The sequence below is a fragment of the Lactuca sativa genome, chromosome 6 (genome assembly GCF_002870075.4).
Source record: "Lactuca sativa cultivar Salinas chromosome 6, Lsat_Salinas_v11, whole genome shotgun sequence".
Lineage (NCBI taxonomy): Eukaryota > Viridiplantae > Streptophyta > Magnoliopsida > Asterales > Asteraceae > Lactuca > Lactuca sativa.
Window position 1 is genome coordinate 170161870 of NC_056628.2, and position 72089 is coordinate 170233958.

The 72089-nt window shown below is 38.9% G+C and overlaps 5 protein-coding genes across 6 annotated transcripts in view; 1 reads left to right on the forward strand and 4 right to left on the reverse strand.

Annotated features, from left to right (window-relative positions):
- Positions 1-8181: 8181 nt before the first annotated feature.
- On the reverse strand, positions 8182-9734 carry LOC111901982 (protein SRC2 homolog). The gene has a single exon (XM_023897854.2). The coding sequence runs from the start codon at positions 9196-9198 to the stop codon at positions 8527-8529; it is 672 nt and encodes a 223-aa protein (XP_023753622.1). The 5' UTR covers positions 9199-9734; the 3' UTR covers positions 8182-8526.
- Positions 9735-9860: 126 nt separating this feature from the next.
- Positions 9861-11970, reverse strand: LOC111901943 (protein trichome berefringence-like 7). Of its 2 annotated transcripts, XM_042895933.2 has the most exons (4): positions 11643-11970; positions 10650-11468; positions 10408-10566; positions 9861-10289 (listed from the first exon to the last, which is right to left on the reverse strand). In XM_042895933.2, exons 2-4 carry the CDS (start codon positions 11432-11434, stop codon positions 10019-10021), a joined length of 1215 nt encoding a protein of 404 aa, XP_042751867.1. In that variant the 5' UTR covers positions 11435-11468; positions 11643-11970; the 3' UTR covers positions 9861-10018. The 2 variants fall into 2 exon arrangements, with proteins under 2 accessions (XP_042751867.1, XP_023753576.1); XM_023897808.3 differs by having other exon boundaries at positions 10650-11969.
- A 2747-nt stretch (positions 11971-14717) lies between these two features.
- LOC111901942 (serine carboxypeptidase-like 42) lies at positions 14718-18418 on the reverse strand. Its single transcript, XM_023897807.3, has 10 exons — positions 17872-18418; positions 16924-17031; positions 16741-16833; positions 16565-16657; positions 16352-16437; positions 15988-16266; positions 15621-15754; positions 15436-15528; positions 15132-15249; positions 14718-15044 (listed from the first exon to the last, which is right to left on the reverse strand). The coding sequence occupies exons 1-10, from the start codon at positions 18116-18118 to the stop codon at positions 14877-14879; spliced, it is 1419 nt and encodes a 472-aa protein (XP_023753575.1). The 5' UTR covers positions 18119-18418; the 3' UTR covers positions 14718-14876.
- Positions 18419-57857: 39439 nt separating this feature from the next.
- Positions 57858-59982, reverse strand: LOC111901940 (uncharacterized). Its single transcript, XM_023897806.3, has 5 exons — positions 59619-59982; positions 59206-59267; positions 58917-59092; positions 58522-58627; positions 57858-58229 (listed from the first exon to the last, which is right to left on the reverse strand). Exons 1-5 carry the CDS (start codon positions 59899-59901, stop codon positions 57930-57932), a joined length of 927 nt encoding a protein of 308 aa, XP_023753574.1. The 5' UTR covers positions 59902-59982; the 3' UTR covers positions 57858-57929.
- Positions 59983-67217: 7235 nt separating this feature from the next.
- LOC111901939 (probable phosphoribosylformylglycinamidine synthase, chloroplastic/mitochondrial) overlaps positions 67218-72089 on the forward strand; it is a 5131-nt gene continuing 259 nt past the window's right edge. Inside the window, exons 1-4 of the mRNA XM_023897805.3 lie at positions 67218-67555; positions 67709-67770; positions 67895-70699; positions 70772-72089. The exon at positions 70772-72089 is cut by the window's right edge and continues 259 nt beyond it. Of these exons, the coding sequence (XP_023753573.1) occupies positions 67729-67770; positions 67895-70699; positions 70772-72089 (4165 nt within the window). The 5' untranslated portion in view covers positions 67218-67555; positions 67709-67728. The remainder of the gene's footprint in view (positions 67556-67708; positions 67771-67894; positions 70700-70771) is intronic.

The following is a 72089-nucleotide window of genomic DNA, read 5'->3' on the forward strand; positions in this document are numbered from 1 at the left end:
ATATCAAAATTACATCAGCATAACATAAAGCATAAATAAGAAATCATACCCATCACCACACCGGGCGTGGCGCGAGCCTCCTCTGTAGTCAGCTAAAAGGCCCGGCTCCTCACCACTGGAGCCTTTGACTTGCCCTGTTGGCCATCTGTGATCCTCAGAGTCGCTGGAGTTGGCGCCTTCACTGGCGCTGATGCTGCTGTCAACTGGGGGCAATTGGCCCTCTTGTGGCCCCTCTGGTTACAGTGGAAACACAACAACTCAGATGTCTAAACAACCGAGACAGGAGCAGTACAATCCCTGCTAAAGTGCCCCGTCTTGTCGCACTTGTAGCAGCCTGACGATCCCAATCTACATGTTCCCTCGTGCGACCTGCCGCATTTCCCGCAGCGGCCCGGCCCTCCTTGGCCTTTCGACCTACCATCTGATCCCTTGGGCTTCTTCCTCGAAGCCCCAACCACCTGCCCCGTCTCTGCCTTCCTCTTCCGAATATGCTCCAAATCAATCTCCCTTTCCTTCGCCCTGGAAATCATGGACTCCAGGGTAGCGCAAGCTAAAAAGCTAACATGCTCCCGAATGTCAGCCCGTAGCATGTCATGATAGCGGGTCCTCCTCATATCCTCATCTCCCGCATACTGGGGCACCAGCAATGCCCTCTCCCAGAACTTGGCGGTGATCTCCGCCACAGTCTCTGTAGTCTGTTTCATGTCTAAAAACTCCTTGGCCAGCTGCTGAAGCTCGACAGCCGGCGCAAACTCTGCCCTGAACCTGGTCACAAATTCCGACCAGGTCATAGCCTCAACAGCCGAGGCCCCCAATGAGTCACCGACGGACTCCCACCAATCTCTAGCTCGGTCTCGTAAGCATCCTGCTGCATATCTCACCTTCGACCCCTCGGGGCAAAAGCTGGTTAGCTGTGCAGACTCAATGTCCGCAATCCATCGTCTGGCAGCAATAGGGTCCTTCGCCCCATGAAAATACGGCGCACAACTGCCCCTGAAGTCCTTAAAGGACAACGTGCGAGATCCTGACTGGCCAGATGCCATGTCACTCCTAAACGCCCTGAGGCGGTCCTCCATAAGCTCAACTATCCCTTCCTTGATCGACCTGAAAATGATGGGGGTCGACTCAAGGATACCTCTGGTGATCTCTGACGCGATGAACTCACGTAGCCTCTCATCTACTGGCTCGGAACCCGATCCCGAACCCGATCCCTCTCCAGAACTGCCACCAGCTGGCCTCTGGCGTAGTACCACCATTCTGAAATACACACAGGCAACCATTAGTGATACTGATACCTCTAAAGGGATCACATCTATTTCAAGTTCCCTGGTCTCGTCTCAGCCTTCCTTAGTTCGGGTACGGATCCTCTGCTTTCAGTAGTACAGGCCCATACTACTTTCCACATCTATTTGTACCTTCTTCAAGGACTTCCTCGACTCCACCAGATCCCTTTCACTACTGCTAATCACTACTATACTCGTCCTAGGTTTGCCTTAGGGAGTCTCTAACTCCACCCTGCCCGGTCCTCAGCTGCTGAAGGCCTCCTTGTAATGTCAATCAACCATTACCTGAATACCATCACGTACGATGAGGCTCAGATAATCCTTCGAGTAACAGACTCGTCCCTACAATGGTTAGACTCAAACAAGAGCTGCGCAATAGGGCCAAATCCAACACTCTAAGTTTATCCACACTGATCACATGTAATGTGGCGTATTCACCTAATGACTAACTCTCATCACTCAGAGTCCCACAGAGCACATAGCAAGAAGAATTCGGACACAAGAGAACTACTCAAGCAAGTCGGTCCTCATAATGAGAAGTTGAACTAGCATACAATGCTAAGCTCATACCACCAGGCATAACCTAAACAGGCTATCCTACTACTGTCTACTCAATACTAGCATGCAACTCTCATAAGCTGAAGCACATAAAGCAGGCACATAAGGCATCACTCCTAGATCCTTAGTCCTATTCTAGCATGTTGTTCTACTGGAACTGATAAACGAAACATAAACCTGTAGGGTACTTTGGGGAATACTTACTTGAGCTCGGCCGGTCGCGCACATCACACACTTCGTTCTTTCTCAAAACTCTTTTCTTTTACTTTTAGAAAACATTTCTTTTTTCCAAAATATTTTAATCCCTCGATTTGAGTTCAGACACCCCTGAGGGTGTGTCCGAATCCCTCAAACCAGGGCTCTGATACCAACTTGTAATGACCCAAATTTCATGTCCAAAAATTTTCTTTTTAAATCAATACTTTATAAAACGGTTGTAATTAAAACATTGTCTGCTCAAACCATTTCATAACATACATCGTGTCTGAAAACCGAAACATGAAAAACTATCAACTATCAGAGTACAAAATCCCAGAATGACTCATGGTGCGGAAAACAAGGTGCATGTATGATGTGTCTCTACCGCGCCAGCTCTTCCCTCTTGAAGAAGAGGTACCTGAAAACAAAACTGTAACCTGTAAGCACGAAGCTTAGTGAGTTCCCCCATAATACCTCATACCATACAAACATATAATGAACAGCTAGGAAATACGGGCCTCGCCCACACTCCGCTAGCTGGGAGATACGGGCCTCGCCCACACTCCGCTATCTGGGAGATACGGGCCTCGCCCACACTCCCCTATCTGAGAGATACGGGCCTCGCCCACACTCCACTATCAGAGAGATACGGGCCTCGCCCACACTCAGCTGCTACCATAACATACAAGTATCACACATACAACGAGTATAAACAATTCTATCATACTGGCATATATCATAATCAACCTCAACTATGAGATACGGGCCCTGCCCACACTCCGGCACTAATATATCGTCTATACGGGTCGGCCTTGGTGCCTTAGACCCATTACTACTGGAAGGAAACTCACCTCGTAACGTAGCTACCGAAAGTCTGACTGCTAGACGTCTGGCGGCTGTACCGGTAATCCTCCGGCTACAAATCCATAAACATAGATTAGCCACTCATAAATACCCTTAGGTCAATTGACTGACCCACCCCTGGTCCAAGGTCAACTCCTTGGTCAAAGTCAACTTCCAGTTGACTGGACTCGCCGAGTCGTGGCACAGACTCGCCGAGTCCTTCTCCTACTAACCTGGTCCTACTCGCCAAGTCCCTCTTCCCACTCACTGAGTCACCCATAACTCACTACTCGGGACTATAAAACCGACTCATGATTCGACTCGCCAAGTTCAAGAACGACTCGTCGAGTCCCTACGAGCAGATCTCCTACTCGCTTCCAAATCCTCACCAGAGCATCCCTTAAGAGGATTTGGGGTTCTGGAACTATTGCTACACGTTAAATTGCTAATTCCACGTGCAGATACGAAGGGTTGGACCTTCAACACTTAAACCCCTCTTACTCAGTGGCAGTTCATATGACTCGCCGAGTTTGAAGAACAACTCGTCAAGTTCCAGGCAATCTTCATAGGACTCGCCGAGTTGTTCATCCAACTCGCCGAGTTCCACTTTGGGACTCGCCGAGTCCCTTCGACCCACTTCCCATACAGACCAAATCTGAGACATGCAATGCTTCAAAACCATAGATCTATGCTCCTAGGGCATGCTTATCACGTAAAGTTGCAAACTTTACGTGCATGCATGGCCTTACAAGCTCAAGAAGGCAAATCCAAGCTCTTTAAGAGGTCATACACTCAATAGGGACCTCAATAACTCCAACCACAAAGACTTTACACTTCTAAGATGTCTATAAGGTCCCAATCTGAAGTCCTTTCATAACATAAAGCATGAATACATGGAGTTTGAGGTTTTAGGGCTTGAAAACCACTCATTTGGGAAAAAAAAAAAAGGGGATCTAATGAACTAGTGATCAAGGTAAGAACTTTTCTACCTGAATGGAAGCTTCTCACAGTATAGATTCAGGATCTACCTCCCCTCCTTGCACACTTCAACCTCTTCCCTCTTCTTCTAAGCTCCCAAACCTTCCTCACAAGGCCAAAATCACTCTCAAGAACAATATGGGGGCTAGGGTTTCTTTCTACAGCTCTCTGGAAGTGTTAGGGACAAAAGAGGCAAAGTTAGAGCGTTTAAATAGGGTGCAAACACCCGGATTAGGGTTTTTGCCCAAATAGGGTCTACTCGCCGAGTCCGGGGGCCGACTCGCCGAGTCCAAAGTTCAAACCCCGCGTCTTATCCCGCTCCTACTCAGCGAGTTGGTCCTTCAACTCGCCGAGTCCAAGGCAAAAATGCACTATTTTAAAATATAAATCACAAGGAGTACGTACCAGGAACTAGGTGCTACACATGATGTGCTGAAATGGCTAATTTCCGATTTTGTTCTCAATTTCTTCAATTTAGCTCCAAAAATTCCGAAACTTCACTGAGAGATTCCCTCGAACATCCTAAGCATGCTCAAATCTTCAAATTACCCTGAAACATCCACAAAATTGGTGAAATATAGATAGATCCTCGATAATGTCCCTAAATGCAAAATGCATGAAAATTACACTAAAAATGCAATGCAATGCTATAAATAAACATGAAACAAACCTATGAAAAGGTGCAATTTATGCACCTAACAAAAATCCTCAATTTGAGTTCAAACAAACCAATTGAGTGCCCTAATCCCTCAAACCAAGGCTCTGATACCAACTTGTAACGTCCCAAAAATACCGAGTAAAATTTTCATTTTAAATAAGTCAAAACCATTCATTCATTATCCTAAAATACAATCAGAATAAAAGGATTCTCAAAACATCAGAGTACAATCATAAACAATCAATGCGGAATAAATCTCTAGGGGATGCAGTGCAATCAAGTCGAACTCTTCCTTTTGAAACCAGATATACCTGAAAATATTTTAAACATAAACCGTAAGCACAAAGCTTAATGAGTTCCCCCAAAATACCACATACCATACTTATAATTTTCATGGGTTACCCCTATGGTCTTTTCCTTAGAATGACATGGTCTATGCCTAGGGTCTTACAACTAAGTGTCATTGGCTACCCTCATGGCCATTCCTTGAAATGGCATGGGCTACCCCCATGGTCATTCCTTGAAATGCCACGGGCTACCCTCATGGTCTTTCATGCAATTGTCATGGGTTACCTCCATGGTCTTTCATACAAATGCCACCGACTATCCCCAGGGTCTCCATGCAAGTATGACAAAGACAACTAGCATCCTACACAATCCAGTGGGATGATATTGGTGCCTTCGACCCATAAGTACAACAAGAAGACTCACCTAAACTAGTCATCATAAGCTTAACAGCTACCTCAATAACAGATTAGCCAATCCAATCTACCTAAAGCCAAACCGAGACTAGTCCTTAGCAAAAAAAAACTCATTGCTACTCAAGTTTGACCAAAAGTCAACTTGTAAAAATCATCAAACGTATAAAGTCAACTCCAGCTGACATAGGCACGTCCGGACAAAACAAACATGATAAGTCTCGTCACCACGTCGTGAGCCTTCCTTGGCCACACCGTGGTCTTCAGTCTTAAAGGTTTTTCTTCAATAAGAGCTTAATCCATAAAGACCAAAGCTCATATCATCATATCTGGATCCTAAAAGCTTTATGATGGATAAAGTTTCCAACTTTATCCATTAGGATTGTCTAAATCACCAAGATCTAGACTTTAAATCTTAAAGGGACCAATAATGCATCTTTCTCAACTTAATCCATTAAGTCCAAGTCTCATATTTTTCATATTCAAATCAACATGATGTCTAGATAGATAAAATTTCCAACTTTATCCATAATAATGTTACAATCTTTCAAGATTTAAACTTTAATACACCAAAATGACCTAATGGACCAAGATAACTTTCATGGCTAAAAGGAAAGGCAAAAGATAATAATTTTCCTAGTCCATGAGGTCCAAGAAGCATTCCACACTGGTTAAAAGGTGTTGGAGTCCACTCAACTCCAAGATCACACACAAAATAGACCAAAAGTGCCAAAAACATCAAATGATAAGATCTAAAGAACAAAAGATCAAGGTTGGAACTTTATATTCACAATAGTCCAGAAATGTAGTGCCTTTGATGGATCCAAACTTGAAACATCATTCCTTGCAACCAAAAGAACCTTCTTGATCTTCATGCTTCATCAAAACACCACCAAAAGCATCCAAAAGAGGAGAAATGAGAGCGGAGGAGCTCAAATATTGAAGGTGGAGGCTAGGGTTTCTACCAAGGGGATTTAGAGGTGATGGATACTCATAAAATGGCTAAAAAGTCAGAATCTTATGCTTAAATACGTTGAAAACCCTAAAAATAATGGACTTGGGCCTGACAGCTTGTCGTGTCGTGGCAACGCGTTCGCCATGTCGTGGCAACTGTCGTGTCTTGGCAATGCTTTCACCACACCATGGTGACAGGTTTTCACTCAAATCTATCTCAACTTCAAACAGCTATAACTTCTTCGTTTCAACTCCATTCCAACGATCTTTATATCCATGGAAAGGTATTGACGATCCCCATAACCCCATCTAGTTACTTTTGACTTAAAACATATCGAACCAAACTCATTAATTTATGCAAGAAGTATGAAACATCACTTTTCCCATTTTACCCTTTGACTCCAAAACACAAACCAAGGTCTTAGATCACATAACCAATATTATCAACATCCAATAAGGTCTAAACCATATTCCCTTGAAGTCCAAGGCCTTTACTTGATACATTTATTGTGCACAATCTCGGAATAAGGAAACTTCTTGAAACATGATGTTACATCCCCCAAGTCATGACATCGAATTTGATAGCTAGAGGAAAAGAGATTCTACCTTAAATGATCACAATCATTTGTTATAACTTCAATCTCTTGATAGATCTTCACTCTAGCATGAAATCCTCTCCAAAATCACCATCTTCTTGGCTCGAAACTCTCTCCACCGTGAAATGGTTGAAGTGGGGAAGGATTGCACCTTATAATCCAAAAGAGGAGAAATGAGAGCGGAGGAGCTCAAATATTGAAGGTGGAGGCTAGGGTTTCTACCAAGGGGATTTAGAGGTGATGGATACTCATAAAATGGCTAAAAAGTCAGAATCTTATGCTTAAATACGTTGAAAACCCTAAAAATAATGGACTTGGGCCTGACAGCTTGTCGTGTCGTGGCAACGCGTTCGCCATGTCGTGGCAACTGTCGTGTCTTGGCAATGCTTTCACCACACCATGGTGACGGGTTTTCACTCAAATCTATCTCAACTTCAAACAGCCATAACTTCTTCGTTTCAACTCCATTCCAACGATCTTTATATCCATGGAAAGGTATTGACGATCCCCATAACCCCATCTAGTTACTTTTGACTTAAAACATATCGAACCAAACTCATTAATTTATGCAAGAAGTATGAAACATCACTTTTCCCATTTTACCCTTTGACTCCAAAACACAAACCAAGGTCTTAGATCACATAACCAATATTATCAACATCCAATAAGGTCTAAACCATATTCCCTTGAAGTCCAAGGCCTTTACTTGATACATTTATTGTGCATAATCTCGGAATAAGGAAACTTCTTGAAACATGATGTTACATCCCCCAAGTCATGACATCGAATTTGATAGCTAGAGGAAAAGAGATTCTACCTTAAATGATCACAATCATTTGTTATAACTTCAATCTCTTGATAGATCTTCACTCTAGCATGAAATCCTCTCCAAAATCACCATCTTCTTGGCTCGAAGCTCTCTCCACCGTGAAATGGTTGAAGTGGGGAAGGATTGCACCTTATAATCCTGATTTTACATATTTGGTCCCTTAAGTTTGCACCTTTTGACCAAAACTACCCAATTCCCGATATTTTTTATTTTAACTTAAGTGTTTACATAATAAGTTATTCCCCGTCCATTACACAGATTTAGTAGTCTGTTTTCCAAGTTAATCCTTTGGTTAAATATTTTACCAAATCGACACTTTTGGTCCCTTAACTTTGAAATATTATTATTTAAACATTTTTTCTTTCTAATATTCATAACAAATAACTATGATCTTTCATTAATGATTTAATTATGTAAATCATCCTTTATTTAATTACCTTGTTAATTTAAGAACATGGATCTTAAATTTTAGGATGTTACACAAAAACAATTGCAAACCACATGAACTAATTTTACAATTTTCTCTTTTTTTAATTAAGTTGGAAGGATGTAGATCATTAATATAATACTAATAGAGAGAAAGCCATACATCAAAATATAACATTTTTCATAGTATATCAACCAAAATACATATCAAACATGAATGATTACATGAGATAATATCAGGACGATTCAAACAAGATAAAACTGACTTTTTTCAAATACTGCTATAACATTGTGGTCTTCGGTAAGATGATCTTCTTCATTAGATGCTAATCCTTTTGATTTGGACAAAATAGAGAAGAAACACCTCCAAAATGCATAGTAATCCATGTTTCAGACTAACAAAAATGAATGATCAAAGCCTTAAAATCGTCATTTCTTTCAGTTTCCATGTCCTTCAATCAACCTCCGCCACCACTGCCTGCCACTAATCTAGTCCATTAATTGATTACGGTCCTTGCTGCAAATGTTGATTATATCCCATCTGTGGGGGAGGAGGATATGGATACGTCCCTGGTGGTGTTGTGCCCGGTGGTGGGTACCACGTGCCACCATACTGGGGCGGCGCTGGGCCGCATGGGTAGTTTACATATCCTGGAGGAGTTGTTGAGTATGGTTGCTGGGGATAAGCAGGCATCCCTTGTTGATTTACCATGTATGTAGTGCCTGGAACCGGTACTGGATGAGAACCACCGTCTGCTCTAACCGGAAGCACCTTCTCTCTAAATTCGTGTGAAAAGGTGAACGTACCTTTACATTTTCCTCTCGTGGACTGAACCTGATAGTCGACTTCATGTTCGGTGGATCCATAACCGGAGTTTGTCTCAAGGAGTTCACGGACAGGGATGGACACCTCGCCAATGTCTTTGTCACCAAGCATGCGGTGTTGCCGGAGGACAAACAGGAGGGTGCTGGTCTGGATGGCTGACTCCTCGACGGGGAACTTAATCCGGTGGTTCCACCTAGGGTTCCGGCCGTTGGACATATGGGTCTTTTTTTCAATGACGGATTTGCCATTTATCAACGAGACAACGACGTAAACTTTCATCTTGAAGACTAATAAAAAATTATCCAGGCCACTGGCGGAGATCACCGTGATGTCCAATGGACGAGAATCCATCAATTAATTCTTTTGCCCTATAAATTATATGAAGATTTTTAATCCCACTGCTCTTAATAATTACGTTTTGTTTTTCTTGATTTTTTTCATACAACTCGAACCCCACAAATGTAGGTTCGAGGCATGAAAAAAATCATGAAGGGTTGTTGTTAATTAGGGTTTGTTCTTTGTTGTGGTGGAGGATGGTAACTTGAAAGAAATACGTTTATCAGACACGGCAGAAGTGGTGTTGCTAGGGCTGAGAAGATGGTGGCCTTAATTACAGATGGTGGGATTAAGGAGGGACTTGTACAAACATCCAGAAAATTGTATAGGGAGATATAAGAGAGATGATATGAAGAACGATGGAGAGAGATTAGCGGTTGGCCATTGTTTTCAATTCCTTTACATGCAAAATTCCAGGAAAAATGCTAAGATTAAAATTACCAAACTCATTAAAATCAATGACATGTTTTAGATAAGTATTTTTATATAGTTATACATGTTTCAAAAGTTTCATTTTTGCCCAACACTCATATAAATCTACAGCTTCTAGATAGTTTTACGGACCATGGCCTTGATATGACTTGCATTTTTGTTTAGAATCTAACACTTGATTTGGGAATTAGTGAATTACTACTTTAAATCTGTTAAAAGTTTTAAAGAAATGCAAATACAATACATGAAAGAAAATCAGAATACATCACACTAATCAAACTTGTGGTAAAACACGTAATGTATGTAAAAATCTGAGAAACCAATTATTAAATGTGAGCATTGCACAACAACAAATTAATTAAATTTGTTATAATAGTCAGAGTCAAGTGAGCATGTTGTAGTTTCATAGATATGAAAAAAGGATTTGATTCCATGCATCAGGGACTCCAGGTAGACACCAATGGCTACAATCAGGAACCGTTGGATTATCACTCCAAGTACCAACATGTGCATCACTACGAAACGATCCCATGGGTGTCACGTACATTGTAGTTACAGGAACCGACATATTATTCACCACACTTTTTATAATATCCGAAAAATTATTTCTGTATTCCATGTTACTTCTATACAAGGGCTTTTCCGTAACTTCACATGTGTGACCATTTTGCCCGCTGATACATAAGAAAAATAAAAAAAAAAAACTTTAGTAGATATTAAAAGTCAAAATGCACACTTTTTCCATATGTTTATATTTAAACTATTCTACTTTCTTGAAATAAGATAACATACCTCCAATGGCTGCCTTCAAAAGTCCTAAAGAACACACGGGTCCTATCCGTATCCACCATATTTTCGACCCATGAAGCCCAAGTGTTCAATGCTGTTGTATATGCTGACATTGTTGACATTCCAAGTTTCAACCTTCCCCCAACTTTAAAATAACAACCCCTGTTCAAAAAATCCAAATTATTAGACCTAAATGCAAGAAATCATGCTAAATGAAAAAAAATAAGCAGAGAAGAACGACTTACATTTCAAAAAGTTTTGCACGATTCCACCAATGGCCTGTATTGAACACTAAAATGTCTGAATCGATCCATTTTGAGCTAATTCCATCCAACTCATCAAGTTTAATTGTGGATCGAACCCTTTTTGGTGAACGTTTTGGGACTGATCCAATTTTCACAAGAAAAACAGATCGATAGAATTCGATTGTGAAATTAAAAGAATGAAATCGAACACTCAAATACCTAATTTTTTTACTTATCTTGTTCCCATTGACTTCATAAACACTTTTTTTATCTTCCACGCCATTCATGAGCAAGCATATCATAGACTCCCATTGAGTCCTACTCAAAGAATCACCAACAAACACAATTCGTTTCCCACGAAGTTTTTCCAAAATTACCCCTACATTAAACCTAGGAATATCACAATTTTTGGGCTTCCATTTCCATTTGAGGTACCCTTTATCTCTTCGACCATTTGCTAAACAATTAAAACTTGTCTCAGCAAAAGGACACTCGGATGCATTATATAAAGGGTAAGTTTCATCAACAACCCAAGTTCCATCATACAGATCACAAATACCGTTTGATTCTTGTAAATCGTTGATCGTGTTTTTTTCAAGAATTACAGGTGATGGAACAGCTTCATACAAGTATATATAAACACAAGTTATAGCTAACACTATAAATAAACAAGAGCTAATCACATTGAATCTGTTGATCGACCTAAAACGAGATCTTTTACAATGTGCCCAATTCACAGAAGACCTAAAATATCCAGGGGAAGCTGAATAGACTCTATTAAGCATTTGATTTTCCCCAAATTTCAATTCTTAGAATAACCTAAAAAATGGTAGTAAACAAAATCGCATCAAACCTTTAACCAAATCCAAGCAATCTGATCAATAACGAAGAATGAGCACTTGAAACTTGAAAGAAACCCTAGAAACTGAACTTTGAAGTTAAACCCACCCAAGAGATTCTGCACAAGAAGTGATCATTAATAGAAGATCTTACCTTGTTGTCAATTGTGGTTGCAGTGAATCATTGGTTGAGTAACAAAAAAGTTTCGAAGGAAGAAATATTTGAGGGGGAGAGGAGGGCGTTTTGGTAATTTCAGTGGTGGTCGCCATTGATATGAAAATGCTTGAACGTGATGATGTGTATGTAAATTGTAAAGTCTATAAATCTGGTGAAACCAACTACGTTTGGTAGGTGATTCTTGGGGAAATATCAAAAGTAAAAGAGGTGTGAATTACGATCCCACGTATGCAATAACTCGTTTTTAGATAGGATCCAGGGTAGAATCGTAAAAAGACAGAAAAATAGTGAAACAAATATTTGTTGTGTATCTCTTCGTTTGTTGTTTTCAATGCTCTTTATGTGGTTTAATGAAGACGAGTTTTAAAAACAGATAAATAGAAGAGCTGGTAGGTTAAATAGTCTTTGGGCCAGTAAAATTTATTTGGGCCTTTAAGTTACAACCGAAATAATTATTAAGTGTTTTTACAATAATATATCTTGGTTCATACGTCATGTTTTAGAATATCATAATTGGTTTTATTTCCTGTCAAAAAGTTGGACTATGATATTTTTATAACTAAATAAAACTAAGTCATAACTGAGATATATAATTGCATACATAATTACAATTGTTATGAAAAAATTGTCCATTATATATGATCTTACGATTGCATACGATTGCGATTCGATTTTATGATCAAGATTTTGTAAAATGAAAAACGATTTTAAGTAAGATCTTGATGTTAACAACTTGTTCATCTGAAAATCTCACTCTTTAATTTTGTGTTTACTCTATTGAATTCAAAAGAATTTTCATAATTTAGGATAAAAAATCAACTAAATTTTGTATTTAATTGAAAAATTAAAGAAAATTTTTATTTATAAAAATTCATCATTTAGAGAATCAAAGATTTTAGATTTTGATTCTTATATTTTATTAAAAATATAAAAATGTATTTCAACATTCTCTTTACTTTAATCATTACTCATCAAATCAAAACAAATGATTATGTATTTTCACCGTACACACTCATTTAGTATTTGTGGTTTTAAACTAGATTATAACTCGCGTTAAATATGGAGGACGTATTAAAAACATATAAATCATATAAATGTATACATATATTGCACAATAATTTTTTTTTTTTAAAAAAAAAAAAAGATCTAACCTTTTGTTTTTATTGATCTCGTGTATTTCACATCTTTATATATATTAAAAGAGAAACTTGATGACATAATCTTCAACAATCAGGACCATTCATTGTATTTTCTTGATTAATTTCAATCATTGGATCATTTTGATGATGTCATATAAAATAAAATAAAATTAATATTAACTAAATTAAGTTGACTAAGTTTGGAAAGTTGAAAACTTATTAATGGTGACTAGAATTTTTAATTGGAATCTATACAGGTGAAATAAATGTCAGTATAATTATCAAAACATAAATATGGTTCCTTCCTTTTTAAAATCAAGTAATTTGTATATACCTTTCATAATTATAGAATTTGAAATCAAAGAATTCAAAATAGTGTGATATGAATCACAATATTTATTTATTCATATCCTTTCCAAAATCATTGTTCAAAATTATGTTAAATATATATTCTCATTCAGTTGTTATCACAATTTCATGAAATTTGGACTTTACAGCATCACGTTCGAATATCAGCTTCATACGGTTAGCATTTTTTTTTATTTACTTATTAATTTCTTACTTCTGATTATAGTTTATGTGTTCAATATATATATATATATCAATAGCATATTAATGGGTTTTTGATAAACGGATTTTCTATTCTCTCTCTCTCTCTCTCTCTCTCTCTCTCTCTCTCTATGCGTGTGTGTGTTTGGATTGGATTAAGTAAAATTTAGTTTAATTGGTTATGTGTTAATTGGATTGGATTATGTGTTTGGATTGGATGAAAAAATAAATAAAGAAAAGTAAAAATATAGTAGCTTCCATAAGGGTTTAGTGTCTATATATTAAAAGAGAAACTTGATAACATCACCTTCAACAATCATGGTCATTCATTGTGTTTTCTTGATTAATTTCAACCATCGGATCATTTTGATGATGTCATCATAAAATAAAATAAAATTAATATTAATTAAATTAAGCTGACTACGTTTGGAAGTTGAAAACTTATTAATGGCAACTGAAAATTTTAATTGGAATGTATTGAAGTGAAATAAACGTAAACATAATTGTCAAAACATAAATATGATTCCTTCCTTTTTAAAATCAACTAATTTGTATATACCTTTCATAATTATAGAATTTGAAATCAAAGAATTCAAAATAGTATGATATGAATCACAATATTAATTTCTTCATATCATTTCCAAAATCGTTGTTCAAAATTATATATAAGTATAATCTTATTCAGTTGTTATCATAATTTCGTGAAATCTGGACTTTGCAGCATCACATTCGAATAACAGCTTCATAAGGTTAGCAATTTTTTTTGATTTACTGATTAATTCCTTACATCTGATTATAGTTTATGTGTTCAGTATATGTATCAATGGCTTATTAGTGAGTTTTTGACAAACAATCCAAAGGTAAAAAAAGTATATATGTTCAGTATATTCTTGCTGTAAAAACTACTTTTAATTGGAATGATTTGTATATTCTTTAATATATATGTGTATGTGTTTCTCAATCAGCATATGCATTTTTGTCCAAAGGTAAAAAAAGGCAAATGTAATTTTGATATTGCAGTATTATACATACTTGTTGTAAAATGACATATTTACCTTTGTTGTGTGTGTTTGTGTATGTGTGTGTGTTTGGATTAGATTATATGATTGTATTTGATGATGTAAAATTCAGTTTAATTAGTTCTATGTTTGGATTTGATTATGTGTTTGGATCGGATGAAAATAGAAATAAAGAAAAGTAAAGGTGTCACCAAACACCAAATTGCAATACGTTCAAAAAAATAAATTACTTTATATGCATCAAACAAAGGCTTAATCATAAAACCAATTAAAACCATTCAAACAACATAACATTAGGTACCGGTGGATTTTCTGAAAACTAAAACATAAACCTAAGAGTTCAATTGTTCAATTTAACCACAATGGCTTGTGATATATAACTCAACTCCTTTTTTGTTCTTACATTACGAAAATTACCCGAGTCAAATTTTTTCTTGCCTTCGGCCACATGAATAATCCAGAAAAACATAACTTAAAAATCTAAAATTTAATCTAGTGTTTTTTTAGTCCTCAATAGAAGGACGTGTGTTGTTGGGGAGTCTTGAACCACGAATAAATGAACTAAACAAATGCAGAGCACGTGACGGTTGTGCATATGGCACCATATGAGCCGCACCTCTCACTGTTGCAAATGTAAGTAGCTTTCCATATTCAGTCACCCAACCTCCAGCCTACAACACATTTTGACTTTTTGTCTTGGTCAAACTAATTAGAAAAGTCAAACTAAACCGAAACAAACAGTTGACTAATGAAAGTACCTGGCCTTTATGGAACCACACTCCGTATGGAACAGTAATCGGGAATTCTAATTCGTGAGCTAATTCACGTACAAGTGTTCTTGATCCAAGCAATGGAACTACAGAATCTTGATCCCCACTACATTTTAAAACCGTTATTTATTTATTTATTTTTTAGAATATGACAAAATACTTTGGGAAATGGGAAAACAAAAAGTAAATATGGACAAATTTGTAAAAAGACGAGACTCTTTTTTTATTGTTAAATCTGAATTAAATAAAAACATATTTTCTATGTGTTTTCTTGTTGAGCACAAAAATGTACCTGAAAATCCAAACGGGGATTTTGTTTTGGATGATTCTTTTAAGCAAAGGGAGAATGTTGATGTTTCCATCATTGTCGTTGTAATTTAGAACTCTATCAAAATGAGAACATTTTATATCAAGTTCAATATATTAAACATTAAATTAAAAATAAAAAAGCCACATCAGCATTAAAAAAATACTTACCCACTGCACATACTCCAGGAGTAGGGCAACTTGGTTCGATTAGCATGGAGAGCCTGTTGAACCTCTGGAAGGTTAAAATAGAATCGTCTTTCAAGGCTCATGCACACATCAACTCCAAAACTCATCTTCGTCACCTTTTCAACAAAAAAAACAGGTACATAAATTCATCAACAGGTTCCAAATTTTGTATCAGACATAATGTACATTGTGCCTGATACATACTTTGTTGTGCCTGATACACAGTATAGGCACAACAATGTATCAGGCACAAATGATGCAATCTTTATATCAAACATATTAATGTGTCTGATACAGAGTGTACTACAAATTGTTGAGAGAAAACTATACAAAAATGTTGCAAAGTTACCGTTTTCTTCAAACGAAGTTCTTGTTCTACTAGTGATGGATAGCAAACATCAAGAATGACATCATAATTATTAATATAATCACCAATTACGCTATTTGCTTGAGAAAGGGCATTGTTACATGCAACAGATTCATTGTGAGGTGAAGCAAACGTGTAATCTTCAAAACTGCATCCATTCATAATAGTAAGACCAATCTCATCTGATATCATCCCATGTGACCAGTAATACTCGTATACAGCTGGCACATCGCGATCAAGTTTAAGAAGCGGGTTACCAATCTGATACAAAAAAAAAAGTTCGGTAATTACTAATTTGCCACTCAACGTATGTTATTGTATTTAATATAAATAAATGAAATCTTACAGCGACTCCTTTGATTTTGAACTTGAAACCAGTAGAATGGGCATTATGGTCCAAAAGGGCAATAGCCAGTTGTGGTATGTAATGGCCTACATGTAATGTAACATCATCATTAACACTTATCTTTATAAAACTAGTCAACTATTTGGGTCAAAAAGATGACACACAAATAAAAATAAAAATAAAAAAATCCTTTTTTTTTTTCGAGAAACGTACCTGCATAACTTTCGCCTGTTAGGTATAAATCTCGTGATCTGAAAGATGGAAACTTTTTGTACCAATACATCAAGAATGTATGCATATCCCTTGCTGTTTATTCATAAAATAATATTTTATTAGATACCAAAAGGGAAAGATAATATTGAAGGGTAAAAATGTCTTTTGCTAATTACCCGTGTTGGCATCGCCTGTTGTGTAATCTGAGGATGTGTTCGAGTATGACCATCCTACCCCCGCTGGAGACTCCACGAATAATAAATTTGATGCTAATTGATAACAAGAAATATATAGAAAATATTACACATTATGAAGATGAGAATTACAAATAATTTAATTAAAAATAAAATATTACTCACCTTTATTCCATGATTTTTTATTTATGCGTAGGCCCCGGCCATTACCTTGTGGAAAAAATGGACCCAACTCGGTGAAGGCTCCTCCACCCATAGATGAGCAACCTGGGCCTACATATAAAATTCAAAATTTTTTTATGTACTTTATTATTTATTTATCCCATTTAATAAAATAATATATAGTTCTAATTTCTAAAGAAGGAAGAAAAACCATTCACGTTTGCAAATCCCGAAGAACCATTTTCAATTTTGAACCCAACTCTTGGAATTAATTACACACTGCCCCCAACTACTTATACATCAAAATCAAGAAAACCTTAAATGATCCTTCTTTTTCTAATCCACAATCTCACGCAAGATTTCAATTCATAGAGGAATGTGAATGAAACCCAACTTGTTAGATTATAGAATATGTTAAAATATATAAAAGTTTAATATTGTTATTTTTACACTACCTATGTGAAAAAAATTAGTATTTGTGCCAAAAAAATATTAACTTTACAAGGAACAACAAAAAAAGGAAAAGTTATGAGAAGAGCATGTTGTTGCTTAAAGTACAGTTTTGTAAAAAGGGAACTCGAAATGTCTCCCATGCTTTACATCCGCTTTAACAACACCCCACCTGCATGTCCTGCTTTCTCCCCCTTTTTCTGCACTAAAATTCAAAAATTCTTGTTTCCATTTGAATCTAAGTGACGATATGGTTCTTTGAAATAGCTTAATTGGTGAAATCGATTGTTGGGACTTTGAGATTAGTTGATTGAACTATGAATAGGTTAACTGTTCTTACATTTATGTGGTTTATAAGCTTATTTACTACTTGAATCACTATAATTCCATTCAAAATGATGATTTCGATCCACATAACCACATTCAAATACCACATGATATAGTTTTGAATCGAGATATCAAATCGAATATTGAAATGAGAGAGGGGAACAGATTACAGACCTCCATTGAGCCAAAGAGTGAGGGGTTTACGATCAGCATCCTTGTCGGCTTCAACGAAGTAATAGAACAAACTCCTCCCAGCCTTCACATCCACGTCTACATACCCAGCATACTGTCTGAAACTAACATCTGGTTGTCCGGGCAATTTCACCACCAGATCCTCCGCCGGAAAACCATTTACACCGCCTACTAGCAGCACCGTCACTACAACCGCCGCCGCCGCCATAGACAACCATCCAACACCCATCTCAGAAAACTCGAAGTCAAATAAAACCTACCTTGTAAATCGTATCTCTTCTCTATAAACTAATAGAAAGTGAAACAGAATGATTATGAAGTGTGGGTGTTCATAAATGAAATCCGTTAAGGATAAACATGTGAACTTTGAAATACTTGAACATCAGAAACGGAACAGTTCCAGTGGATATGTAGCAAAATGTTAACAATGTGAAGCGTCACGATTTTAAGGCTTTGGCAGCTTTTCTTATAATAAGTGTGTTTGTTATAGAGAGAGAAATCACAGGAAGAGAGAGAGAGAGAGAGAGAGAGAGAGAGAGAGAGAGAGAGAGAGAGAGAGAGAGAGAGAGAGAGAGAGATTTGAAGAAGATAATATGATAATTAGTCAAAGTCTCAAAGCAGTCAAATTGATGGATATGAAATTTGTATCTTTCGGCTTAATTGTTTAGGTTTAATCTTTTATAAATAATGATAAATATGGTTTATAGTCTTATAAGACCCGAGGGAGTAGTCTTATAAGAACTGAGGGAGTGGCATTCGGTTCAGCCATACTCAATGCAACACAGGTAGGGAAACATCAACCCCTATGCGGTCTTGGGTGCGTTTGGACAAGAGTTTTAGGATGTCCGTTAGGACCGTACGATGTCTCGATGCTAGAGGTGTACCCGATTTCACTCGTTTATAAAAATATACAACCGAATTTCGTCAATTAACATATGGCATCACGCTTGATGCGTTGGACGAGAGTTTTAGGATGTCCGTTATGACCGTACGAGATAGTCTCCATTTTTTTTGCAAAACTGTGATTGAGTTTTATGGTCCAAAATATTTTCGTAAGCCTACACGTAATAACTTCTTACAATTACAAGCTCATCATGCTAGCGTACATGGATTTCATGGAATGATATAAGTTTTAGATTGTCTCCATTGGGCATGGGAAAATTGTCCTATCTCACACCATGGTTATTTACCGGAGGTGATCACAGTCACCCAACGATCATACTTGAAGCTGTGGCATCACAGAATCTATGGATTTGACATGCTTTTTTTTGTTCTCCCAATTCAATTAACGACATCAACGTTCTTAATCGTTCACCTATATTTAACAAAATATACAACGGATCTGCACCAGATTTTTCTTTTCAAGTGCGTAGAACGCCATATAAGTATGGTTATTATCTTGTTGATAAGATCTATCCTGAGTATGTTGTGTTTGTTAAATCATTTGCGTGTCCACATGATTTTAGACGGGAAAATTCAAGAAAGAGTCAGGAAGGATGTCGAGCGGACTTTTGGAGCTCTTAAGAAACATTGGTACATACCGAAAAAAAAACCAGCATTTTTTCGGCGAGGAAAAACTTCAAGAAATCATGTATGCATGTATGACATTGCATAATATGATTATTGAAGACGAAGTAAGAGCGATATGTGTGTATGACGAACACGAAACCATCCCCGAGACAACCAATAGAAATTGGTGGCGACGAGTACATGGATAGGAGAGTAAATGCACATTGCACTAAAACTTTTCACAATCTTCGCATGGACTTAGTGGAACATATTTATGAGATTTAACACATTAACCTCAATTTAGATTTCTTGGATGACTCGGAAGACGAGTTCTCAGAGGACGACTTTATGTAGTATGTTTTTTTTAGTTATTTTAATCGTTTGATATCTGTTTTTTGAATGTCATGGTATGTTTTTTTAAGTAATGAAATGTAATCTTTGTTTTTTTAATTTGAAGTAATGAAATGTTATGTTTTTATTATTAAAATTGAAGTTTTTTAAAAAAAAATGAAATTGTTAAAGGAGTGTGATATCACTCCTTGTGTGTGACAAGAAACCACATTTTTGTTGTAAAACGTTATGTGACGTCTATGTGGCAGCGTGGCAAATGAGGGAGTATGGCACCACTACCTCTAGCCTAAGGTATGACAAATTTTATGTTTATGTTTAATCTTTTATAAATAATGATAAATAAGGCTTATAGTTTTATATATTTATGTTTCTTCATTTATATTCTTGAATGTTCGGTCATTAACGATTGTTTATGTTTATGTTTGTTTATTTTTATTTATGTTCATGGTTATTTCATGATTTTTGGATATTGTGTATCCTAAGATTTGTGTACAATGTTGTTATTTATATATGGTTCTTCATTTGGACTTTCTTGTTCATTTTGTTAATGTATGTTTGTTTATGTTTATTAAGTTTATTTAGCATTAACGAACATAATTGAATGAACATTAACAAAGCAGTTTTTTAAAAGAATGGACACATCACAAAAAATATGTTTTTATGTATTCGTATCTATTCATTTGTTCGGTTAAACTTAAATGAGCCAATGTGACCAAATATTTGCTTCAATCACAACCCTACATATGTTATTTGGCATGTCATTTTATATAAATCATATATACTTATTTATTTTGATAAATTAAATGACATAACAGTTTTATAACCATTTTGCATTTTTGTAAAACAACCTTTGTTTTGATACTAATAGGTATTTCTTTAAAACTTTTCATGGAAAGGAATACAAGCATACTCAACTTTGATGAAACTATTGTTTCTTTTACTTTCAAAAACCCGTCCTAAAACTCAATTATATGTGTGCTTTTGCTTTCAGTTGTTCATTTTTGTTGTAATTCACCGCAACATAAAGGGAAGTTCATTTGGATGAGTTGTTTCGATCAAGGCTAATCTATTGGATCCAAATTGATTTTATTTTTTTAAATATGGATACGAATGATCCAAACTTGTTTAAAATATGATTTGAACCAAAGGAGTTATAGATTTGGTGATTTTTTTTTCATGGTTTTCAAGAAACAAAATTACATTAAAAAATATATATAACTTTAATATTAAAAATTTTGATTTGTATAGTTTAAATCCATAATATATATATATATATATATATATATATATATAGAGAGAGAGAGAGAGAGGGGTAGGTTCAAATGTTTCTCATATCTATTGTGTGCTAGAATGCACCAATAAGAATTGAGTAAACATTAAATGTATATTAAATGATATCCATATTTATAATTCCTTTTTAGAGAAACTAATTTAATTCGTCATTAATGTCAATAATAATATTCTTTCAGAATGAATTCGTATATAAAATAATAAGAGTGTATTCTAGGAGAACGAGAGTATATTCTACTAGAATACACCCTTATTCTTCATATTCCATACAACTTTATTGTATTTTAAGTGAGTGAGTCCTGAAATATTGTTATTGCTGACATAAAAACCTAGATACGAATTCATTCTGAAAAAATATTATTGTTGACATTAATGACTAATTTAATTAATTTCCATAAAGAGAAAATTATAATTATGGATATCATTTAATATACATACAATTATGGAAACCATTTAATATCTATCATTATTTAATTAAATAATAATATAATTTTACTAAATTCTTATTGGTGCATTCTAGCACACAATAAATCTAAAAAACACTTTAACCTAGCCCTATATATATATATATATATATATATATATATATATATATATATATATATATATATATATATATATATATATATATATATATATATATATAAACTCTAATTAAATAGATGTGTTTTAATTGGGCCAAACTGTAACGTCCCAAAGACAGTAATAAAAATTTTCATTGAAAGTCTATTAAATCATTCATCAATCGTTCAAAATCAAACATCAAGTCATAATATTCAAAACATCAGAGTATAATTATTCAGAATGCGAAAATCATGAGGGGAGGATGTTGTGTCATCACGTCGGACCCTTCCCTTTCGAACCGGAAGTACCTGAAACCATAAGCATAAACTATAAGCATAAAACTTAGTGAGTTTTCCAAAGAACCACATACCAAAACATATATGAGCCTAAACCTAGTGTATAGCCAACCCCATATACATATATGGTCCCGCCCTATGGTGTATTTTAACCCGATCAAACAATATGGGCCCCGACCTGAGGTATCTTTCAACCTGATCATACAATAGTGGGCTCCGCCCTGGGGTCTATTTCAACCCAAATATATGATAATGGGCCCCGCCCTGGGGTCTATTTCAACCCAAATATACGATATTAGGCCCCATCATGTGGTATATTTCAACCCATCATACAAACTCATGTAAGCGACACAACGGCTATCATCCTAAATAACATAATAATGAGTCGGTATTGGTACTTTTGACCCATGGATACAATCAGGAAACTCATCTCACAGACAGATGAGAAAACTGAATAGCACGTCGCTCCGAAATCAACTCTATCAGTCACCTTTATGAATTCAGTGACACAATCTCAACATACAGATCAAAATACCCAAAATACCCCTAGGTCAAACTTGATCAAAATTCAAGACAAAGTCAATTGGTTCAACCGAGTCAACTCAGTGAGTACGTTGGGCGTACTCAATACGTACGCGAGGCATACTACATGCTTGACTAAAGTCGGGGAGCTGACCACGTTCCCGCAGCGTACCCTTTGGTATGCCTAACGTACACGACTTCCATCAACTCCATCCATTAAGTGCTTAATCCTTAAGCACTTATATCCAAAATCCAAATCTAGACCTTAAAAGGTGTCCTTAACCATAAAGTTTCCAATTTTATGGTTTTGCATGGTATTAAGACCTTAGCATCAAAAACCCTAGTTTCTTTACCCATTAAGACAACCTAGATCATGCATGGAAAGAAAATAATGTCCAAGATCACATTTTTATGACTTAACACACGGTAAAACATCTGAAAGGACAACTGAAACATTTTGGAGTATTCCATATTCATAAAGATCAAGATTGGGACAAAAAGGTGCGAACTTTAAGCTAAAATTATATCTAAATGAAATACTCATCAAGGTTGGAGCTTTATACCTCAAAGAGGTGCACAAGGGAGGGTAGATGTTGGATCCAAGGCCTTGAGTGAAACACTACAACTTCAAATCTCTTCCTTCAACTCCCCAAAAGCTCCAAAATGGAAGCAAAAGACTCTCCAAGCTTCAAAATGCACTAAAACACTTTAGGGTTTCAAAATGAGAAATGAGGAAAAGAGGTTGGAGTTAAGAGAGTGCATTAGGCCACAAAGATGTTTAAATGGGGTCTAAACCCTAAAAGTTAGGGTTTACACCCTGGCTACGTACGCCCAGCGTACAAAAGCCATTCCCAAAAATTATGAAAATGCCATTAGGGGCCAACTTAGCCATACAATCACCAACCAAGGGTCAAAAAAGAAATACCTGCAAAACAAGATGTTACACAAACATTCTACTATAATTAAAAAAAAAACTCCAATAAAGCAATAAATAACTAAAGATACATATTAAAAATAAATATTTAACATGCATTTTGATTTATCGGTTTAGTTAGTTTTGTTTTAGTAACAAAAAACCAATCTTAACTCCAAAATAAATATCTGGCATTTTGTTTTATTGGTTTATTCAATTTTGTTTTAGTAACAAAAACCAATCTTAAATCCAAAATAATAATATCATTTTGGTTGAAAGTTGAAACCAATCCAAATATCTAAATATACAATCCCTTTGCTTCAATTCAAATTGTCGAATTAGATAATCGAGTTATATCCAAAGAATGAACAGACCTAACACAAAGAATATGTAATTATTTAAAATAAAATACTTTAATAAGAAATAAAAAATATAATGATATAATAAAGAAACATATACAATGTTATAATAAAGAAAAATAAAAACATTGTCTTACTTCACATTTTCTCCGATGTAACAAAAAATTGATGTCGTGGTCTTATTAAAATGATTAGGATATTTGAAATCTTTATTATAATACAACATCATGGTAGAGCTAATGATTATTGATGGTAAAACGAGGACAGGTTGACGAGAAAGTTGGAGGATAATGTGGGACTAGATGTAGAGGAACCCGATCTTTCCAAGGACATCTTGTAACACCCGAATTTTTCAACCAAATTTGAACTTTTGAAAACATTTCAAACCATTTAAATCATTAGAACTTTGTTTTCAAAATATAAAACATCAAAGTTTTCCCAGAAACATAAACAAAACATGAGGAGTTGTACAATCATGCCTTCGTCTTGCCGCGATCCCCTGATGTACCTGAAACAATAAACTAAAACTGTAAGCCCGAAAGCTTAGTGAGCTCTTCCAAAATACCAATACACTGTGCATAAAACAAATACCAATAACAGCATGTAATGGGTCTACAATTTTATAGACTGGATTATCCTCTGGGCCCATAGTGTGAGTCTGGATTGCCTTACGGGCTTGCAACTCACATATGGCTTGCCATCGAGCCCACAGTACGAGTCTCCCTCAACCCGTATCTGGAATGCTCCCGGGTTTGTTGGTTACCGCATGGAGCAGTATCACCTCAACCCATCCCACATAATATGTCGACATATAACAGATAAGTACACATACAGATAAACATACAATATCACAGATAGTCCTACAGACCTACCCTCTAGCATATCAAACTAGCATGCATAACTAACTCATACTCAACATAATACCAAATACTAGGATATAATATCTAATGGGCCGACCTTGGTGCCTTAGACCCCTTAGTATAGTGAGGATAACTCACCTCATAATTTGTGTTGAAATATTGCAAGCCTCTGACTACGATCTCACCCGGAAATCCCAAACTGTCACATAATAATAAATACTAGGTTAATACCCAAAATTACCCCTTGACCAAGTGTCTTTAGAACTCTCTAAACCCATTCCTTTTATTGGGCCAAAGTCCCATACCAAGTCCTTATCTTGAAGGTTTAAATACATAAGTCCACTATTGGCCCAATTTACTAAATTGGGCCCAATCTCCTTATTGGGCCTAAACCCATGATCCACTACCACTAATTGGCCCATAACATCTTATTTATTAAGTCCAGCAAAGTCCCAAATCCCTTTAGTCCAAAAACAGCCCAAAACTTGAAGCCCAATTGACAATGGCCCAACAGAGGATGTACGCGGGGTGTACTCCTCTGGTACGCTGAGCGTACGCGACCAGATGTTGACCACCATCAGGGTGGTTAACCCAGAACACTGGTCATACTAGATTTACATTGGGCGTACTCCATCTCTTGACAAAACCTTATTAAGTGCTTAATGGCTTAAGCACTTAAGCCCAAACCTCAGATCCAGAGACCTAACATGCCCAGGATCCATAAAAAGTCATGAAATTTATCACTTTGGACGTCCATAAAGTTGTTATTGCTTGGTCTTAATCCATTAAGACCTTATTCCTCTTGCATGGGATGCATACAACAAATGGGACCTTATTTTTATCATTCAATGTCCCTTCAAGAGCCTGGAAGGACAACTCTTTTCGACCAAATCACAACATGCACCATTTATGGCTTTTGGGACAAGGAATGCTTCTAATAAAGTAAAATGATGAGATCTAAGCATATATGCATAAAGTTTCGAACTTTATACCTTCTGGAGCTTCTTGAACACAAGCTAACTTCAGGTCTACAAGCTTGATCTCTTCCTCCAACTCTTGATGCAATGGTTTTCCTCTTTAAGCACTCAAGAACACACCAAGTGAGCTTAACACACAAAAGGGGAGGCTAGAGTTTGATACAGATGAGTTTAATATGTGGAAGCTAAGGTAAAAGAGGTGTGGGTGTTCAATATGCTGCCTATATAGGCCCCAAACCCTAAATATTAGGGTTTCATCCAGACATTAGTACGCCCAGTGTACTCAAGTGTACACCCAGCTTACTAAGGCGGAACTTAATACACTTAGCGTACCCTTAAGTACACGCGTCGTACTCTCTTTTGGCCTAAATTGCAAGTTTGGCGCTTAAACTTATCTTGGCTCTTCATTCTCAAACCCAAGGACTATAGTTGACAGAGTAATGATAGAAGAGGGTTTGGAAATGCCTGAGAAATCTCGGGACGTTACACATCTCATATAGAAGGGTTTATAAGGAAAACATTAGGGTAGGTAAGTAGCTTGGCACCATTGATAATGTTTTCTTTTGTTAGTGTTGATATATGATTCATCTCGTATACTTGTTTACTGTTTTAGTCATATATTTTTATTGTATATATTGACTTACTCCCTTGCCTTTTGTCATATTTGTAGGTTCTCAAAGTCTTTTTGCGTGTAATATGGTTTATTTATGTACCTATCTTATTGATCACTTCGACTTACTCTCTTCTTCATGTTTTCTTGTGTTTCCTCATTTATAGTATATCTTGTGGCACATCGTTTTCTCCATACGAGGACACATATGACAACATCTACCTCCCTTTACCTTAATATAATGTGATTCTATAAATAGTAAATATAATAATTTATTTACCAACCTCTAAACAGTAACTATAATAATTTTTTATTATTCCAGATGTTGCTTATAAGTCATATATGGCATCATTTTTAAAGGATCTCCTTTATAACGTAGTAGTAAGGTTTTATCTTAATAAAGTAGAAAGAGGTATGGGTTCGACTCCCTATTTCGTTTTTTTTCTTTTCTTCTGACATTTTATAGTTTAGGATAATGGTCTAGAGCAACCCTAATTATGACATCCGTTTTTTTAAACTTTTGACCTAGTTTTTTTTTTCCTTAAGGTGGTATGAATGGAAACTATTCAACCTGCTGTCACATCATCTTTTGTCTCCCATCTATCTTCTATCTTTCCCAACCTACATATATATGCTGGTGAGCATATAGGGTTTTCAACCCACAATAAATAAGTTTATTATTTTCAAAAAACATTCAACCCGATTACTCGTTCCCGTTATCCTCACTTTACGTCCCTAAAGCATCTATTATAAGGACCTATCCTAAGGAATTTCATCGGGATGGACGCTACTACTAAGGGGATTCCTCATCCATATAGGTCTGTAAGGCAACCATAAGGGGGATGGAGTACACCGGTGAACACATCGTTCACAAACACCTACATGTTGCGAGCCTACTAGCGTTCCACTAGACTTTCTAGAAAAGTTTGTGGTCGTCATCCATCATACTCCGTTAGATGACTGGATCATCGTCAACACCGAGGCCTCTCATTATTTTATTTCATCACACACCAACTATTTCATCTACCCATGTTTTACCTAACATATTTGTATATATAAAATACATATACAGTTCAAATCTGAAAAATGAAGTTTAAATATTTCATACATCATAGATCTCAAGGTATAATATATATATATATATATATATATATATATATATATATATATATATATATATATATATATATATATATATACAGTTTAGATCTGAAAAAGTTTAGATCGGAAAGAACAGTTCAGATCTAAAAAGAAAGAAGTTTAGATCTCATGTAAACATATAATATATACACATAACACGTAATTTATATAAAGTACTTCATATCTATGTGTAAGGTGAAAGTGACTATACACTCACTTGATAAGGTGGTGATTCGGACAACACTTCGCTTCTTAAAATAATTTTCTTTGACGAAACGGGGAGGTTTGCTTGAAAACCGGGCTCTGCGGGGGCAGAGTTTCTAAACCAAAAAACTCTTTTCTTGGAGTCTTCGGGAGCTCCGGGGCTTTCTTCTAGTGCTAGGGAGGTTTCCTAGGCTTCGGGGTGGTTTAGGGTGGCTAGAGAGAGAGTAGAGAGAGAAAGAAGTGGAGAAAAGTGTGAAGAAAGAAGGTTGCCTTGCACCCCCTTTTATAGGGTCGAAGCCTCGCAGTACGTTGGGCGTACTTCAGATTTATGTGAGGCGTAAGGGCAGGTGTCTGATTCTCGGTGGTGCATTGTGGCTACTTTGGAACCGTAGAAGGAAAGGAGACCGTGGGGGGTTCACTTCCCGTATGCAGGGCGTACTCCAAACGCGAGGCGTCCGAAGGTACGCTGGGCGTACCCCTCGTATCCAGCTCGTATTTTGCCATTCCGAGTTCAAAAATTCATAACTTTCGCATACGAGCTCCGTTTTCAACGTTCTTTATATCCACGCGTAGGCGGGACCGTACTCTTCAACTTTCGTTTAGACTCCGTTGGATAGTTTTGAATCTACTTTTAAAGTTATATTTTTAACAGACTGGGACATGAAAAGTCCGTTAAAAATTCATAACTTCTTCATCCGAAGTCCGTTTACGTCTGTCTTTTTACTGTTGAGCTACTATTAACAAGAGCTTTGATTCTTGTTTAGGTTGTGTCGGCCGAAAACCGTTCGATCTACTATTCAAACTCCGGGCTGTGTACTGTTAGTCTGAAACTTGGAAAAACCGTAACTTCCTCATACGAAGTCAAATTTAGGCGTTCTTTTTATGCACACTCTCGGTTTAGTGAACACTCTGAATGTCCTTTATATCACTAAGGCAAAAAAGCGCTTTATCGTAAACTCACTTTTTACGTCACGCAGTGTCGTTCCGGTTCTGTCGCGAAACTTCGACAGATCATAACTTCTTCGTTATAACTCAGATTTCGACGTTCTTTATATCTCCGGAACCCTTGTCACGACCACTACAACTTTCTTCATAGGTATCGGGTTTATATAATGTTTTATTTTTGACGTTTGTTTTTATTATATATATACAAACAAGTATATAATCACATAAAATCACATAATTCACATAATATTCAAGTAATTCATCTTTATTAATTTAAAATAAGTTATAATGGTTGACCTTGACTATTACATCATCAAATTAATGCTTAGTCTCAAAACACGGGCGTTAAGGTGAGTTGCCCCTGATCCCACGTCGGCTTGAAAGGAGAACGAAGCATTTCCTTATAATGGGTGTGGATCATTCCTTGTCACAATGCGTTTTAAAGCCGTGAGGATAGCAGATCCCATAAGAACTCTGCAGTTAAGTGTGCTCGGGCGAGAGTAATACCGGGATGGGTGACCCCCTGGGAAGTCCTCGTGCCGAGTGGCCCAAAGCGGACAATATTGTGATACGTGCCAGAGAGGATGTTACGGTACAAACATTTATGCATGAAGAATAAGCAACTAAAGCATGAGAGAGTGGAGTGAGAAAATAGAGAGGGATACATTAACGAGTTTTGTAACCACTTATCCTTCCTTGTAACGATACCAATTTTTGCTTTGTACACTCTCCCCCGCGGTACCACCAGCCCAAAATGCTTCTTTTCAAGCCACTCCAACCACCCCAAGGGTGGTGGTAGGAGTGGAAAACATTCAACCTACTACCACATCAGCTTTGTTCTCTCTTCTTTCTTACATCTTTTCCAACACACAACACATAAAAATAACATCTTTCTCAACACATTTGCCATATCATTATTTTTAATTAAATTAAAATATAAAATGAATAATTAAATACAACATAACATTGTTATAATTTTTTAATCATTAAAATTTACTTATAGTAATTTAAACCAAAAAAAATATTAAGCAATATTAAAAATAAATTTTAATTAAAACACCATACTACAATATTATAAATTAGAACCACACCATAATAACATAAATTAAATCTTAATACGACAAACGAAATAATTAATAGAAATATATACTACAAATGACAAATGAAAACTAAAAGAAATACTTAAACTCTAAAAAATGGTGATTTTTTAAAAATATTTAACGACGCCTCGTGCCGAAAATATTTCAATGTTTGCGATACTTATTTTTTGTTACTTTTAAAAATTCTTTGTCGGAAACTCCGTGCTCGCGAGTATGCATCTTGTGGGTGAAAATATCATTAAATTCTTTCACTTTTCCCTACATATTTATCCGTTTTGAAAAAAATTGATGGATTGAACGCCCTGACCCTCCAAGCTGTTGCTTCAAAATGACCTAGAACTGATCGACAAAAATATGACCATCTATGTTGACTCAGGTGTCTATAATCAAAAGTGTTAATGTATGCTCGAGTCAATGTCGCTTCTTCGATTTCGGACGATTATGCATGAATGACATCAATTTTCAAAATTTGAATTGGAATGTAGAGAGGATTGAGTAAAATGTAATGAAACTGAAAAAAAGAAAAAAAAAAGTGTAAGAGAATGAAATTGAATTGAAAGAAAGATATGTGTGGTTTTAAATTGGTAGATAAATGTATTTATAATAGAAAAATAAATTAAAATTTTTTGAGACGTTGGAGAATCACTTTCGGGTTCCTCAACCCGTTTTCAAAACCAAATCTCAACCCGTCAAGTGACAGTGCAAGGTCACCGACGATACTGTCGATACTACCAACCCATTTCAACTCTCCCTAAGGCACTAGGACCACCCTTAGTACCAAATCCACCTTGTCTTTTCTATAATTTTGGCCTAATGTTTATTATTTTTTTTTTTTCAAATCCAAACCTTTTCATATATTTTCCACGATTTTGTTTTCTAGTTTTAGAAAGGTAATTTTTAATTTAGTTTTCCTTTTATAAAAAAAATATTGTTTATAACATTTTACAAAGTTACAATATATTCTCGGATTCAACTCAACAAGAAAAAATGGATGAAAGTAATGAAAAAGTAAAATAAATTGGTGGTTTTAAGTTTCTTTAAAGAAAAAGGAGTGGAAAGAAATAGAAAGAAAATGAAAGAAAAACTTTTGCTCTTAAATTTTTCCAATTTAAAAGTATGTGAAAAGACAATAACAAAATGTTTTTTCTTTTTTAGTTTCTTCCAAACTCGAAAACATAAAATATATTTTGTTTATCTTTTTATTTTTGACAAATATAAATATATAATCTACTTCTAAACAGTTAAATTAACACTTAATTATATATGTCTACAACACAACTTGAACTCTCGGTTTCAAATAAAAGCCCTTTGGTTTTTTTATCTTTCATTTTTTTTTTCTTTTTTCTCGTTACTTTCTTTTTTCTTATTTTTTTTCCTTAGCTAAATTTAGTATTTTTTTTATAGTATCCAAATAGAGATACAGAAAATCTTTTTTTAATTTCCTTTTATTCTTTTATATATGTAAATCTTCTGTTGCAACTTACAAAAATACAAGTTCCTGTTCTAATTATTTCTCTTCTATATAAAACAAAGGTAACGTGACTTTAGGTTTGGATAAGGATTAAGGATGGAAGAAGATCCAAAAACCATCTTGTCTCTTTTCCTTTTCAAACTCCCAACTTTTTCTTTCCAAATACATGATGATATTTATAAGGTTTTGATTTTTATATTTAAGTTTCTTGATTGTTTATTATTTATGAAAGGTTTTCTGTCTCCATTAGAAAGAGGCAAGCTTGAAAAAAAGGAAAGAATTGGTTGGGAGAGACAAAAATTGATTCCTATTGTGTATATATATTTTATTTATAAGAAAAAGATATTTGTTTAAGGCATATTCGACAAAACTAGCTGTAACCTAGCATGGAAGTTGTAGTTATTATTTATATATGAAAATTCGGCAAAAAATAGTTGAACTTTTTAAAACATGTAAAATTACATAAAATAATATTATTTAATCTTTCTTTCAAAACCATTTTTGTTTCTTCTTTATTAAGCTCGGCTCCTTCTTTACAAGTTTCATTTTTTTACCAACTCTTTTAACACCTTCAAGGTTTTGATTTTTAAAAAGGAAATTAAATATTATTAAGCTCCACTCCACCCTTAGGGACCAAGTTTGTTTACTTGGCTTGTGGTCCCCTATAAGAAGTGGGCAAACCCTTATTAGGACAAATCGATGTAGATTGTTACCCTTTTAGAGCAACAATTGTCTGCCCATTCTTCGTCAATCTTTAAATCTCTCAAGAAATCGATAATGGCTTCGTACGGTAGCTTTTCATATGGTGGTTTCCACGCATCCGACTTGGATATCCCAACCGATAACGAGTTGTTTGCAATAGAACTACAAGTTGAAGTGGAAAAATTGAGAAACAACATGAATAAGGAGCTCATGGCAGTTAGAGAGCAATTGGAGCTAATGCAGAAGAAGTTTAACGTCAGTTTATGGATTGTGATTCTCGGGGTGGGTGCTTGTGTAAGTTGGATAACTCGATCATGGAAATAGTGTGGGTTTGTTGTCTACCAAAATCATTTTTGTGGATGTCCTATTAGGACTAGTGTTTGTTGGGTTTTGTTAATTTCGATGATAACTATTATTTAGGGTTTAATGTGGGTTATTTTGGGGGTTTGCTAGTGTTATTTTGGGGGTTTTTTGTGGATTTTGTGGGATAGGCCGTGTATAAGAGTGTTTTGGGGGGTATCAACTACCCTAATTATTGTAACCAAAAGTGTTTGTTGTAATGTTCATGTTCCTGGCTATTGATGACATATTTCATAAAAGTAATTATGGTTTGGTTGTTTGATTTTGTATGTGTGAATGTTTTGAAAGTATTTTATTTAATTTGAGAAACATAACGTCTTTAACTCAATGTATGAAGTGCACTGCCATATTAGGAAATGAACCAACTGAACTAAAGTACATTGCTATTTTGGGTATCAATGTAGATTGCGATATTGGATATCAAGGTACATTTACATTTTGTCATATTGGATAATAAAGTATATTGCCTTATTGGGTAACAAAGTACATTACCATTTTGGGTAACAAAGTAGAGTGACATATATTATATCAAAGTACAATGTGCACACTTACCATAAACAAACGTTGGTATTTTGTCTCATAACCACAAACATTCATAACCACAAGACAAAACAGCACAAATGGTCCCTGTGGTTAGCTCAAAATTGTCACTTTGGTCTTAAAAAGTTTGGACTTGCACCAGAGGTCCAAACTTTTCATTTTATTGCAAGTTTGGTCCAATTTGCTTTGAACTTTTTTATAATGACGATTTTGCCCTCGCTTTTTTCTTTTTTAGTTTTTTTATTTAAATATTTTTTGTCACACCCCCGAACCTGGACGGCGGAAATGTCCAGGGGCGGACGACTTCGTATATAGTATCATAACAATCGAATATGAATGAAACATAGCATCCAAACATCATACATTGAAGATACACGCTTACATAGTTTACATATTAAATTTGTTCATCAGTTACACAAAAGTAAGAAAGTAAAATTTCTTGAAGTTGCACCACTTGATCTCATAGTCGAGCTTATTACCTGCTACTGGAATTCCTGAGAATACAAGTCGTTTTGAAAAGCGTCAACTAAAAAGTTGGTGAGTTCATAAGCAGTTTCGAATAAAAATGGTTTTTGTACATGTTTAGAATCATTTTCATAGTGCTTTCAAAAATCCAATATTTTCTAAAAAGAAATGGTTTGAAATATTTGTGTCCAATCTTATATTAATGCATGTGTGTTAATGTTTGCGAAAATAGAAAGAGAATGATTTCCAGACAACCCGATGTTATCTGCAATAGATAATGCTGAAATCTCAACCCCAGTGGTTGAGTATCGGTGCTTATAGATTGTCGTTTTATCCAAAAAGAAGGCTTCCCGTTTTATCCCAAAAAGAAAATAGAATGGTTTCCTGTTTTATCCCAAAAAGAAAATAGAATGATTTCCCCGTAAATCTTATAATGTTAATTACTCTAAGTGAGTCGTTATAACCATACTAAATAATGACAATTTCGCCTGTCTTTGCGTCTTTGGGACGCCGACGGAATAGAATAAAGTTTTTGTCACCCTAGACTGGCCTAGTCTAACTGTAGCGAACAGCTCAGGTGTGGGGTGTCTCCCCCGTATAGATCTATACACAAACTCCCGCTTTCCCTCTAGGAAACTCTGGTTATAACTACAGGCTACGATTGTACACTCAAAGGTGCCAACCGATAGGTCTCACTAGATCCTTAATCGAAAATTTACACGGAAAAGGAAGAAGAACACACATAAAACTCATTCTCAGACCCAATAAACATGTAAGTGGACCACTAAGGCCCACTACACGTGTCCATTATTTCCAGGCTCAAAAGAATATGAACGTCTATCCTGATCCCAATATACATGTAAGAGGACACTAAGGCCCACTAAACATGTATATTATTTCCAGGCCCAATAAGGATATTGATGGTGTGCCTAGGGCAGCACAATAGAGTCGCGTCCAAGCCCTAAAGCCGGGCACACCAGCCAGGCTCATCCCAGCAGGCTCAGTGCCTACTGGCGCCCCCGGGAGCAGAACGCCCGGGCGGAAGGCTCGCGCCCGCCAAAGTGACGCTCTGTGATCCAAGACAAAAGATACGGTCAGGAGACAAACAGTGGGATCAGAGCATTACCGTCAGAGCCAATGAGGACGCTCTAGCAGTTGAAGGCGCATGACCCTCCAATCAGCGCCTTTGATCCTGTCTCCCCAGAAAAGCGATCATGTCCGGTATAGACCAGACAGGGGCACTAGGTATAAAAGGATGCATCCTCAGGCTAGCGAGGTAAGTTCTCTGGCCATTCTAGAGAATACATACACAAACCCTAAATCATCTTCTAACTTGACCATCGGAGCGTTCTTCCGGGAGCTCCTCCCGGAAAGCGGCTGACGACCTTTGTTCTCTGTGATCTTGCAGTAGCACGGGGAACGAGGTTCCATCATTTGGCGCCATCCGTTTGTGAGACGAAGAACGCAAACGAAAAGCACGAAAACGAGCATCAATGGTGTCCAACGGTAATGACGGGCAGCCAGCTAGTCCCATACGTCCCATGACGACGTTGGACGAAACGCCACCCCCTACACCGGCCAGCAGGGTTGTTTTAGGTGAAGGAAGTTCTACAGCAATCGCCGGATATGCTTCAGAATTGCCGTTTCCTCAGCAAGAAGCAACTCCGGTGGAGTTACTCCCGTCCACACAGCTTCAGCTACCGCCGTTCTTCGCACCGTCGTTGCAACAGACATGGGCAATCTACTCGACAACACCCCCGTCGGGTTACATTTCCAGTTTCTCTCCGCCATTCGCAACACCTTGACCGCTTCAGGCGACGAGTAGGCAGAGTTCCACAACCCCATTGTCGCCACTGGCGCAAACCATGATGAACAACCCACCACCCGTCTACCCGGCGACGTGTACGTGGTCAGGACCCACTATATCGACCAACAACAACCTTTAACAACCGGTAATAATCAACCCCGTTGCATCCGTACCCACTTATTCCACTAGTTATCCTTTTCAGTTTCCATTCCAACCATACCCCTTTTATGGACCAAGTCCGGGCTACTTTACACCACCACCGCATGGTACGAACTCCTAGTACCAGCAGGGGACGTCGACCATCCCAGGTCAGGATGGTTTTTCCCGAAGCATAACGTCTCCCTTCGTCAAAGAGTTGTTGGATTATGAGATACCAAATACCGCAAAACTCCCAACACTCAAAACGTACAATGGAACAACCGACCCGGACAATCACATCGACACATACGAATGGACGATGACGTCGCTAAAACTCAACGAGAAGTTCTGGTGCACGTACTTCCCAACAACGCTCGAGGGCAACGCCGGCACGTGGTTCAAAACACTACAGCCAGGCAGTATTTCAAACTTCGCTCAACTCAAGTATCTTTTCCTCACCAACTTCATGCAGCTACGCAAATACAAGGGGGACTCTCACTCCATTATTGGCTGTAAACAAAGAGAGGGGGAATCTGTACGAGAATACTTCACAAGATTCACAAACGCCACGCTAGATGTACCAGGGCATGACAAAGGTCTTATAGTCGGAGCCTTCACGTGGGGACTTATGCCAGGACCTTTGTCGCAAAAACTCATGGGAAAGAAGCCCTTAACACGAGCCGAGTTGAAGGAAAGAGTAGAACGATATCTACGATAGGAGGACGGTGAAGCGGCATTGAATGCCATGACGACCACCAAGCATCACCAGCCGAGTCATACGGACTTCCAAGGAGGTGGTAGACATTATAGTCAAGCAAGAAGACCACCAACGCGTTTTCTACCATTCGCCAAAGACGAAAAACGGGGTCGTCACCCAGAAGTGTACACAGTGTCTGGGAAACAGCAACCGGCCAAGTCACCCAAGAGCCGGTACTGTGAATACCACAAAAGTAAGACGCATGATACTGTTAACTGTTCGGCGCTAAAAAAGTAGATGGAGGAGAAACAACTCAAAGGAGATCTGGTGGAGGTGGCACGAAGTCTACACGCCAAGTTTGACGCCGAGAATGCCAAGGGCCCATCCCGTGAGGGGGTTCAGCCCAGGGAGATATTCATGATACGCAACAAGAGAAGTAGGGAGGAACAACGGGGAGAACAGACGACCGTTAAACCTTCAGCACGCGTGCTCACATTCTCCATTCAGGATCCCAGGTCGGCTGGTTGGAGAGGCGACAACCCGTTGATAATACAAGCATCTATCAGAGACGTGACTATCCATCGGGTCTATATCGACACCGGAAGTTCAGCAAACATCATCTATGAGCACTGTTTCCGACTCCTCCGTGATCGCTGGAAAGATAACTTGCGACCTACGACTGGTAGGCTGGTGGGATTCACCGGCCATAGCGTGTGGCCGCTGGGCACAATCCACCTTCCCCTGACAATCACCAGCCATGACAAACAACGAAAGAAAACTGCCCTGATAGACTTCATGGTCATTCGACACGCAACATAGCACAACATCATTCTAGGAAGAACAACCCTCTTGAAGTTACGAGCAGTACCATCAACCATGCATGGAATCATGAAATTTGACACACCGAAAGGCGAAGCCATGATACTAGCCACTCCGCCCAAAGAGTTGTAGTGTTATACAGTCATGAAGCCAGCAGAAATAACCAAAGGGTGCAAAAGACCCAGGGGCAATCCCGTAAAGGGGAAGGAGATAATCAATGAAAACCACCCTGACCAGCCGATCAGTGTTGGATGCGACCTCCCAAATCATACGAGAAGAGCACTGGTCGACTTGCTCAAGCGCTACAAACATGTGTTTGCATGGACTCTTACAGACATGGTGGGAGTAGAAAGGAGGGTCATGGAACACAAAATGATGATCAGACCAGGAGCAAAAGAAGTTAAGCAGAAGAAGAGGGTCCAGGGGGGAGACCGTAATAGGGAGATTAATGCATAAGTGACCAAGCTGACGGAGGATGGGATATTAAGGGAGGCAATATTCTCAACATGGATCGCGAACCCAGTTATGGTCCGCAAGCAGGATGGATCGTGGCGTATGTGCATAGACTTCTCCGATATAAACAAGGCGTGTCCTAAGGAATGCTATCCCCTCCCGGAGATCGACCAGAAGGTAGAGTCACTACAGGGATTTAAACTGAAATGCTTTCTGGACGCGTATAAGGGATATCACCAGATTTTGATGAGAGAGGAAGACGAAGAGAAGACTGCCTTCTATACGAATCATGGCACTTTTTGCTACACTAGGATGCCTTTCGGATTAAAGAACGCGGGGGCAACATATCAACGTCTGTTTGATTCGATATTCGCCAAGCATATTGGAAGGAACATCGAGGTGTACGTGGACGATATGGTAATTAAAAGCCCGGATGAGGAGAGGATGCTGCAAGACATCGAGGAAACATTCCAGACGCTAGAAGCGGTCAAGATGAAGCTAAACCCAACTAAGTGCACATTTGGAGTAGAAGAGGGGCAATTCCTGGGATACTATGTCACCAGACAGGGCGTACAACCTAGCCCAACCAAGGTCGACGAGTTCATCAAGACGCTAAGCCCAAACTCTCTTCGCGATGCACAAGGTCTGAACGGGAAGCTTACAGCACTAATCAGGTTCATTTCAAAATCTGCTGACAAGTTCATGCCATTGTTCCACACCTTAAAGGGGTGCATGGAGAAAAGCAACTTCCAGTGGACAAACGAGGCAGCAAAGGCGCTCCAGAAAATCAAGGAAGCACTACACGAACTGCTGACGTTGGCCGCCCCTATCCCTGGAGAAACGTTACAAATGTATCTTTCAACGTCAAGTGAAGCAATATCCTCGGTATTGGTTGTGGAAAGAGAGGAAGAACAAAGGCCGGTGTACTTTGTTAGTAGAGCTTTGTAAGGACCGGAACTCAATTACCCCACGCTGGAGAAATTGGTATTAGCACTCATCTATGCCGCGAGACGACTCAGGCGATACTTCCAGGCACACCAAATCGAGGTACTCACGAGCTACCCCATTAAACAGATCTTGCTCAAGCCAGAGACGTCAGGGCGATTGGCCAAGTGGGCAATTGAGTTGGGGGAACACGACATAAACTACCGCCTAAGAACGAGTATCAAGGGGCAGGCGCTATCCGACTTTTTACTGGAAATCCCAGACGGAGGGAGCCCGGAAAAGGAGAAGGTGTGAGTAGTTGAAGAGGCCCAGACGGAGCAGGGTTCATGGACCCTGTATACGGATGGAGCATCCAGCAGGGAAGGCTCGGGGAGGGAGTGATTTTAACAAGCCCAGAAAGAGAGGAGGTAACCTATGCCCTCCGTTTTGACTTCCACACATCGAACAACGAAGCGGAGTATGAGGCGCTTCTTGCAGGGTTACGGTTAGCTAAACAGATGGGTGCGAAATCTGTAACAGCCTTAACCGACTCGAGGTTAGCAGCAAACCAAGTCAACGGTACTTTTGAGGTAAGAGACCCAAGAATGGGGAAATATGTAAAGATGGTGAAACAACTAGTAGGGTCGTTCGGCCGGTTTGCGATCAAGCAGATACCTAGAAGCGAAAATAAGAGGGCGTACGCTTTGAGTAAGCTGGCGTCCACATGCTTTGACCATCTATCAAAGAAAGTTTTAGTAGAAGTACTCAGATAAAGGAGTATAGATGAGCAACAAGTGAGTATCTTAACCCCCACTGGACCTTCATAGATGACACCGTACCAAGAATACCTCCAAAGAGGAGTGTTGCCAGATGGTCATGATGAAGCAAGGAAAATACGTATAAAGGCGCCCTCATACACGTTGGTAAATGGAGAACTGTACAAGAAAGGGTTCACGTCTTCACGGTTAAAATGTATGGATCAAGCCAAGGGGATAAAGATACTGCAGGAGGCACACTCGGGACAAGTGGGCGCACATGAAGGGGCGAGAGCTTTGACGGGAAAAGTGTTACGAATGGGGATATATTGGTCGACGATACAGCGGGACGCAATAGAAATAACCAAGAAATGTGGGGAATGCCAGTCTTATGCCCCAGTCCAGGTTAACCCCTCGGCCCCGTTAAGCAACATATCTAGCCCATGACCTTTCTACCAGTGGGGCATAGACATAGTGGGCCTGTTCCCAGAAGCGCCGGGAAAATTAAAGTACATGGTAGTCGCTGTGGATTACTTCACAAAATGGATCGAAGCTGAACCTCTGGCTTGCATATCCGGGAGGCACATGATAAAATTTGTATGGAAAAACATCATGACAAGATTCAGAACACCTAAGATTCTCATCAGCGACAATGGCTTGCAATTTGTTGAGAACCCGTTCAGATATTGGTGCACTGCCAAAGGGATAAGCCAACGCTTCACATCGGTGGCACATCCTCAAGCGAACGGCCAAACGGAGGTGTCCAACCGAACCATTATCAATGGGATTAAGAAGAGGTTAGGCAAAGCAAAGGGGAATTGGGCAGAAGAGATACCAATGGTGTTGTGGTCATACAGAACTACGCCACATAAGAGCACAAAGGAAACCCCTTTCAGTTTGACGTATGGGACCGAACCCATGCTTCCCATGGAAATAGCAGTAAACACATTGAGGGTAGCCAACAAGGATGAGGAAAGCAATATGAAAGACCTAAGGATAAATCTAGATGTCCTAGAGGAGAAACGTGAAGAATCGAGCATACGACAAGCCGCATACAAGCAAGTAACAGAAAGATTTTACAACCAAAGGGTGAAGGAGAAGGCTTTCAAAGTTGGCAAATATGTTTTGAGGAAGAACGAAACAAGCCGAGCCCAACCTTAAGGAAAGTTGGGTCCAACATGGGAAGGCCCATAAAGAGTCATGGAGGCAAGTAGGAGCGGTGCATACACGCTAGAGACGATGGAAGGAAGGCCCATTCGAAGAACGTGGAATGCTAGAAACTTAAAGAAATATTTCTTCTAAGACAGGGGAAGAAGAAAAGGAGATAGCCTAACTAGTGGGCGTCCCGTTGAGCGTATTGTACCCCAAAATGCTTAGAGCATATTTGTTCATGCTAAGAGACATGAGTTTAGTATTTAATGTATTTAAAACTCCATGCTAAGAGACATGAGTTCAATTCTTAGTGTATATATAATCCCATGCTAAGAAATACGAATTCAATACTTAGTTTATTTACAATTCCATGTTAAGATACATGAGTTCAATACTTAGTGTATTCAAAATTCCATGCTAAGAGACATGAGCTAAATACTTAGTGTATATATATTTACAATTCCATGCTAAGAGACATGAGTTCAATACTTAGTGTATTCAAAATTCCATGCTAAGAGACATGAGCTAAATACTTAGTGTATATATATTTACAATTCCATGCTAAGTGACATGAGTCCAATACTTAGCGTATTTAAAAGTGCCATGCTGAGCGTCATGAGTTAAACGCTTAGTGTATTCAGAGGACCCGCGGCTAAAAATGATAATTACAAGATCTTTACATACTTAGTGTATGAGTGATCACATATGAAACTCAATCGTGGACGTTAGTGCGTCCAATATAGACGCTTGGGGCGTCAACGATAACAAGGATAAAACAAAGCACCTGGCGCATCAAGGCGCTGTATGTCCTGAACAATGCGCAAAAAGCGAGCAAGAGAAACAACACACACACACACACAAAAAAAAGAGCAAAGCAAAACAAGCAGACAAGTTGATAATGCCTAGAACAGGCCAAACATACATCCAAAAAAGGAAAATATTGTTTCAGAGGTCCCAACACTACAACAAAATACCAAATATTAAACCAACAAGAAAAGGTAAAACTCACGGGTCCAGATCATCCTCACGAACATTCTTCTCACTCGCCACAGCCTCCACTCCAACACATTTTCTAGCATTCTCACCCGCCACAACCACCACTCCAACACTTTTTCCATCGCCCTCCTCACCCACAACCGTTTCGCTAACGGTACCACCACCAGACCCGCGGTCCTTACCATCACCCACAGTACTCTCAGGCGTACCCTCTGAACCACCAAAGGAGCATAATTCTCGCAGGTCTTCAATACCCACCTCCCCCAAACCTAGCAGACTTGCATGGTCCATACTAGCAAAGGACAAAAGAGCATCATTTATACTCACCGCGGGGCCCACAGACGAAGCACCAACAACCGCCTCACCACCCCCACCACCACCAGAAGCCTTCTGAACATATTCGACTCCAGCCATGAACGCAGCATGGCGGATAAGGCTAATGGCATTGGTAAAATCAGGATGCTCTATAAGTTTATCAACAATACAGACAACGCCAACATGCAACACCCAATCCAAATCTCGCCGAACAACATCCACATCTGACTGCAGTGATGACACAAGTTTGTCACGATCGACGACATCGTTATCAAGACTTTCAACCTGGATCATTAAGCCTTCATTCGCTTGTGTGAGAGAATCAACTTTGATTTCCAATGCAGACCTAGCCTCGTCAAGAATGTTCTTTTCGGAGGCCAGCAATTCACATCTCTTCTCAGAAGAGCGAAGATCATCCCCAAGCTCATTCAGACGGCGCTCCAAGCTTGCCACACGTGATCCATAGGTGGCATGTGTAGCCTCCACCTCACCCAGGGTGTGGATACGCCGAGAACCTGCAACGAGATAAAACATCGCCTGTGCAACAGCATAAGCCATATTGGAAGCAAGGGCAGGATTACCCATCGCTTCCATATCCTCAACAGCAGTTGGGGGTAAGGCATAGCGCAAGAATTCCAGAGCGTTGGCATGAACAGGCAAACGAGAATCATCATGAAGATTCCAAGATGGCACAAAGACTGTAGGCCCAGAGGCATCGCCACCAGGACCACTGTCATTGGAAGCTGTAACTGGCCCAGGAGGGCCGAATTCTTTCGTCGGGGAAAGCTTGGAGGGAGCAAACAGAATAGTTGGAGAAGGAATGGAATAGAAATCCGGAATAACGGGCTGTTCAGTCGCCCTCTCGATTCCCTCAGACTATTGCACGTCATCATCGAGAATCACAACCACACCGGTGGAGGTGGAACTCATGGGTACGGAACTCATCGAGGCGGGAAAAGCCACGCCTAGTATGAACCCTCTTAGCAGCAAGGGGGGCGCCAGTAACCGGCCCGCTCATGGCCTGCATAGCTTTTCACTTCGCCTGCATCCGTCGGACGTCACCAATGATGCCCTCTTTGCTATCTTCACTATCCTCCAGGGAGGAAGAGGGAGCACCACCCAAGGGCATAACAGAGGAGATAGGGCGAACATGCCACATATCTTCCTTGATCACCGACGAGCTTACTGGAGGAACAGGAGGCGCAACGGTCAGAGCAAGACGGTCCGCCCTTCGAGGAGGGGGGAGACTATCGACCAGGTCTACCTCACGAAACTCCAATTTACCCCGATAGCATTTGCGCAGTACCTCATCCATAGACAAAGAAGACTCGGTGCCTGGGGGAAAACAGAGTAAAGATATCAAAAATACAGAAGCAACGAAGATAAACGAAAAAAAAGGAAAAAGGGGGAAGATACTACACTAACCATCAACGACGGAGAAGAACACCACCATCTTGCCACGTCGCCGCCACAAAGGACTCATCCCCACACCGGAAAGAAGTGCCTCAGAGTAATCTTCGGCGGTCACCTGCACACTCTTCAGATAATCGGCGACACCTTGATTATGAGGGAAAAGCTTTGGAATAGTATCAGCGAATGCATTGGTACGATAACGACCACTTCCAACCAGTCATTGGTTCACCCATAGCCACTTATCTTGCCAGTTCTTGGGGGTACGACCATCAGGGACCAAGGCGTGCCCCCCCCCCCCCCCCCCCCCCGCGCGCGCCGAACTGAGAAGGAACATTTATCTCCGATGAGGCAGAATCGAAAGAAGAACTTGAAGACAAAGTAGTCGGGAAGATACCCATTTTCCCTACAGATCATCTCAAAAGCAACCACCTTGTTGACAGCGTTAGGGGTCAACATTTGAAGACTACAACCATCCTTCTGAAAAACTTCCTCCTGAAAGTCCGTCAGGGGAAATCGTATGTCGGCATCCAGGGTTTTCAGGAAAACCCCAATTTTGCCAGGAGGGGGGGGAGATGTAAGAACCAGGGGCAGGAAATTCCACGCCTTCTAAGGAGGATAAGCCATATGTGGTCTCCAGTTGTCGATACTCGGCAGCAGAAGGGACGATTCCAGGAAGGTTAGCCATGGGAGAAAAAGAAGCATGAACACGAAAAGGAAAGGAAGAACAGAGGAAGCAAAAGAAGTTATACAGATACCCTCATAAAGAAGGGGAAGAGGCGGGACATTTAAATATCTGACGAAATGATGTAACTGCTAGCAGTCAGGTACAGTCACGTCGCCATTAAAAACGGAGCGGCGAGTAGAGAAAAGCGAACACGCGTCAACCATCTAAGTCCAGAACGCCGTAACTAACGCCACAACGCTACGGCTACTGGACTGGGGGACTTGATGGTGTGCCTAGGGCAGCACAACAGAGTCGCGTCCAAGACCTAAAGTCGAGCACACCAGCTAGGCTCAGCGCCCGCTGGCGCCCCCGGAGCAGAACGCCCGGGCGGAAGGCTCGCGCCCGCCAAAGTGACGCTCCGTGCTCCAAGACAAAAGATACGGTCAGGATACAAACAGTGGGACCAGAGCATTACCGTCAGAGCCAATGAGGGCGCTCTAGTAGTTGAAGGTGCATGGCCCTCCAATCAGCGCCTCTGAACCTGTCTCCCCAGAAAAGCGATCATGTCTGGTACGGACCAGACAGGGGCTAGGTATAAAAGGATGCATCCTCAGGCTAGCGAGGTAAGTTCTCTGGCCATTCTAGAGAATACATACACAAACCCTAAATCATCCTCTAACTTGACCGTCGAAGCGTTCTTTCGGGAGCTCCTCCCGGAAAGCGGCTGACGACATTTGTTCTCTGTGATCTTGCAGTAGCACTCAGTCAATCAGGAAGAACCTAACCGAAGCACAAGCGAGGTCAAATGGGGAACGAGGTTCCATCAGATATGAATATCGGTTTTAACCCATTTGTTATTGTTTTGTTTATTTTAGCTTGATTATTTACAAAATTGATATAAAAATCCCACTTTTTGTAAAAATGACGTTCTTAGCCCAATAAGCCACAAAGTTTTCAATTAAGGCCCAATTATAGTAAAAATAACACTTTAGCCCCCATTTTGTTCAAAACTTGTGTTTTTGACTAGTTTGTGGTAAAAATAACATTTTAAACCCATTTTTGTCAAAAATATCATTTTTGGCTTGATTTTTGTGAAATACACATTTTTCTGGTTTTTGGCTTTTCTGACCTAGTTGAAAATTTTGTAGAAAAATCATCGTAAGTTGAAATTTGGATCTGTAAATTCTGGAAGTTTGGAAATTTTGTCTAATTTGTTCACAATTTTTCTCATCATTTTTATTCGCCTCTAAAAAGTGTGAAATTTCTCACCTTCATAGGTTGGTCCGAAATTATTTCAAATCTGATAGACAGTTTTGTAAAATTCGCCAAAAATAGTAGAAAAATCGTATGAAAACGTGAGAGTAGTCATTTTAAAGGTAATAACCTGAACTTTTTGAATGTAAAATAGTTTTGAAAAATATTACCATTAAGGAGGTCAAAAAAGTTCGAGATTGGACTAAAACTTTTTTGTCAAGGGCTGATTTTTGAGTTTAAGTTATCTAAGTTTGTTCACAACACTTGTTTTTGCTATTTTAAGTGGATAAATCCCGATCTACAAGTTTAAAGGTATTATATGTGAGGACACATACTTTTCTCAAGGTTTATATGAAGATCCAAGTGATAAACTTCATTTTCAAGTAAAGATCTAAAAGTTAAACACATAAACATGCATATATACATAGATCTAACACAAAAGCACTTGTATTCTCCCCCAGAAACATTATAAAACCGAAAACAAGGGGGTATGAAGCTCACCTTTGGGGTTTTGAGATGTGGATGAAGAAGTAGATGGAACTTTGAACCTAGCTTGAGTTTTTGGCAGTGTTGTAAAAATCTCGATTAATCTCCGATTAATCCCTAGGCGCTATCCGACCGATTAGAGGGCGTGTAGCGATTAATCCTTGCATACAAAATGATTGAAATAGTAGAAAACGATGAAATTTTAACACTTTGAAGAAATTCTACCTCAATAGAAACCATTTGAGGAATGATTAATGTTGTATTAATCGTATTAACCTATTTTATTAAGATATTAGTGGTATTTATGAACTTTGTTATAATATTAGTCATATTTAATTTTTGAAAATTTAAAGATTTAGCAGTTAATGGTCTCCGATTAATCCCCCGATTTATCCCTGCGTAGTCGATTAATCCCTTAACCCCAGTCCAGCGACTAGCTAGCGCCGAACGTTTTTTACAACCATGGTTTTTGGTGAGATCTCAAAATGGTGGTGGATCTAAGAGTTTTTAACACAATCAAAGGATGTAAACAAGAGTTTTAGCTTGAAAGATGTGATAATCTTTAAGATTAACAAGCGTACTTACCAAGTTATGAAGGCTTGAAGAGAACTTCTTGAAAAACACACTCACAAGCCCATGAATTTTTGAAGAAGAAGAAAAGAGAATCCTTGAGTTGTTGGGAGAAATTGTGTTGGAGATGAAATTATGAATGTGGGTGGAGAGGGAGAAGTGGCCGAGGGATAAGAGGGAAGAGAGGGAGAGAGAAGATCATTGATATATGATGGTTAATCCAAGTTTGCATGGATGTATGCAAGATAATAGCTTTGTTGCATTTAGTATAATATGGAGGTGGCAACAAAAGTCAATCTCCCTCCTTATTGGTCTCTCTCTCTCTCTCTCTCTCTCTCTCTTTTTTGTTAAATGGGCCAACCTATTAGGGGTGTTTCTCGGCCCATATGATGGCCCAAAATGATGGGCTTCCATTTGGCTTGCCCCCGTGAAGGATTCTCGACTCATTAAAGCTTAGGAAAGGGCTTTTGGTTCAAAGGGCCCAAAAATAATAATTATCGGCCCAACTAAGGTCCTAGTATATGTTTTCGGCCCAAAAGGCCCAATAAGAATGTCTTATGGCCCAAAAGAACTAAGTTGAGGGCTTATTGGATCGAGTTTTGGGCTTATACAAGGAGATTATATTGTTTTAGAAATTCACATCTTGACCTAATTTTGCCGGTTGTGACATTTTTATGATTAAAAAAATAAAAAAGAAAATATTACCCCTACCTTACCCCCCCCCCCCTCTCTCTCTCTTACAATGCACAAGACCACCAACACCGGCCACCACCACTGCCGACACTAACACCGGCCACCACCACCGCTGACACTAATGCTTCCTTTGTAACCTTAAACACCACACACATATAGAACTTTCTCTCTCTAGATGAACAAACACACGAAAATCAGAAATCTAACATACACGAACACATTAAAAACCCATAAATGATCATACACAGATGAAATGATTAAACACAAATGATATCAAACATATACATCTATTCAAGAAGATATGATATACAAAACTAGAAATCTGATATATAAGACCAAACACATAAACTTGATTCAGTACATAACATTCGTCGGAGCAACATTATCTTTAACTCATCTGTTGATCAAAGAAAAAAAAATCAAGGGTTTCCAAATCTTCACGTCTGTGGATCGAAGCAAAAAAGAGGGTGGAAACAGATCTGAAAAGTTGGGGTTTTGAAAAACTAGAAGGGTGGTGACGTTAGGGTTTTTAGAAATGACGGCACCTCGCCAGAGAAGGAGAGGGACGGACGGCTGAAACCCTAAACAACGTCGGATATCTCACCAGATCTGTTCAAATCCCAAAAAAACGGCGGAAACTGAACCCCTACGACGTGTCACAAACCCTTGTGTCATCCGAACACGAGCCTTCATCAGCGCCGCCGCCTTTACAAATCCTAGATATCTTGCCATATTTGTTCGTCTCCATGCTTGTCGTATCGTCAACATTGTCGAGAAGTGACAATTTCTAAGTGCAGATGTCGTCATAAAACAAATAAATCTCATTGGTCTCAATGATGGCGGATTTGTGGTTCATCGGACATAGCAGATTTGAGGGAAACGAGTGTTTGAAAAAGAAACGAAGAGCATGAGAGAGAGAGAGAGAGATAAAGAAAGAGGTCAGGGGTATTTTATTTTTGGTTTTTTCTTAATTGTTTTAAGTTGTTGTAATAAAAGAAAAATATAAAATAAAATAATAAGGGGCAAAATCATCATTATAAAATAGTTCAAAGCAAATTGGACAAAACTTGCAAAAAAATGAAAGGTTTGGACCTTTGGTGCTAGTCCAAACTTTTTTGGACCAAAGTGGCAATTTTGAGCTAACTACAAGGACCATTTATGCAGTTTAGTCTAACCACAAACAAGCATAATATCCAAGTTTTTACCAAATTAAAACACACAAACATACAAGTCCATAACTATCAAACATTCATACTCTCACATTCCCTCAAAATATCAAACCTAGTCCAAGTCCATTGGTTTTGATGAGTTATCACCTTCATTGTCTTTACCTTGAACCTTCTTTTCCAACTACATCTTAATTATCCTTTGAGTAAATTACACGAATGGTCCCTATGGTTTGGGGTAATTTGCACGTTTGGTCCCTAACTTTTTTTTAACTCGAAAAGTCCCTACTATTTGTTTTTGTTACACGCTTGGTCCCTACTGTTTGTTTTTGTTACTCACTTGGTCCTTGTCTTACCAAAAAAAATCATTATTTAAATAGGGGAAAATGGAGGGGTAGGTAAGGTAAATTGAGAGGGTGGGGTTGAGGGTGTGTTTATTTAAATAAATTAAAAAACGGCTTATGATGAAGGGCCTTTCGGTCCTTGATGTGGATATAGAGTTTGGCAAGAACGGCTTATGATAAAGGAGAGGTTGTAAATTAAAGATGTGGGCAACAATGGTCCCTAAAGGGGGAAAATTAGTAAAGGGGTTCCATGCATGCGTGCATGTGTTTGGCTGGGTACGCCCTGCGTAAGCTGGATGTACGCCCAGCATAGTGGAGGAAAGGAACGTGGAGGCCTCTCGGTGTACGCCCAACGTACGTCTATCATCCAGAAACCCTAAATTTAGGGTCAGCCACTAAACAAGGAACATAATGGTTCTTACCCTAGCCTCCATAAGCACTCTCTTAACCTCAAAAACCCTAGATAGCCGTCCCCCCTCCATTGTTGGGTGTGTTTGGCCTTGGAAAGCTTGTTTTGGCAAAAGAGAGTCTTGAAGAAGAAAGAGGAAGTTGTCAAAGAAGGAGTTGAGTGGCTGGAGCTTGTAGATCTGGAAAGACATCATATTCTGAGGCTCTTTTGAGGTAAAAAGTCTCTAGCTTGACAATCATATTGTGTAGATCTATGTGTTGTGAAGTTTTGATATCATTCTTGTCCCAAAAACCCTCATCTTGATGCATGTTTCGAGTTGGTTGAGATTAGCTGTCCTTTTAGACCTTAAGAGAGGTCTTGAGTAAGAAAAATGAGGTCCCAAGGGCTTTGGTTGTCTCACATGTGTTATAGATAGGTCTTAATGGATTAAGACCTTGGATTAAGAGCTTTATGGACGTCCCAAGTAATAAAGTTTGAGACTTTATGAATCCTAGGCATAATTGGTCTATGGATCTGAAGTTTGGACTTAAGAGCTTAAGCCATTAAGATCGTATGAGAAGTTGTAGTTCAGCGGAGTTACACCCAACGAAACTGGGAGTACGCCCAGCGTAATGGGTCTGTGTCGTGATTCCAATTCGTGAGCATCGTTGTAAGCTCAGCGTACCAAGGAGGGTATGCCCAGCGTATTCCCTCTGTTGGGTTTTCATTTTGGGCCTTAGGAGATTGGGTTGTTTTTGGGCTATTAGACCTTGGGCCGTGACTGGACATTATGGATGGAGTATTGTAGACTCACTAATTATTATGGACCTTGGATCTAGGCCCATTTGGTGAGGTGGGCCCAATTTAGTAAATTGGGCCAATAGTAGGCTTTGCTTCGGACTTTTGGTCTTTGGGCCATTAGTGGGCTTGAGAGCTTATCTAGTGATGGGCCTTTCATATTTTGATTGTGGGCCTTAGTCATGGACCGGATTGAGTTGAGGGTAAATTGGTCAATTTAACCTTGGAAGGATATTGTGTTTGGTCTAATGGTTATTTTGCTACTTCGAATAGTTCGGGATTTTCGGTGAGGCGGTGATTCGGGAATCTACTTATTCAGTTCAGAGTTTCGGCAGTTGCGAGGTGAGTTATCCTCACTATATCAATAGGGTTTAAGGCACCAAGGCCGACCCTTTTATCGGATTGTGATCCGGGTATCATTGTGTGTTATTACTTTGTTATGTTTGCATCCTGGTAGTTAGGATGGTATTGTGTTAGAGACCCGGTTAGGTTGGTATCCTGGTTAGGAGGATGTTATGTTATGTGATCTGCTAGATCGGCTTGATTGAATGTGAATTGTTATATGATTGAATGTTTATGTGCACATGGTTGTTGGACTGGGGTTGGGTTGAGGCAGGTCCTGCTTTGTGCTGTAGGCCAACATACCTAGCGCGGACCGGTTGTCCCGAAGGCCCAGCGAGCGGTCCGGATAGGCTGTAGGCCCCAAGAGGGCGGACCAGACGTGTCGAGGCTCGGTGAGTGGACCAGGCCGACTGAAGGCCCAGTACGGGCGGACTAGTCATACTGTAGACTCAGAGAGTGGACCAGGTGGATTGAAGGCCCGGTACGGGCGGACCAATCACACTATAGACTCGATGTATATGGCTAGACTCGGAGGGTGGACCAGGTGCACTGAAGGCCGGGGCGGCGGACCAGTCACACAGTAGACTCGAAGTGCATGGCTGTTCTGTGTTCTGTTACGATATGGCATGTTGTGCGTATGGTATATGTGGTTGGTATTTTGGGGGTATCTCACTAATCTTTCGTGCTTACAGTTGTGGTTTAATGTTTTTCAGGTTCTTCAGGAGACCGTGGCAAGGCAAAGGCGTGATCGTACCGCTCCTCATGATTTTGTTTTATGATGTGATTATGGGAAGACTCTGATGATAATTGTATTGAAAACCTTTTTGTAATAACTTAATGAAACATGGTTGTTTTTGAATAGTTTAAATTGGTTGGAAATTTTATGGTCGTTACAAGTTGGTATCAGAGCCTTGGTTTGAGTGAATTGGAGGAACATTCGTGTGAATCCAGTCTCAAATCATGGAGAGTTTTTAAAAGAGAATTTAAAATGGTTTTCAAAATGAGTAAAGGAGGACGCGGAGGTACAATCAGCCGGAGCCAGTAAGTAACCCCAAAATACCATACATGATATTTGTTTTTGAGTTTTGATAGAACAGCATGCTAGTAGTAGTCTAGAGATCTTCAGGATTTCATGATAATGTTTCCTGATTTATGATGCCTGCTAGCCTAGGGTTCCTCTGTAGGAGATTTCCGGTGTTCCTCTAGGAGTGAGGGTTGAGCGCTTGTTATGTATGTTTTTCACTAGGGTGTTGTGGTATACTTGATACAAATATGGGTAGGTGTGGAAGGTAGTATGGGCCCGTACTATTGAAAGCACAGGACCCATACGCATATCAAAGAAACCATGACCTCTAGGGTTGGGTTGGGAGTTGGTTCCCGGGTTTGTGGGAAGTATCTGATATCTTGTGGTGTTTTTCAGTATGGTGGTCACGAGGCATGCTGGGAACGGATCCGGGTCAGGATCGGGTGCAGGAGAGGGAGGTCAGGGCGGGTCAGTACCGCCCGAGGTTATTGGTCAGATGAGCACATGCGAGTTGGACGCTAGGATCCGTGAGATCCTGCATCAGGAGGTTGTTGCGTTGTTCCGGGCCGAGTTTCTGGAACTGTTCGGGTCAATCAAGGCCGCCATGATTGAGTATTTTGATGAGCGCTATGCGACTCTCATAGAGACGGCTGCCGCGGCAGCTACAGCGGCTGTAGCAGCGGCAGGGGGAGGAGCCGGTCGAGGTTTTCAGTATCGGGACTTCGATAATACGAAGCCTCCTACCTTCGATGGGGTGCATGACCCGATTGTTGCTATGAGATGGTTGTCGGACGTGGAGGGGTGTTTCTTCACGTGTTCATGCCTTGTTGATCAGAGGGTGAGGTGTGCTCTGAACCTGTTAAGGCTCGGGGCGAAGGATTGGTGGAGATTGACCACAGGGTCATTTTCGGATGCGCAGAGAGTTGCGGTTTCATGGAATCAGTTCCGAGAGATGTTCAACACTCGTTATCTTCTGCGGGTTGAGAGGGAGAGATTGGCTCAGGAGTTCCTTGAGCTGAAGCAGGATTCGGAGTCGGTGACGGAGATCACCAGGATGTTCACTGAGAGGGCGATGTTTTGCCCTGAGTTCGCTTCGGAGCAGGCTCAGATGTCCCGATATCTGAGTATGCTCAAGAGGGATATCAGGCAGTTTGTGTCTACGCAGAGATGCGAGACCTTGTTGGAGTTGTAGGAGGCCGCCAGGCGGCGTGAGTTGGAGATTGAGTTGCAGTTGCGAGAGCAAAGGCAGGCTCCGGTGCAGTCGCAGCTGGCACTGAAACTGTCCAAAACCGTTGATTCTAGATTGGGAGATCAGAGCAGCCACACTTGTGGGAAGTGTGGGAAAGGTCACACCGGAGTTTGTAGGTCCGGTGGTGCATGCCGCAAGTGCAGGAAGGAGGGGCACTATGCGAGGGATTGTCGGCAGACAACCCTGGTTCGGGATTTGAGGATTTGTTATCATTGCCATCAGGTTGGACACTTGAGGGCCAACTGTCCACAGCTTGCTGCAGGACCGGTGCAGGCTCCAGCACCGGCCACTTTGAGGATTACGGGTGGAGGTCAGGGTGGAGTGGAGCCCCCAAGGGCTCAGGGTCGTGCTTTTCAACTTACAGCGGAGGAGGTCAGGGCAGTGTCGGATGCAGCTGCGGGTATGTTTCTTTCTTGATGTCTTGTTATTTGGTGATTATTGTGGAGTATTTTTTATCTGCTAGTCTCGCTGTGTGATTTTTTTTAGTATTGTATTCATTGTTCCTTGAGGATTGTGGTATGGTTATGGGTTTGGTGTTGGAAAATTCGTTGGTTGTCATTCATGAGGATTATCTGTGGGAATCTGACTTTTGGTCGGAATGTCGGATAGCATCTGCAGTCTGAGGAGTGGTTAGCTGAAGATCGAGTTTCTTTCGAGCCCGGGATGATCAATGTTGTTATGTAAATTTTTGAAGATTGCTCGTTCTGGTGGGAATCAGTTCGCGTGTAAGGGTTTGTGTTGTGTAAGGTTGTCGAGGGAGGTCGGTGATGGCGACCGGTGGTTGATAGTCAGTGCTCTAAGTGGGGGAGAATTGGAGAATTCTCCGGAAGATCGATAAGCATGTGAGGTTGTTTAGCTGTTGGGATTCAACAGTGGTTCTATCAGCCGAGCGTAGGCAGGTATGACCAAGTGACAGGCAGGCGGGGCGGGATGCAGACCAAGGGTGATTTATTGTGGAAGGCCTAGGATCAGGCCGATTTTGAGTATGAAGGGTGGAGATAGAGTTCGGAACCCCTAGAGGGCTAGAACAGTATGCATGGGAGAGTTTTCTGGAGAGATAGCGCGGGGTGATGAATGCTAGATGAGCGGTCCGGATAGACTGAAGGCCGGTGGGCGTACCAGTCGGGCCAAAGGCTCGGAGAACGGTCCAGACAGGCTGAAGGCCCTGGGGGGGGGGGGGGGGGTTCCAGACCTGTTGAAGGTTCTGAGAGTGGTCCAGATGGGTTGAAGGCCTGGTAAGGCGGTCCAGTCATGCTGAAGACTCTGCATGTGTTGATATATCTGTATGAGGATATGGAATGAGTATGTCGCGATGTGATATCATCAGAAGGTCTCGCCCCGGATATTGATCACGATTAGTGTAGGTCGTGCATGGACTCGAGAAGTCCCTGCGAGCGGATTCAGAGTATGTGTGGTGCATGGGATAGCGATTATGCTATAAGGAAATGGTGTAGTATTGGGTGAGCGCCGTGGCACTTGTGGTAGTGTCAAGGCAGCTAAGTGGTTTTCCTTGGTAAAGAAAGGGAAAAGAATGTAGCTCCGAGAGGGAATGTAATTTCACGAAAGTGAAGGCAGTAGTGCGAAGTTATGATTGGGGTGTTCCAATTATGGTTATTGAGTAGCGGGTTTGCGGCAGTGGTATGGAATCACATCCGGATTGGATGTCTGCTGAGGTCACGAAAAGAATTCCGAGGGTGTAGAGCCAAGAGGCTCAGAAGGGATGCAGGGATGGAGTCTCGGACTCCCAGCTTGATTTTGATCAAGGAATTGTGTATGTAGTAGAAATTAATCCTGAGGGATGTGACATCCTGTCGGCATGGAGTGGATAAAGTTGGACTCAGATCGGGATTCCGGTGGTTCAGGATTTTCACTAGCTCGTTTGATCCAAGTGGTTGTTGTGATTTGGAGCGAGTGAAGTATCATGGAGTGGTACTCGGTTGATAAGTGTGGTTATCAGAGGATGAGGCCAGTGGCCGGCTTGAAGTGGTGGTCAGAACACCGCAAGAAAGGGAAAGTTGGGTTTTGGGTTACGGTGGTTGTGTCTTGAGGAACCTGGTCTGGTTAAAGCCAGGTGGTGCATTGCGGGAGTAGTTCTGGAGTTGAGTTGCCGCAGGCTTCGAGGACGAAGCCTAATTTAAGTGGGGGAGAATTGTAACGCCCCGTTCTTGAAATATCTAATTTTGGGTTCCCGAGAGTAAGAGTAAGGGCGTTTCGGTCCTTGATGTGGATATAGAGTTTGGCAAGAACGACTTATGATGAAGGAGAGGTTGTAAATTAAAGATGTGGGCAACAATGGTCCCTAAAGGGGGAAAATTAGTAAAGGGGTCCCATGCATGCGTGCATGTGTTTGGCTGGGTACGCCCAACATAAGCTGGATGTACGCCCAACGTAGTGGAGGAAAGGAACGCGGAGGCCTCTCGGCGTACACCCAATGTACGTCTATCATCCAGAAACCCTAAATTTAGGGTCAACCACTATATAAGGAACATAATGGTTCTTACCCTAGCCTCCATAAGTACTCTCTTAATCTCAGAAACCCTAGATAGCCGTCCCACCTCCATTGTTGGGTGTATTTGGCCTTGGAAAGCTTGTTTTGGCAAAAGAGAGTCTTGAAGAAGAAAGAGGAAGTTGTCAAAGAAGGAGTTGAGTGGCTGGAGCTTGTAGATCTGGAAAGACATCATATTCTGAGGCTCTTTTGAGGTAAAAAGTCTCTAGCTTGACAATCATATTGTGTAGATCTATGTGTTGTGAAGTTTTGACATCATTCTTGTCCCAAAAAACCCTCATCTTGATGCATGTTTCGAGTTGGTTGAGATTAGCTGTCCTTTTAGACCTTAAGAGAGGTCTTGAGTAAGAAAAATGAGGTCCCAAGGGCTTTGGTTGTCTCATATGTGTTATAGATAGGTCTTAATGGATTAAGACCTTGGATTAAGAGCTTTATGGACGTCCCAAGTAATAAAGTTTGAGACTTTATGAATCCTAGGCATAATTGGTCTATGGATCTGAAGTTTGGACTTAAGAGCTTAAGCCATTAAGATCGTATGAGAAGTTGTAGTTCTGCGGATTTACACCCAGCGTAACTGGGAGTACGCCTAGCGTAGTGGGTCTGTGTCCCGATTCCAATTCGCGAGCATCGTTGTACGCCCAGCGTACCAAGGAGGGTACGCCCAGCGTACTCCCTCTGTTGGGTTTTCATTTTGGGCCTTAGGAGATTGGGCTGTTTTTGGGCTATTAGACCTTGGGCCGTGACTGGACATTATGGATGGAGTATTGTAGACTCACTAATTATTATGGACCTTGGATCTAGGCCCATTTGGTGAGGTGGTCCCAATTTAGTAAATTGGGCCAATATTGGGTTTTGCTTCAGACTTTTGGTCTTTGAGCCATTAGTGGGCTTGAGAGCTTATCTAGTGATGAGCCTTTCATATTTTGATTGTGGGCCTTAGTCATGGACCGGATTGAGTTAAGGGTAAATTGGTTAATTTACCCTTGGAAGGATATTGTGTTTGCTCTAATGGTTATTTTGCTACTTCGAATAGTTCGGGATTTTCGGTGAGGCGGTGATTCGGGAATCTGCTTCTTCAGTTCAGAGTTTCGGCAGTTGCAAGGTGAGTTATCCTCACTATATCAACAGGGTTGAAGGCACCAAGGCCGACCCTTTTATCGGATTGTGATCCGGGTATCATTGTGTGTTATTACTTTGTTATGTTTGCATCCTGGTAGTTAGGATGGTATTGTGTTAGAGACCCGGTTAGGTCGGTATCCTGGTTAGGATGATGTTATGTTATGTGATCTGCTAGATCGGCTTGATTGAATGTGAATTGTTATATGATTGAATGTTTATGTGCACATGGTTGTTGGACTGGGGTTGGGTTGAGGTGGGTCCTGCTTTGTGCTGTAGGCCAACATACCTAGGGCGGACCAGTTGTCCCGAAGGCCCAACGAGCGGTCCGGATAGGCTGTAGGCCCCAAGAGGGCGGACCAGACGTGCCGAGGCTCGGTGAGTGGACCAGGCCGACTGAAGGCCCAGTACGGGCGGACCAGTCATATCGTAGACTTAAAGAGTGGACCAGGTGGATTGAAGGCCCGGTGCGGGCGGACCAATCACACTGTAGACTCGATGTATATGGCTAGACTCGGAGGGTGGACCAGGTGGACTGAAGGTCGGGGCGGCGGACCAGTCACACAGTAGACCCGAAGTGCATGGCTGTTCTGTGTTCTGTTACGATATGGCATGTTGTGTGTATGGTATATGTGGTTAGTATTTTGGGGGTATCTCACTAAGCTTTCGTGCTTACAGTTGTGGTTTAATGTTTTTCAGGTTCTTCAGGAGACCGTGACAAAGCAAAGGCGTGATCGTACCGCTCCTCATGATTTTGTTTTATGATGTGATTCTGGGAAGACTCTGATGATAATTGTATTGAAAACATTTTTGTAATAACTTAATGAAACGGGGTTGTTTTTGAAAAGTTTAAATTGATTGGAAATTTTATGGTCGTTACATATTGGGTACTTATAAGTGTTCATATAAAATGTTACACGAAATAAGGGATCAACAAATGCCTCCACATTCCTGTTTAAGTAAGAAATGTTTGCAACTGAGTGAACACAACCATAGCCATTCAACTGCCACACCCTGCATGTGCAATTTTTTTGTCCAGGTCAACAAAATATGAATATTCTAAATTTCTTCACTTAAATATATTAACTTCACTAGGTAACAATTGCCAATACCTAAACAATGAAATAAACCGCTAGTAACTAATAATAAAATCACTTAGTGATTATATACATTATTAGGAATAATTACCTTTTTTGGATTTTCAATTCATTAATGTAGAGTCTTATAGTTGGACAAACTTGCAAACGATCCCATTGACTCCCTTTAAAATTCAAGTTACACATCATCTGCATAACATACAATCTTATATCCTCCAACATAATTATCATGGGCTTCTTCCTTGTATCCAGAAGAACATTGTTGAAGCTTTCAGATAAACCATTCTCCACTGGATCACAATCACTTCATGGTAGAAAAAAAGTTATTGACCATGATTTGGGTTCCTTCGGTTAAGGTGAACATATGTTGCACGAATGAACATTTGAATCTCTTTTATTGCAGCATTGAAAAGAGGTTCAGTAGATGTTTTACTTGTTTTCCAAAACATCGACTCATATGCAACTTCAGGAAATCTCTTTTTGGAGTTTGATAGAACATGCCTAGCACATTGTCTGTGTTCGATAATGCCGCTTTAAACCACTGATACTCTACTTCATTACTTTATGTACAAAAAAATTGGATGACTTTTAAAACAAATGAGATAAGTTCGTTGTGTTAAAATAACATTTTTGCATTTGCAAAATACATAAATTCAAATCATATGAAATATTATCATTCGATAATAACATAACATGTTTTTCTTAAAATTTCTGCAAAATAAAATGGATAAAAAACTAGTCAACCAGTAATACCAACAAACTATATTCTCAAATAATATATATAAGACGCTCCGTTTTGAACAGAAAGTTTTGTTTGGCACTACAAGCTTCTAGCGTTTAGTTTAAACAAAACGCTCCAAATCCAAATGGTACTTCATGTAGCGTTTAACAAAACGCTACAAGCTACAAGCCATCCGCTAATTTTGCCGAACACGCTCATAGCGTTTAGTAAAACGTTACAAGTTACAAGCTTCCTGCTACCAACTAATTTTGCCGAACACATCCTAATTAACCAAATAAATTAATTACACTAAAATAAAAACGTTTCAAAATGATAAACTCGTAATGTACATTTGAGGTGCACAATTGTAAGCGGTTTTTTTTATAACCAACCAAAAATAACCGAACCAACGCCTTAATATAAGTTAAAAAAAACCAATATTTTATTGTTTTTTAAGAAAACCGAACCAAACCGGCTTTTAAACAAAAAAAATAATAACTTTTTAACAAAATTTTATTTCTAAAAAAACCGAACCGATTATAACCGAAACTGGTATTGTGCAGCTTTAATGTACATCCCCACAAGTATAGGATATATCTTACAAATGAATACTTTATAAATATCATTGAAATAATCAAATATATATCATTATATAAATTTGATCAGCCATAATATGATCATGTACATCCTTAACAATGCAATTATCAACTCTACCCATTATATAATCTCATAGAAACAAAGAAAATTTTAAAAGAAAGTTTTAAATTTATACACAATGCATAAAGAGCTTTTTTTTTAAACCATAGAGTTTTCAACAAATTATAAAGTATAAACAAGTGATGTTTTTTTCAAATACTTCAATTCCTAAAGATTGAAAGATACGAACTTCCTCATTTGTACACCTTGTATTAAGTTATTGTGACATTACCAAACTTTTTATCAAAATGTTAACTTCATGTAGCATATGATACACATTCAAAAATCAGCATAAATCCTAACTAAAACCAACGATTGAAAGGGGGTATCGAGTCGCCACTCCTTTTGTTTTTTGTTAAGTGGTCTTCCTTTACCTGCCTTTTCTCGATTAACCTTAACATCTGCTAAACCCCAAATACAACGCTTTGTTTCCAAGTCGAAAGATTCAAGTCTCAAAACACCATCACGTTCCTCCTCATCATCACCTTCAGTTGTGTATCTCACATACATGGGACGATCTTTAAACCTCTCAAGATCTTGAGGAACCCTAACCACCCTCTCAAGTCCAGGTGAAGATACCTACCCAACAAACATAATGATAGGGCCCGCCCCATAATTTTAGGTGGGGCAAGTCCCATTCACATCAGTATCAGTATCAGTATCAGTATCAGTATCAGTATCAATATCAATATCAATATCATTGCTTTCTATTACAACACTATACTTTGAAAAATCTACCAATTTATAGCAATGTCATCCAAATACAAAGCAATTTTCACTACTATAATAGGTAGATTTTTCAAAGTACAATAACTTAATTAGAAAAAAAAATATTAAATTACAATGTTGTAATAGAGAGAACTAAACGTACCTCAATTGATATATCAGGAATAGATCCATCAATCTCAGCCTCGTTTAATCGTTCTCTGTAAGCTTTTGCAAAAGCTTCAATGTCTTCCATGGTGGGAGAACCCGATCTGCAAAACAAGACATCTATACTTTCTTAGAAATTAAGTCATAAAATAGCAATCTACTTTTTTATTTGTCTTTCTTAGGTCATTAATCATTAATATTATTTTCATACATAGACAATCATTTGGTGTAAAACAATTCACCTTTATTGAATCATTTCATCCATATTTTGGTTTAATACAGTATTACTAAACCATCAACAAAATACAACAATCATCAATAATATGTTTTTTCAAATGGTTTAGTATTGTTGTATTTTGTTAATTTTAAACTAATATAAACATAAATGCTTACTTGTTTGTAAGCCTTTCAATGCGCACTCGAATGGCAGAATTTTGTAAAGTTTTGAAAGCATATATTCCCAATTCTCCATCGAAAGACATGGAAACTTGTTCAACCATTTCTAACACTTGTTTGTCCCATTTAGTCCCAGCAAGTGAAATTCCACCTCCTCCACCTCCATCTCCAGCCTTCATATATTTTTTTAATAAAAGTTAAAGGTTAGTGTTAGATTTACAATATGAATGTTTTGTTAATAAATTGTGTGAGTTTGTTTTAAATACTTAGCGAATCAGCAACTTACTTTGGTTTCCGCATCTTCTAACGCGTACTCATCTTCAATATCATAATCATCATCGAATTCCTCTGAATTGCATGATTATATGAGAAAAGAAGAATTCTTGAGATCAACATAATATAAACATCCCCGAATCAGACTAAGGGGCACATATAGAACCCTACTTACCGAAATTTGTTCACTAACTACCATAGAACAAATACGCAAAACAGAAATCTCAAATGAACAACATATTTGGAAGATAAGCAATAGAAATTTACAAATGGAAAACCTTGCCATGGAAGCCATGACAAGTTCTGTTATTGCAAAAGCCAAAAGCAGCAAACGTATTCAGTTTTTGTTCATAGTGCCCAAATCCGTTGCAAAAAATTGGGACTTTTGCTGTTTCTGCAATAGAAAATTATTAAAGAGAAAAGTACCATCATCAAATTCTTCAAATTCATCATCCTCTGACACTTCTTCAACAATGGAAGGACTGAGAACTGATTCTGAAGAGGGGGTTTTCTTTTTGGCGGTTACAACACACCGAGGGGTTCTATTCGCGATAAGATTTATAAGGGATGATGATAGTAATGGGCATAAATCACAAAATGGGGTTTTGGGGAAGTTGATGAATTGAGGGTAGAAAGGATTTCGTGGTGCTAATGAATAAGAATGAGCAGCAACTAGTAAGCTGGTGTGATTGTTAGAGATGGAACCCATTTGCAGCGTTCGTTTGGAGTATGGTGTATCGGGTTCTTGTACAGCTTTTTGAACTTGGTGACGATGGTTGGTCCATTGGACCTCAAAACATGTAACAACAGATACCCATCTTAGTCCAACAAAATGACATAAAAAACCGTAGAAGATTGATTTTTTTTTTTTTTTTTATAATTAATGTAAGGTATAATTGATAAAATTAAAAAAAAAATGTATAAACTCGTTTAAATGCTAGTCTTGATCATTATTTTAAAGCTAGCTTATAAAGTACTTTTTAGTTTGTCGATGATAATCTAAAGAGCTTGAAAAACAAATTGACTTATAAATTAAATTAGTTATGACATGTTAAACATAGTCTTAGAATCATACACTTCCTTGCTTTGTATGATTTAATTTGATAAGTGAAATGAATGAGAGGGAAAACCTTAGATGGTATATGACTATATGTTACACTGATATCCAAAAATCCAACAACAACACATGCATGGCATAGTAGCCATATGTTGAAGCCTTTTTTATTTCTATATATTTTCTATGGACATGTGGAAAATTGAGAGCATATGTGGACACAAACAAGGAGAAAATGTACCCTTTCCATGGAATCTTAGCAAACTAATATTTGAAACACTCTTTAGGTGTAATAATGTGTGCAAACATTCGAGGTATTCGTCATTTCCTCACTGTCACAACACACTCCAACTCAATTTGAGGAGGTTGCTTTGTTATTTCTTACTTTTGCATTACAATGCAATTTAACTTGATTTTCTTCTAATATATGTTGAAAGATATTATATATATATATATATATATATATATATATATATATATATATATATATATATACAAACTTATCATTTATCATTAAGTATATAGTTGTTATTGTATATTTGGTATGTATTTGTGTTTGGTATTTGTATATGTTCAGTGTACAGGGTAAGAAAGCACGCGGGTTGTTAAACCCGGTTTGGGTTCATGGATAGTCCGTGAGTTAATATTGATCCGAGTATATATAGTGAAGGATGAGTGGTTGCAGCACATACGATAGATATTTTTCTTCATTTTTCTTCACAGTTCGTCTCTTTCTCTTGGTTCTCTCTAGATTAGGGTTTATACCACAAGAACCAGTTTATTTTGTTAGATCTAATGTGTATCTGAGAGATGAGTGTGATTGTAGTGAGATTTTCCTTTATATTTGTTTGATGTAAACCAACTGTTTCATAGTGAATGAAATGTTGATGTTGGGAAAATCTTGAGTTTATACTTTCTTACATGGTATCAGAGCTTCTCTGTGTGACGATATTTGAAGTTCTTGTTGAGTTGCAGAAGATTCATACAGGTTAGTCTGTTCCTCTTCTATTTTGGTGTTGTTCCTTCTTTAATACTTGAAATCGATTGTTTCTTGATCATTCGTTAATCGATTGGCTCTTGGAAACTCTCGATATTTTTTTCTCTCTTATTAGAATCAAGTTACTGCGATTGTAAGTTTTACTTTGCAGATTTGGTGGTTGTCATTCGATCCTTCCGGATCTGTGGTTTATACTTCAAGAAAAACTTCTCATCATCTGGTCTGCTCACTCAATCCCAGTGTTTAGGGTCAAAGTAACTCTGTCAGGGAACGGACACTCATCTGAAATAACTCTGACAGAGAACAACCCTAAGGGAGGTGAGCGGTCACTTTGAACTGTAAATCTCCTTCTGATCGCTGTGAGCGTTTCCTTGTTCCTTTCTCAACTCTTTACTAGAATAAATTTGGGAGATCTGTATGTTTTGAGTGTATTAGTTAAATTTTTGTGCAATTTTTCTTTCTTTTTCTTGTATATCAGGCTGATCTGTATTGATTGTCTTGGGCCCCAACATACGTGGTGACCATCTGGACGTCATACAGTGACTGATTGTTAGTGTTTTCATTGCTCGTTCTTATCTGTTTGTTTTATGGTTGGTCCTAATGATCCTCCTGAAGGGAGTGGGAAGGATGATGTAGTTAATTTTGATGATCCTCTCTATGTTCATCCATCTGATAATGCTACTACAACTATTGTTACTGTTAAACTAACTGGAAATGAAAACTTTCGTATTTGGAGAAGTTCCATGACTAGGGCCCTTAAGGCTAGAAACAAACTAGGGTTTGTTGATGGTACATTTAAAAAGAATTCGGTTGAGAAAACTAAAGAGACTAAGTGGGAAAGGGCTAATGTAGTAGTGTGTTCCTGGTTATTATCTTCTATCAGTGATTCAATTTATGCTAGTCATGCGTATTCTGATAATGCACAAGAAATTTGGGAAAATTTGTTTGAAACCTATAATAAAGCAGATGGGTCTGTAATTTTTAATATTCATCAAAGAATAAATTCTTTAAAACAAAGTGGTATGACTGTGTCTGATTTTTTTAATAAACTGGATGCTTTATGGAAAGAATTTGATGGTTTAATCAGTCTTACAGAATGTACTTGTGAGGCTGCAGTTAAACTAAATGATCATTCTAAGCTGATAAAGCTCATGCAATTCCTTACTGGTCTTGATGAATCATATAATCAAGTTAAGAGTCATATTCTACTCATGGATCCACTTCCTAGTGTCAAAACTGCTTTTTCTATAATTTCTCGTGAAGAGTCTCTTCAAAAGAATGGATCTCTTTCTAGTGATTCTCAATCTGTTCCTAAAAATCAGACAAGTGCTTTCAATAGTAAATTTAATAATAAGTTTTCTGGTAATAAAAATAAGGGACAGATTGTTCAGTGTAAAAATTGTGGCATTAAAGGACACACTGTTGAAAAATGCTATAAATTGATTGGATATCCTAAAGATTTTAAACCTAGAAGTGAGTCTATTCAGAATAGTCAAGGTAAAAACTTCAATATAAATTCTTCTGTTGTTGGGACTGGTTCATCTGCATCAGAAGAGTCTATGTTTTATCAACTTACTAAAGACCAGTATGCTAAGGTTCTTGGTCTAATTGGTGAAAAACACAGTAATGAGGAGGCATCTGTCAATGCTAATATGGCAGGTACTTGCTTGTTTAATGTTTGTAATTCAACTTTTAACAGTAATAAATGGATTGTTGATTCTGGTGCCAATCAACATATGATAGCATCAGAATCACGTTTGTATGATACAGTAGATGTGTCTAAGCTTAACCTTCTTGTTAGTCATCCAAATGGGACCAGTGCTAAAATTGAAAAAATTGGAAACTTAAATATTTCAAATTCTTTAACTCTGTTTGATGTGTTTGCAGTTCCTGAGTTTAATGTAAATCTTTTGTCTGTTCATAAAGTGTGTAAAGATAATAAATGTGAGGTTGTGTTTAATGAACATAGTTGTAAAATTCAAGATTTACACTCAAAGGAGATGGTGGGGAGTGGTAGTGAATCTGGAGGTCTCTATTATGTTGATAGTGTACCTTCAGGTAATCTTTTTTTGTTCTAATGTTGCTGTGTGTTATATTTCTAAATTGACATGGCATAATAGACTTGGTCATCCTTCTGACCAAGCTTTAAACTCTTTAAAGTCTCAACTTAATTTTGGGAATGATACCTTGCCACCTTGTGATATTTGTCACAAAGCAAAACAGACAAGGAATTCCTTTCCAACTAGTCAACATGTAACTTCTTGCTTAGGTGAACTTATTCATCTGGATGTTTGGGGACCTTATAGAGTGATCACTTCAGAAGGGTTTAAGTTTTTTCTTACTATAGTGGATGATTTCACTAGGGCAACTTGGATTTATTTGCTAAAATCTAAAAGTGAAGTTTTTTCATGTGTTAATGCTTTCTTTAATATTTTGCATAATCAGTTTGGTATTGAAATTAAAAAGGTTAGGACTGATAATGGTTCTGAGTTTTTAAATCATAACATGAAAACATTTCTTGAAAATAAAGGTGTTATTCATCAGACATCATGTGTTTACACACCTCAACAAAATGGGGTGGTTGAGAGGAAGCATAGACATATCCTGAATGTTGCTAGGTCTTTATTGTTTCAGTCAGGGTTGCCTATATGTTACTGGGGTGATGAGGTTTTAACTTCAGTTTTTTTGATTAATAGAACTCCAACTTCTGTGTTGAATGGAGCCTCACCTTATGAACTTGTTTATAATCTATTCCCAGTTTTGAAAAACTTCGTGTTTTTGGGTGTCTCTGCTTTGCAACAAAATTAAATAATTTGGATAAGTTTTCTGAACGTGCAGATAAATGTGTTTTACTTGGTTATTCTTTGGAACAAAAAGGATATAAAGTTTTAAGTCTTGACACAAATTTTGTTTTTGTTTCCAGGGATGTGAAATTTTATGAGTCAGTGTTTCCATTCAAGCTTAATTTTTCAAATGTTGATAAGTCTAATTTTCTGAATAACCCAAGTGACCCATTTTCCTATGATGAGCCTATGTTATCTAGTTCTCTACATGAAAACTGTAGTTTAGATGATTTGGGAGTAACCCATCAATCTGATGGTGTTGGAGCAGTTCATGATCTGGATGAGAACCCAGTTAGTGGGGTCAGCAACCAGAGTGACGAGGCACGTGTGCCTCAGGTTCATGAGGATGTTCCCAGTTCATCTACATTGGCTGAGGATGGTATTTTAGGACAAAACAATCCTTCTGATGATCACTTGTTAGGTATCACTAGGTCTGGTAGAAATATTCGTTTACCAGCAAGATTTGATGACTTTGTTGTTGAAAGTTCTCATAAATATGGCTTGGAAAAATCTATAAATTACTCTTGTTTAACTAATGAAAGTAAGTGTTTTGTGTCAAACTTGAATAAGACTTTTGAGCCAAAAACATATTCTGAAGCCTCTTCTGATCCTAATTAGATCAAAGCTATGAATGAGGAAATGGAAGCATTATATAGGAATCATACTTGGGATATTGTAGATCTTCCGAAAAATAGAAAACCTATTGGTTGTCGTTGGATATATAAAATTAAATATAAATCAAATGGTGAGGTTGAGAGATATAAAGCTAGACTTGTTGCTAAAGGATATAACCAAAGGGAAGGAATAGATTATGAAGAGACTTTTTCACCTGTTGCTAAGATTGTTACGGTAAGAATTGTTATATGTGTTGCTGTAAATAATTCTTGGCCTCTTTTCCAACTTGATGTTAATAATGCATTTTTATATGGTAACTTAGCTGAAGATGTTTACATGACTCTTCCTGAAGGGTATCACACAAAAAATGATATTAGAGTTTGTAAACTTATTAAGTCACTGTATGGATTAAAACAAGCTCCACGAAAGTGGAATGAGAAATTGTGCTCTTCTTTATCTGATTTTGGTTTTGTTCAAAGTTTAAGTGATTATTCGTTATTTGTTAGGAAAAAGGATAACACAGTGGTTGTTTTGCTGGTATATGTGGATGATATAATTTTGACAGGGAATAGCAATGTAGAAATTGAGAATGTTAAAATGTTTCTTAAATCTAAATTTAGAATAAAAGATTTAGGTTTGTTGAAATATTTTTTGGGAATAGAAGTATTACCCACTAACAATGGTATTTGTTTAAATCAAAGAAAATATTGTTTGGAGCTTTTACATGAATTTGGAATGTTAGGTTGCAAACCTGTTAAAACTCCTTTGGAAGTTAATTTTGTTTTTAACAGGTACAGTGATGATGATTCAGATTTAATAAGTAATATTACTGAATTTCAAAAATTAATAGGGAAGTTGATTTATCTAACAGTAACAAGACCAGATATTAGTTATGTTGTTCAACTGTTGAGTCAGTTTATGCATAAGCCGAGAAAATCACATCTAAATGTTGCTTTTAGGTTATTGAGATATTTAAAAGATTCTCCAGGAAAAGGTGTTGTTGTTTCTAAAAATGATAATTTAGATGTTGTTGGTTATGTTGATGCTGATTGGGCAAAATGCTTGACAACAAGAAGGTCAGTGTCTGGATATTTAGTATATTTGGGTGGTTCACTTGTTTCATGGAAAAGTAAGAAACAAAGTACAATATCTAGGTCTTCAACAGAGTCTGAGTATCGTGCTTTAGGTACTGTTACTTGTGAAGTGTTGTGGATTTTGAAAATTTTAAGTGATTTAGGTTATTCAAATTTAACTCCTGTTAAACTTTTTTGTGATAATGAATCTGCTATTAAATTAGCATTGAATCCTGTTTTTCATGAAAAAACAAAACACTTTGAGATAGATGTTCATTTTATTAGAGAAAAGATTGAAAATGGTATTTTAAAATTAGTGAAAATTGATTCTTCAAATCAAAATGCAGATATTTTGACAAAATCTTTAACTGGTTTTCAACATGAGTTTTTATCAAAAAGATTAGGTCTTTTAAATTTGTTTTCAATTCATAATGTTGCTAAATGATAAGTTTGAGAGGGGGTGTTGAAAGATATTATATATATATACAAACTTATCATTTATCATTAAGTATATAGTTGTTATTGTATATTTGGTATGTATTTGTGTTTGGTATTTGTATATGTTCAGTGTACAGGGTAAGAAAGCACGCGGGTTGTTAAACCCGGTTTGGGTTCATGGATAGTCCGTGAGTTAATATTGATCCGAGTATATATAGTGAAGGATGAGTGGTTGCAGCACATACGATAGATATTTTTCTTCATTTTTCTTCACAGTTCGTCTCTTTCTCTTGGTTCTCTCTAGATTAGGGTTTATACCACAAGAACCAGTTTATTTTGTTAGATCTAATGTGTATCTGAGAGATGAGTGTGATTGTAGTGAGATTTTCCTTTGTATTTGTTTGATGTAAACCAACTGTTTCATAGTGAATGAAATGTTGATGTTGGGAAAATCTTGAGTTTATACTTTCTTACAATATATTGATGCAAGAATAAAAATTAATAACTTTCATAAATAAAATTAATAAATTTATCTCGATGAAAGATGGTCCAGTTTTTGTTACTATACACGGTTATGCTCTTGTCACTGTATCCGAACTCAAGATTGTGAATCTACTAACCAACCTCGAATCCGAGATCATAACAAAATATTCAAATTACAAAATAGGCATCAAGATCAACGTTAACACAATATTTTTATTTGAGCTCCAATACTATCATACAAAATTTATTCTAAGTTTAAAAAATATTAGTTTCTAGAACCTAGACCAAATGTCCTTCGCTTGGACTCTTGAACATCTTACATCCTTATCATATTATATTCTCACCATCATTATGTTTGGTATCCTATTCTTTTTTGCTGCATATCTAAGCGGATTTTCCATCATTTTATTTTATTTTAAGACATGTATATATCAAAGTTTTTAGTTTTTTATCATACTTGTTTAGTTTTTTATCATACTTGTTTTCACATGTATGGCTTTTAGATGTCTCAAGCTGATCATTGATCTTAAGTTAGAAGCATAGGTTGGTCGTTTTCATCATACGCCTACAGATATATCTAAATGCAAAATTGTTATTTTTTTTAAGTATATGGAAATACATTTTCTTATAGAAATGCGACAAATAATGATTAATATATATATTTTTAATTATTTTCATCAAAGTTGAAACTTGCAAACCCTGGGGACTGGTAATTGATATTGGGAAGTAGATGAAGGACCAATTTGCAATCCACTTCAACCCTAAACCCTTGTTTTTATGTGTCTGTGGTTTAATTCTCACTTAACGCGACCTTGGCTTTCTGCTTCCTCCGATTTCCGAAACATTTGCCGACGCCACCGGTAAGCCGCTTTCGGTGTTCTTCATTCTTATTAGTTTAGTGTTTCTTTAATCTGCATGTATGTCATCTCTTTGATGTCGATCGTATTGGCGTGCTCCACAAATAAAAATAGCTCAGAAAGTTAATAAAAACTTAATCTTTTCTTTTTTTACAGTTCAAATCGTTCATGCAGTAATGGCTGCATCATTGGAGATTACAACATCTGAGTTCTTACAAGTATGTATTATGTTTCGCTTGCTATTGTATTGATTTTTTTTTTTTGAAATTTATTATTTGGGCTGATGGTAATCTGTATAAATTTGTATAATTTACTTATGTAATTTTATTTATATAATTTCAGGGCTCAAGAAATCGCAACTTTTTCTTGCCAAAACCTTTACCAAAGAGCAGAAGTTCCCATTTGCTCTTTGGTTTATCTAAACACAAAAGAAACAATTTGGTGAGAATATGCAACCAAGGTGTTCGACGAAATTCCTCTAAGAAAGTCAGGGCTGTTGCATCGGTAGATGTACAAGATTTGGGCAGTGTTGACAAGTTAGGAACCGAAAAAGTGATTCACTTCTTTAGAACTCCTCTAATTCAAGATACAGCAAACGAAGAGTTGCTGAAGTCGATTCAGACCAAGATCTCAAATCAAATTGTGGGTCTGAAAACAGAACAGTGTTTCAACATTGGGGTCGATGGGAGTTTGTCATCTGAGAAGCTTTCAGTACTTCAATGGCTTCTAAGAGAGACCTATGAGCCAGATAATTTAGGGAATGAAAGCTTTTTCTCAGAAGAGAAAAAAGAAGGGCTCAACAGTGTGGTAGTTGAAGTCGGACCAAGGCTGTCTTTCACTACTGCATGGTCTGCAAATGCTGTGTCTATATGCCAAGCTTGTGGACTTTCAGAAGTCAGTAGATTGGAAAGATCAAGGCGATATATTTTATATGTTAAAGCAGGAAGCGTTCTTCTAGACACTCAAATCGAAGAGTTTGCAGCAATGGTGCATGATAGAATGACTGAATGCGTGTATCCCAACAAACTCATTTCCTTCAAAACAAGTCTAGTTCCTGAAGAGGTTTATACTATTCCTGTTATGGAAAAGGGTAGAAAAGCATTGGAAGAGATAAACCAACAAATGGGGTTGGCTTTTGATGAACAAGATCTACAATACTACACTAAACTTTTCAAAGATGATATTAAACGGGACCCAACAAACGTTGAGCTTTTTGACATTGCACAATCAAACAGTGAACACAGTCGCCACTGGTTCTTCACTGGAAAGATTGTAGTAGATGGTCAACCCATGGATCGAACCCTAATGCAGATTGTAAAGAACACTTTAAAGGCGAATCCCAACAATTCTGTGATTGGATTCAAGGACAATTCAAGTGCAATCAAAGGGTTTTTAGCAAACCAATTGCGACCCACAAAACCAGGATCCACATCTCCATTAAACCTTTCTACACGCGATCTTGACATTCTGTTCACAGCCGAAACTCATAATTTCCCGTGTGCAGTTGCACCATACCCCGGTGCGGAAACCGGTGCAGGAGGGCGAATTAGGGATACACACGCAACAGGAAGAGGGTCGTTTGTTGTTGCATCCACAGCTGGCTATTGTGTTGGGAATTTAAACATTGAAGGTTCATATGCTCCATGGGAAGACACATCATTTGAATATCCATCCAACTTGGCTTCACCTCTACAGATTCTTATAGATGCCAGCAATGGAGCATCCGATTACGGGAACAAATTTGGGGAGCCTTTGATTCAAGGCTACACGAGAACCTTCGGAATGAGACTCCCGAGTGGGGAAAGGCGGGAATGGCTGAAGCCGATCATGTTCAGCGCCGGAATCGGACAAATCGATCACACCCACATCACAAAAGGCGAACCCGACATCGGAATGCTGGTTGTGAAAATCGGAGGGCCCGCTTACCGGATCGGAATGGGAGGTGGTGCAGCATCCAGCATGGTGAGTGGACAGAACGATGCTGAGCTGGACTTTAACGCGGTCCAGCGTGGCGATGCTGAGATGGCACAGAAACTTTACCGGGTTGTTCGCGCGTGTATCGAAATGGGTGAAGATAATCCGATTGTAAGCATACACGATCAAGGAGCAGGTGGGAATTGTAATGTAGTTAAAGAAATCATCTACCCAGAAGGTGGAACAATTGATATTAGAGCTGTTGTAGTTGGGGACCACACCATGTCTGTTTTGGAAATATGGGGAGCCGAATATCAAGAACAGGATGCGATTTTAGTAAACCCTAAAAGCCGTGAACTTTTGGAATCTTTATGTAAAAGGGAACGCGTGTCAATGGCTGTAATCGGGAGTATAAATGGCGAAGGGCATATTCGTCTAATCGACAGTCACGCGATTGAAAAAAGCAAGTCAAACGGTCTTCCACCGCCTTTGCCAGCTGTCGATCTCGAACTTGAAAAAGTCCTCGGAGACATGCCACAAAAGACGTTTGAATTCCACCGAGTGAAAGATTTACGAGAGCCTCTCGAAATAGCTCCCGGGATTACATTAATGGATTCTTTGAAACGCGTGTTACGCCTTCCATCAATCTGTTCGAAGCGATTCCTGACAACGAAAGTGGACCGGTGTGTAACGGGCCTCGTGGCCCAGCAGCAAACGGTGGGCCCCTTGCAGATCACGCTCGCTGACGTGGCGGTGATCGCGCAGACGTATACGGATTACACAGGTGGCGCGTGTGCGATTGGGGAGCAGCCGGTGAAAGGGTTGTTGGATGCGAAGGCAATGGCGCGTTTGGCGGTGGGTGAAGCACTTACGAATCTTGTTTGGGCGAAGATTACGGGGTTGAGTGATGTGAAGGCGAGTGGGAATTGGATGTATGCTGCTAAACTTGATGGGGAAGGAGCTGCAATGTATGATGCTGCTGTTGCTTTGGAGGAGGCTATGATTGAGCTTGGGATTGCTATTGATGGTGGGAAAGATAGTCTTTCAATGGCAGCTCATTCAAATGGTGAAGTCGTGAAAGCTCCTGGGAATCTTGTGATTAGTGCTTATGCTACGTGTCCTGATATTACAAAGACTGTGACTCCTGATTTGAAGCTTAAAGATGAAGGTGTTCTTGTTCATATTGATTTGGCAAAAGGGAAACGAAGGTTAGGTGGATCTGCCCTTGCTCAGGTACTTTTCTACTTTTCTGTTTTTCACTTTGGATTACAGGTTTTGACTTTTGACAATTTGACTAATGTGCAGGTGTTTGACCAAATTGGGGATGAATGTCCTGATCTTGATGATGTTCCTTACCTGAAAACCGTGTTTGAGGTTGTTCAAGAGCTTATCTCCGGCGATCTGATCTCCTCTGGTCATGATGTCAGTGATGGTGGCCTTATCATCACCGCCTTGGAGATGGCTTTCGCCGGAAACTGTGGCGTTCAGATCAATCTAAATTCGAATGGAAAAAGCATCTTTGAAACCCTATTCTCAGAAGAACTCGGTCTCATTCTCGAAATCAGCAAATCAAATCTTGATAAAGTCACAAAAATTCTCCAAAACCATGGCGTTAATGGAGAGATCATAGGAGAAGTAACTTCCGATCCAAAAATTGGGTTGAAAATCGATGGGTTGACCCATTTGGATGAAAAAACCGCGGACCTTCGTGACATTTGGGAAGAAACGAGCTTCCACCTCGAAAAATACCAAAGACTAGCCGCTTCGGTGGCGGCGGAAAAGGACGGGTTAAAACACCGCCACGAACCCGCATGGCGGCTGTCGTTTACTCCGGCGAACACCGATCAGAAATACATGACCGCGGTGGTGAAACCGAAAGTGGCGGTGATTCGGGAGGAGGGCAGCAACGGTGACCGGGAAATGTCCGCCGCGTTCTTCGCTTCCGGGTTCGAACCGTGGGATGTGACAATGTCGGATCTTTTAAACGGGTCGATTTCATTGGATGATTTTAAAGGGATTGTTTTCGTGGGCGGGTTTAGTTACGCGGATGTTCTGGATTCCGCTAAAGGGTGGGCCGGGTCGATCCGGTTCAACCCGTCTGTTTTGAAACAGTTTCGGGATTTTTACAATCGGAAAGATACTTTTAGCCTTGGGGTATGCAACGGGTGCCAGCTCATGGCTTTGTTGGGGTGGGTCCCAGGACCCGGGGTGGCGACGGGCGACCCGGTGCAACCGCGGTTCGTGCATAACGAGTCGGGTCGGTTCGAGTGTCGGTTTGCGAGTGTGACGATTAAGGAGTCTCCGGCGATCATGTTGAAGGGGATGGCGGGGAGTACGGTGGGGGTATGGGCGGCTCATGGTGAAGGGAAGGCGTATTTTCCGGAGAAGGGTGTTTTTGACCGGATTTTGGAGGCGGATTTGGCTCCGGTGAGGTATTGTGATGATGATGGGGAGGTGACGGAGGAGTATCCGTTTAATTTGAATGGGTCTCCGGTGGGTGTGGCGGCGATTTGTTCGCCGGATGGGCGGCACTTGGCGATGATGCCACATCCCGAGCGGTGTTTTCTGATGTGGCAGTTCCCATGGTATCCCAAGGAGTGGGATGTGGAGAAGAAAGGACCGA

Excerpts from the sequence above, each read along its gene's own strand:
- LOC111901982 (XM_023897854.2), bottom strand. The coding sequence starts at position 9,198 with ATGGATTCTCGTCCATTGGACATCACGGTGATCTCCGCCAGTGGCCTG.
- LOC111901943 (XM_042895933.2), bottom strand. The coding sequence starts at position 11,434 with ATGCTTAATAGAGTCTATTCAGCTTCCCCTGGATATTTTAGGTCTTCT. Across the intron at positions 10,567-10,649 it reads CGTGCAAAACTTTTTGAAAT|GGGTTGTTATTTTAAAGTTG; the intron begins GTAAGTCGTTCT and ends TTTTTTGAACAG. Across the intron at positions 10,290-10,407 it reads TTTGAAGGCAGCCATTGGAG|CGGGCAAAATGGTCACACAT; the intron begins GTATGTTATCTT and ends CTTATGTATCAG.
- LOC111901942 (XM_023897807.3), bottom strand. The coding sequence starts at position 18,118 with ATGGGTGTTGGATGGTTGTCTATGGCGGCGGCGGCGGTTGTAGTGACG. Across the intron at positions 16,658-16,740 it reads AACAGGCGATGCCAACACGG|CAAGGGATATGCATACATTC; the intron begins GTAATTAGCAAA and ends ATGAATAAACAG. Across the intron at positions 16,267-16,351 it reads TCAAAATCAAAGGAGTCGCT|ATTGGTAACCCGCTTCTTAA; the intron begins GTAAGATTTCAT and ends TTTTTGTATCAG.
- LOC111901940 (XM_023897806.3), bottom strand. The coding sequence starts at position 59,901 with ATGGGTTCCATCTCTAACAATCACACCAGCTTACTAGTTGCTGCTCAT. Across the intron at positions 59,268-59,618 it reads ATTTGAAGAATTTGATGATG|AGGAATTCGATGATGATTAT; the intron begins GTACTTTTCTCT and ends CATGCAATTCAG. Across the intron at positions 59,093-59,205 it reads TAGAAGATGCGGAAACCAAA|GCTGGAGATGGAGGTGGAGG; the intron begins GTAAGTTGCTGA and ends AAATATATGAAG.